Consider the following 60,543-nt stretch of genomic DNA (forward strand, 5'->3'; position numbering starts at 1 on the left):
TGCCACTATTAGGATATTCCTGTGGCAAACATAAGCAAAGGTGAATATAGCAAATCTGTATCCTCATCCCCACCGCCTTTTTTTTTTTTTTAATGGAGTCGCTCTGTCACCCAGGCTGGAATGCACTGGTGGCATGATCTCGGCTCACTGCAACCTCTGCCTCTTGGGTTCAAGCCATCCTCCTGCCTCGGCCTCCCAAGTTGCTGGAATTACAAGCATACGCCACCATGCCTGGCTAATTTTTGTATTTTTAGTAGAGACAGTGTTTCAGTATGTTGGCCAGGCTGGTCTTGAACTTGTGACCTTAAGTGATCCTCTCGCTTCAGACTCCCAAAGTGCTGGGATTACAGGCATGAGCCACTGTGTGCTGTCCTCCGTCCCCCACTTACTTACTTTCTTTCTTTTTTTTTTGGAGGTAGGGTTTGCTCTGCTGCTCAGGCTGGAATGCAGTGCTAAAATTATGGCTCACTGCATCCTCTACCTCCTGGGCTCAAGCAATCCTCCCACCTCAGCCTCCCAAGTAGCTGGGACCACAGGCACCCCACCATACCCAGCTAATTTATTTGTTTATTTTTGGTAGACACGAGATCTCCCTATGTTGCCCAGACTGTTTTGTTTGTTTTTGACAGAATTTTGCTCTTATTGCCCAGGCTGGATGCAATGGTGGGATCTCAGCTCACTGCAACCACTGCCTCCCGGGTTCAAGAGATTCTCCTGCCTCAGCCTCTGAAGTAGCTGGGATTACAAGTGCCTGCCACCACGCTTGGCTAATTTTTTGTATTTTTAGTACAGACGGGAATTCACCATGTTGTCCAGGCTGGTCTCCAACTCCTGACCTCAGGTGATCCGCCTGCCTCGGCCTCCCAAAGTGTTGGGATTACAGGCGTGAGCCACCGCTCCCGGCCCCCAGACTGGTCTTGAACTCCTGGGCTCAAGAGATCCTCCCAGTTAGACCGCTGTGCTGTTGGCTGAAATACCAATAATGAAGTAGCTGACAAGGTCTTAAGCTTTCAGTGTGTTACCATGTTGAGGACCTAATATTCAACTTTATAAGACCCTATCAAGTGGGGTTGGCTATTTTCTTTTTACAAATGAAGATGCCAAATCATTACCCCATTTTACACACACGCAAAATAAGGTATGGAAATTTAAATGATGCCCAGGGATGTAGTATTCCAACTTGTCCCTTCCAAGTTGCTTAAATACTGATCCTGCACATAGATGACAGAAAGCTGAACTGTGTCCCAGTACAGTCACAGTGAATGATATTTCCTCAGTTGTCTATCCCACAGGACTGCGAGTCTCTGGAGGATAGGAATGTGTCTTATGCAGCATTATGGCCTATCACGGTACCTGGCATATAACAAATGCCCTATTTTTGGAAAGCTTTGGAACCTGAGTCATGGTGGATGCCATTGCAGAAAACAATTTTGCTATTTTTGTGTTTCATAAACCACTTGAGTGTCTTGAATATTTATGACTTTGTTTTGCTTTTCCAGAATGAATATGCTGATTACTAACTTTGATCACTAACCACGCAGTCATCATTTCCAAACACATAGCTCACTTGGCTTAGAACAACCGTGTGGGTCTTTAAATCATTTTGCAGATGATGAAATGGGTTCAGAGAGGTTAAGTAACTCACCCAAGTTTGCATAGCTAGTGAACATCAGAGCCAAAACTCAGAGCCAGGTAAGTCTGACCCCAAAGTCAGTGGTCTGTCCACTCAAATATGTCTACATGTCACCTACTTCTGGAAAACCTCAAAGAAAGCTCAACCTCTGATCATAGCACATGACTCAATTCAGAGTGAGATAGCTGAAGGCAGGCTGTAACCAGTATCGTCAATATTTGGCACTTTCAAGGTCCACTGTTTTGATGACCCTGGATATTTGAGAAGGAAATAACACAAAACATGTTTCTCATTTACAGGGGTTGCTTTCTAAGTTGTGACTAATCCTTATGTCCACCTATAATTTGTCCTGTTTTGTTCCAAATGCCAAAAGCTTCTACAAGGGCTACAATGCTGATGTGCTAACATTGACCTTGATACCTTGATGATGTAATATTGAGACATATATCAGTATTTGCTGTTCACTTCCTAAGAAGTTGGATTTCAGTGAATCTCTGGGGAGCCCTTAAGATAAACTAGGGTATTTTGTTCAATAGTAAAAGTTAGGTATTTAATATTAAAGGAACCAGAAAGTGAGTGAGCAGTGTTAGATATAACATATATCTTCTTCATCCATTAATTCAATAGATATTTGAGTCTCTATTATCTGCCAGCAGTATTTAGGGACTGGGGATATACAAGTGAACAAAACAGACAAAAATTCCTATCTGTTTGGAACTTACATTCAGTGGGAACAGACAAACACAATGAAAGGTAAAACATAAGTCAGATAGCCGGAACTCTTTTTTTTTTTTTGAGATGGAGTCTTGCTCTTTCTCCCAGGCTGGAGTGCAGTGGTGCCATCTCCACTCAATGCAACCTCTCCTGCCTCAGCCTCCCGAGTAGCTGGGATTACAGGTGCCTGCCACCACGCCTGGCTAATTTTTTGTATTTTTTGAAGAGATCGGGTTTCACCATGTTAGCCTGGCTGGTCTCGAACTCCCGACCTCAGGTGATCCACCCACCTCGGCCTCCCAAATTGCTGGGATTACAGGCGTGAGCCACCGCGCCTGGCCAAGTAGTATGAAGTCTTTTGGAGAAAAGTAATGCAGGGAAAAGGAGCAGAGAATGCTGGGATGTGTGTGCAAGTTTTTTTTTTGTTTGTTTTTAGATGGGGTTTTGCTCTTGTTGCCCAGGCTGGTGTGCAGTGGTGCAAACTCGGCTCACTGCAACCTCCGCCTCCTGGGTTCAAGCGATTCTCCTGCTTAGCCTCTGGACTAGCTGGGATTACAAGCGTGCGCCACTACGCCTAGCTAATTTCTTATTTTTAGTAGAGACGGGCTTTCTCCATGTTGGTCAGGCTGGTCTCGAACGCCCGCGACCTCAGGTGATCCACCCGCCTCGGCCTCCCAAAGTGCTGGGATTACAGGCGTGGGGCACGGCGCCCGGCCTGGACTTCTTACATTAGCTATCAGAGCGATGATGGTGCGCATCAGCCATGGCCAGGGACAGGAATATAGGGAGATGATAATAAAGGTGGTAATGAAGTCACGGCCATCTGCCCTTATGAAGTCAAAATCATTAAAGACCCAGTGACGTTCATGCCATCCAGGGTTGAGGCCTCTCTTCTGCCCATCTGTGGTCCCAGGCCTAGTTAAACACTGAAGCCGTCTCCAACACACGGGGTTCCAGGATAAAGCCTCGGCCTGCGGCCTGGTCTGCACGCTAGGCGCCGGCCGCGGCTCGCTGGAGGACCCGAGCCAGCCCGCCCCTTCCCGCACGGCCTGCTGGGAGTTGTAGTTCAGTCGTCGGAGAACCGCGCCAAGCCCCGCCCCAGATGAGTGCGCAGTATGCGGACCGCTGGCCGGGACCCAGTGAGCGCGGGACTACAATTCCCAAAGGACCGTAGCACCCAGCGCCCCGCCAACAGGTACCCGGCGGCTCGCTTCGCACACACGCGGCGGGCGGTGGCGGGATTCTGCCGCGTGCGCTTTCCCGCGCCGCCTCGACTAGTCTTGTCCTGCGCTCGCCACACCTCGGGCTGTCCGTTGGGCCACGCAGACCGCGCTGCGCTCGCTCCGTCGTGGCTCCGCGTGCCCCACCTTCTCGCTAGTTTTTTCTAGAGCCTAGGCTCCGCCCGTTTCCCGCTTTCAGGGCCCGGTTCGTTCCCGCCCCCACCCGTCCCTCTCCTCTGCACCCCTACTGCTTCTGCTTTGAAGGCGGAGGCTCCATGTTGTCCCCTCAGCGAGTGGCAGCAGCTGCCTCAAGAGGAGCAGGTGAGGCGCCGATTTTCCCCGGATCGCCCCGCAGCCACCCCCGCCGCCCTCCCTGCTGTAGTTCTGAAAAGAACCCCCCGCCCGCGCCGCCGCCCTTCCTCGTCCCGGGGCTGGGACCGCGCGTTCCTCTCCGAGGTCACTCGGTTTCCGAATTTGTGGCGGTGGGGGGGCCCTCTTCGGGCCCAGCTGGTCCAGCGAGGGCGGTGCCTTCCTTAGTTTTCGGCCGGGGGCGGCCGCCGTCAGGGCTCGGGCCCGGGCGCCGCCGGGGGCTCCTCCAGCTCCTCCCCTGGGCTGCAGCTGCCCCGGGGCGGCCCAAGGGCCGGTGGTCCCCGTGGGCGGCGTCCGGAGCTTCGGCCCCGCCGAGCCCCGCCCTGGGCAGAGCCCGGCGCCCCAGGGCCGCTGCCCTTCCGTGCCCGGGCACTCAGCGCCCCCTCGGGTCGGGAAACCGGGGCCTGGATGGAGCGGGAAGGTGGATGCTGGTTTATTTGGCCTTTCTGGAAGTGCTGGAAGGCTGCGAAGTGTCTTGGAAGCTTTATTATTATCCTAACGACCTTGAGGCACTGACCACAAGTATTAGGAAAGTTGGTTTTCAACCCACACTTAACGCTGTAAAGAATTGGCCTAAATTGGTTTTTAGTAAGTTAGTGCTTTTGGCACAGTACGTTGTTCTTTTGCTTTCCCGAAGACATGAAACATAGTGAAAGTATTAAGTAAAAACCAAATAAGGAGTCACCGTGTATTCACAGATCTGATTTAGTCTGTCATTTTGCTTGGCTTTGTTCTAGTGTAATGTGTGTGCTGTTGAAATGACCGTTTCACTTGAGAAATCGAAGGGCGAAAAGGAAAAGAACAGTGAAGAATTTTTAAATGAGTCTCAGTTCTCAAATTCAAATACGAAGCAATGGAACGTTTTGTCAGTCTTAGAATAACGGACCAAAAATGTACGATTTCACATATTGGCTTACTTTTGGAGATTTAAGAAGCATAACCTACGGAGTACTAATCCATGTCAAGAATTTAGCATTGCGACATAGGTACTGAAATTCAAATTAGTGCTTTTTTTTTTTCCATTCCCACAGAGATTAGCTTGTACTCCAGAAATTCCTGTTGCCGCTCTAACACCTGTAAACACTTGGTTGAGAAGGATCTCAGTATTGCAGTAGTCCAGCACATTGTTTTATTTTATTATTATTTTTTGAGACGGAGTTTTGCTCTTGTCACCCAGGCTGGAGTGCAGTGGCGCGATCTCGGCTGATTGCAACCTCCGCTTCCTGGGTTCAAGCAATTCTCCTGCTTCATCCTCCCGAGTAGCTGGGATTACAGGCGCTCTCCACCATGCGCGGCTATTTTTTTTTTTGAGACGGAGTTTCGTTTTTGCTACCTAAGCTGGAGTGCAGTGGCGCAGTCTCGGCTCACTGCACCCTCCCCTTCCTGGGTTCAAGCGATTCTCCTGCGTCAGCCTCTCGAGTAGCTGGGATTATAGACATCCGCCACCAGGCCCAGCTAATTTTTTGTATTTTTAGTAGAAACGGGGTTTCACCACATTGGCCAGGCTGGTCTCGAACTCGACCTCAGGTGAACCACCCCTCCTCAGCCTCCCAAAGTGCTGGGATTACAGGCGTGAGCCATCGTGCCTGGCCCATTATTTTATTAGCTACAGTTTACTACCTCATTGTAGTAGAATTCATGAAATAGGAGAAGTAACGGGATCGATGTGATGATGTGTACTAGCTTAATTTTCTTTTTCTTTTCTTTTTTTTTTTTCTTCTGGTGAGAAGGAGTCTTGCTCTCTCTCCCAGGCTGGAGTGCAATGGCGCGATCTCTGCTCACTGCAACCTCCGCCTCCCAGGTTCAAGCAATTCTCCTGCCACAGCCTCCCAGATAGCTGGGATTACAGGCGCCCACCACCGCACTGGGGTAATTTTTGTATTTTTAGTAGAGACGGGGTTTCACCATGTTGGCCAGGCTGATCTTGAACTCCTGACCTCAGGTGATCCGCCCAGCTCGGCCTCCCAAAGTGCTGGGATTGCAGGTGTGAGCCACCGCGCCTGGCCCAGTTGCGTGGTATTTCGATTGTTAGAACACCTTAGATATATTTCACAGCTGAAGTATGTTAACAGATTAGAAGATAGGCTTTCCTGGTATAGTAGGCGCTAATTAGGAAATCCTTACTTGGCCGGGAGCTGTGGCTTACTCCTGTAATCCCAGCATTTTGGGAGGCTGAGGCAGGTGGATCACCTGAGGTCAGGAGTTCAAGACCAGTCTGGCCAACGTGGTGAGATGCCCCCCTTCCAACCCCCCCCCCCGCAAAAAAATAAAAAAAAAGTGAGCCAAGGTGGTGTTGCAGGCCTGTAGTTCTGGCTACTCAGGAGGCTGAGGTGAGAGGATGGCGTGAGTCCAGGAAGTTGGCTGCAGTGAGCCTTCTTTTTTTTTTCTTTTTTTCTTTCTTTTTTTCCTTTTTTTTTTTTTTGCAGTGAGCCTTGTTCTTGCTACTGCACTCCAGCCTAGGCAACAGAGTGAGACCTTGTCTCAAAAAAAAAAAAAAAAAAAAAAAAAGGAACACAGCTAATTAAAACCTTTGGTGGCATTCTTATGCTTAGGAGAGAGATACAAAAGTGTTATTGAGCTCATTCCATTAAAAAGGTTTTTTTCCTCCACTTGTGATACATACAGCCTGGCATCATTTTCAGATTCAGCCCTCTCCTTGGATTTTCTGAATCTTCAGTACCATTTAGTCATAGATAATTTTTGTAAACCTATGAAGCATTGCACAATCCTTAGTCAACAAAAAAAAATATGGTTTTGTTCAGCCTTCTGTGCTATGGCGAAAAGATTTTCTGCAACAGACAAATATAAAATTTGCCCAGTATTCTGGTTAATTGGATTTAAATAGTATTTTCACCGAAACAGCCTTAAGCATATTGCAGTGTATCTACTGGCACAATCACTGCCTTAAGACAAAACGGTATATAAAAGCACCCACCCCTCCACCACCAGAAGGAACCACACCCAGCAGTTCTAGAGTTGGCTAACGTCTTAGTGTACTTACTCTTGCCTGTGATGATGTTTTCTCTGGCTTTGTCAGTTAGAAACCTTAAAGACTGCCAGCAAGAACAAGACATGAAAATGGTATGCCTCTGTTTTGGGTGTGTTGCTCTTGCCCTTTGGAGAATATGATATTTTATAAGGAGACTGGAAAACTCAGATCATAACTTTACCCTGAGTCATACATGAATCTACTCAGCAAAGTGTTTCTGTGACTGGTTACTTTGTTTTCAGAACTCTTTGAATGGTAGGGATGAGCACTAAGGCTGACTCTACTCAGTGGTTCTTAACCTACAGTAATATTGCCTCTTCCTGCCCCTGGAGCATTTAGCAATGACTGGAGACATTTTTTGGGTGTTAGAACCTGTTGTGGGGAGTGTTGCTGGTATCTAGTGGGTAGAGGCCAGAGATGCTACTCAATAGCCTGTAGTGCATAGGATAGCCCCCCACAACAGTTGTGCAGCCCCAATGTCAATATGTCAGTAGTGCCGAGGTTGAGAAATCCTAGTCTACACTGTCTTTTTTTTTTTTTGAGACAGAGTCTCGCTCTGTCACCCAGGCTGGAGGTGCAGTGGCGCAATCTCAGCTCACTGCAACCTCCGTCTCCTAAGTTCAAGCGATTGTTCTGCTTCAGCCTCCCGAGTAGCTGGGACTACAGTCATGCACCACCACGCCTGACCAATTTTTTTGAATTTTTAGTAGAGTCAGGGTTCCGCCATATCGATCAGGCTGGTCTCAAACTCTTGGCTGCAAATGATCCATCCGCCTTGGCCTCCCAAAGTGGTGGGATTACAGGCGTGAGCCACTGCACCCGGCCCACTTCTCAGGAATCCTAAACTCTTGGGAGGCTGAGGTGGGAGAATCACTTGAACCTGGGAGGTGGAGGTTGCAGTGAGCAGGGATGACGCCATTGCTCACCAGCCTGGGCAACAGAGCAAGAATCTGTCTCAAAAAAAAAAAAAAAAAAAACGCTTTCTAATTATACAAAGATTTTCAACATTTTCTACATACTTGAATTGATGACTGATAGAATATTATCATGAGCTATTTACAGCAATGACGTAGTCCCCATTATCTGAGGGGAATATATTGTAAGGCCCCAGTGGATGCCTGAAACTGCTGATAGCACTGAGCCCTGTATATACTACATTGATCAATGAGAAGGCACCTAAGTAACTAATAGGCATAGTAGTGTATAAAGTGTGGATACTCTGGAAAAAGGAATGATTCGTGTCCCAGGCAGGATAGCACAAGATTTCATCATGGTACTAAGAACTGCATTACAATCTTAAGACTTATGAATTATTTCTGGAATTTTTAACATAGGTTGTAAATTCACATAAATACATATGAATGACAGATGTGACTGTGGTCCAGCTGTAGCTTTGTGTCTGTGCAAAAATATCACGTTATCCATATTCATGTAAGTAATGTAATATAGCATTAACTGTTGTTGCAGTATGCAGAATTAGACCTTGGAAAATAATTGCTTCTCTAAAGGGACAAGACATGTAAAGTTGCCACTTACAGATATTTTTAGTACCCTCCCTGGAGACTAGATCTCCAGAGTTTAAGATTCCTGACAAGTGGACCGGGCATGGTGGCTCATGCCTGTAATCCCAGCACTTTGAGAGTCTGAGGTGGATGGATCACTTGATCGCACGGTGTGCGATCCACCCGCCTTGGCCTCCCAAAGTGCTGGGGTTACAGGCATGAGCCACCGCGCCCAGTTAGCACTTGACTCATTTTAGTGATGAAACTGAAAACTAGACACGCCTAGGATCACACAGGTTGTTAGTGGTAGGGCTGGAACAGGAACTTGTGTTTTGAGTCCTAAATTCATATATTTCCACAGGTTACTTCTGAGAGTAAGCAGGTGAATCTGTCCCTTAGGCAGTTGTACATTTAGACTAAATGCAAGTTAGAGATCTGTGAAGTTGTATCATCCAAATAGAGGGTAGGCCGGGCGCGGTGGCTCACGCCTGTAATCCCAGCACTTTGGGAGGCTGAGGCGGGCGGATCACCTGAGGTCAGGAGTTCGAGACCAGCCTGGCCAAGGTGGTGAAACACCACCTCTACTAAAAATACAAAAATTAGGCGTGTTGGTGGGTGCCTGTAATCCCAGCTACTCAGGAGGCTGAGGCAGGAGAATTGCTTGAACCCAGGAGGCAGAGGTTGCAGTGAGATGATACTGGGAGGCTGAGGTGGGAGGATTGCCTGAGCCTGGTAGGTCGAGGCTGCAGTGAACCATGATTGCACCACCGCACCTCTAGCCCGTGCAACAGAGTGAGACCCAGTCTTAAAAAAAAAAGGTGTAATATATAAGCAGCTCCATTTAACTTGCATTATTGGTGGTGTGTACAGCTCAAAATAATTCTTCCTTTACATAGGCCCAAACCCAAGGAGCACTGTTAGTGAACAACATCTTTTTTTTTTTTTTTTTTGGAGACAGGGTCTTCTCTGTTGCCCTGATTGGAGTGCAGTGGTTGACTTACTGCAACCTCTGCCTCCCAGGTTCAAGTGATACCAAGTAGCTGGGATTACAGGTGCGTTACCACCATGCCTGGTTAATTTTTGTATTTTTAGTAGAGATGGGGTTTCGCCGTGTTGCCCAGGCTGGTCCCGAACTCCTGATCTCAGGTGATCTGCCTGCCTCAGCCTCCCAAAAGTGCTAGGATTATAGGCGAGACCTCCCATGCCTGGCCAACAAGATCTTTTTTAATCTGGTGGATGTTGATAATCATGCTTATATTACTGGTGTGAAGAGAAATGCAGAATCTCCTCAGCTCTTCCAACTAAACAGAGCCTGGTTCCCTTCCTTTATTCTTGGGTACTGTGCTACAGGGAGAGGAAGAGATGAGTAAGGACTTTTCCCCCATAGCTGTCCTCAGTAGTCTTCAGCTTCTCTTGAACTGCAGTTCACCGTACACAACTGTATACATTCTTCTTTTTTTTTTTTTTTTTTTTTTGAGATGGAGTCTCACTCTGTCACCCAGGCTGGAGTGCAATGGCTTAATCTCAGCTCTCCGCAACCTCCGCCTCCCGGGGTTCAAGCGATTCTCCTGCCTCAGCCTCCTGAGTAGCTGGGATTACAGGCATGTGCCACCACGCCCAGCTAATTTTGTATTTTTAGTAGAGACAGAGTTTCTCCATGTTGGTCAGGGTGGTCTTGAACTCCCGACTTCAGGTGATCCGCCTGCCTCGGCCTTCCAGTGTTGGGATTTACAGGCATGAGCCCCCATGCCCAGTCTCAACTGTATACATTCTTATCATTGGATTACCCCATCTTGTAACCACGTAACTTTATCTTCCATGTCTACTGCTCTGACAATGCCACTTGCATCCTTCGGGTTGTAGCCTTCAACTACATCATGGTACATGTCATTCATTCATTTTACAATAGTTTATTGGCCAGGCGCGGTGGCTCACACCTGTAATCCCAGCACTTTGGGAGGCTGACGCAGGCAGATCACAAGGTCAGGAGTTCGAGACCAGCCTGGCCAATATGGTGAAACCCTGTCTCTACTAAAAATACAAAGATTAGCTGGGCATGGAGGTGCATGCCTGTGGTCCCAGCTGCTTGGGAGGCTGAGGCAGAGGAGTCGCTTGAACCCAGGAGGCGGAGGTTGCGGTGAGCCAAGATCACGCCACTGCACTCCAGCCTGGGCAACAGAGCAAGACTCCGTCTCCAAAAAAAAAAAATACAAGTTTGTTATATGTGCTGTGTGTCATTACATTGACATTGCTCATTACATTCACATTGCTCAGTACGCTTTTTTTTTTTAAGACAGAGTTTCGCTCTGTCACCCAGGCTGGAGTGCAGTGGTGCAATCTTGGCTCATAGGAACCTCTGCCTCCCGGGTTCAAGCGATTCTCCTGCCTCAGCCTCCTGAGTAGCTGGGATTACAGGTGCCTACCACCATGCCCAGGTAATTTTTTATATTTTTGGTAGAGACGGGGTTTCACCATGTTGGCCAGGGTGGTCTTGAACTCCTGACCTCAAGTGACCTGCCTGCCTCGGCCTCCCAAAGTGCTGGGATTACAGGCGTGAGCCACCGTGGCTGGCCTCGCTCAGTACACTTTTAATAGTGAAATAGATAAAACAAAAAGATCTGGTATGATGAACTTAATTGTAAAGTCCTGGAAGACTGTTGCGTTGACTACTAGGCTTGGCTGTATTTGATGGAGCCTCCAAATAAGTGATTTAAGCAAGGTGGACATTTATTTTTCTTTCACATAGAAGTGAACCAATATGGCAGTTCTGCTATATGAAATCTGACCTCTCTTGTTTCTCCAGCATTCCTGGGGTGTTGCCCTCATATGCCTGGCCCAAAATGATTCACTGCCAGTTTTACATCTAGCCAGCAAGCGGGGGGAAAATGCCTGATCTGGAAGTTGTGTCTGTCATTTCCAGTCACTTCCCATTGGTCAGAATTTAGTTATCTGGTCATATCCTAGCTATAAATATGGGTTGGAAATGTGTTTCTTCTGGGCAGTTGTATGCCCAGCTAAAAATCTATTACATAGCAGGAGGGAGAAATTAATATTGGGGGAACAACCAGATATCTCTGCCACAATCGAGACTTTGTTTTTTGTATTTCTTTGAGTGCTACACAGTACTTAACACTGTGGCTTATCCCTGAAGTCTGAATAAATTCTTCTCGTTAGTTCTTTGTATGAAAGACTGAAGGTCTTTGAATCTTGGATTTACCTGCTGCTGGGGCAATAAGAACCCTAAGAGATTATTCACAGAAATGTTTCCTTTTTAATCCAGGCAATAACAGGAAAGAAAAGTATTAGTATACATTGATTACAATGATAGCATGACATTTAACCTATATTTATAACTTGTTTTCCAATAGTCTGCAAAAACTTAAAAAGTAGGAAGAAGCCAGCCACAGTGGCTATCATCCACATTCACAGTGGCCTATCACCCCAGCATTCTGGGAGGCTGAGGTGAGAGGATCACTAGAGCCCAGGAGTTTGAGACTAATGTGGGCCACATAATGAGACACCCCCCATCTCTACAAAAGAATTTAAAAAATTAGCCAGGCATGGTGGCACACACCTGTAGTCCCAGCTACTCTGGCGGCTGAGGTGGGAGGATTGCTTGAATCCAGGAGTGTGAGGCTGCAGTAAGCTAGGATTGCACCACTGCATTCCAGCCTGGGTGCCAGAGCAAGACACTGTCTCCAAAAAAAAAAAAAGAAAAAAGTGCGAAGAACCCTTCTGTTGCTATCTGATACTATAAGTGTAAAAAATGAGCAGCAATTCCAGTAGCTTGAAGGGGAGAGAGTCTTGCAGTCAAACTGTTTGGTCTGCTTTGCCTGCCATGATCGTGTAGCCCTCAGTGCTGGTTAGACAAAGTCATATTGGAACCATCTTTGTGATTTTAGCCATGTCTGCCTGTCATTACTAAGCTTTACTTAATATGTCTCCTTAAGTCTACTTTAAATTGACTTCTTGGCCGGGTACCGTGTTGCTGTGATTTTGGCCATGTCTGCCTGTCAGTACTAAGCTTTACTTAATATGTCTCCTTAAATCTACTTTAAATTGACTTCTTGGCTGGGTATGGTGTTGCTGTAATCCCAGCACTTTGGGAGGTTGAGAGGAGTGGATCATTTGAGCTCAGGAGTTCAAGATGGGCCTGGGCAACATGGTGAAACACCGTCTCTCCAAAAATACAAAAATTAGCTGGGTGTGGTGATGAATGCCTGTAGTCCCAGCTACTTGGGAGGCTGAGGTGGGAGGATGACTTGGGCCGGAGAGGCGGAGGTTGCAGTGAGGCAAGATCGTGCCACTGCACTCCAGCCTGAGTTATAGAGCCAGACCTTGTCTTAAATAAATAAACAAACAGACTTCTTAAACTTAGCATCCTTCTAAAGAATAATTTATTAAAATACAGATTTGTTGTTTTAAAGTATACATTAACATGCATAATTATTAAAATTACTATGTCCTTTTAACTACCTAAAAACATCTTTAATACCAGTGACACATACTTTTAGGGAAATAGTTCTTTATTCATTCCTTAGGCCCCACTGGTAGTTTTTTGTGAACTTCACATAAGTCCACAGCTACTAAGTGGCTCTGAATTTCTTTCTTTCTTTCTTTTTTTTTTTTTTTGAGATAGAGTCTCGCTCTGAAATCTAGGCTGGAGTGCAGCGGCACAATCTTGGCTCACTGCAGCCTCCACCGTGCAGGTTCAAGCAATTCTCCTGCCTCAGCCTCTGGAGTAGCTGGGATTACAGGCACCCACCACCACGCCCGGCTAATTTTTGTATTTTTAGTAGAGACGGAGTTTTACCATGTTGGACCAGGCTGATCTTGAACTCCTGACCTCAGGTGACACGCCTGCCTTGGCCCCCAAAGTGCTGGGATTACAGGCGTGATCCACCACGTCTAGCCTGAATGAATTTCCTTCTTGCTTTCTTTTCACTTTTTTTTTTTTTTGAGACAGAGTCTCACTCTTTCGCCCAGGCTGGAGTGCAGTGGCGCAATCTTGGCTCACCACAACCTCCACCTCCTGGGTTCAAGCGATTCTCCTGCTTCAGCCTCCTAAGTAGCTGGGATTACAAGCATGTGCCACCACACCGGGCTAATTTTGTATTTTTAGTAGAGATGGGGTTTCTCCATGTTGGTCAGGCTGGTCTGGAACTCACGACCTCAGGTGATCTGCCCGCCTCGGCCTCCCAAAGTGCTGGGATTGCACAGGTGAGCCACCGCGCCTGGCCCCTTGCCTTCTCTTCTCTTCTCTTTAAGACAGTCTCTCGCTATATTGGCCAAGTTGGTCTTGAACTCCTGGCCTCAAGCAGTCGTCCCATCTCAGCCTCTCTAAGTCCTAGGATTATAGGCGTGGATGCTGTGCCTGGCCTGAATTTCAAATTAATTAATTATCTTTGTGCTTTGGTAGGGAAACTCTGGTAAGGAAAGTATAATACTAGTTAGTGCTGAATTTTGAACTATAGAATTAATTGCTTCTAAAACTTTTTGAGTTATTACTAGTGATATGCAAAACACAACCACCTAAAGATCTTTTTGAGCTTATTTCTAGGACCTGTTGGACAATATGCTGAACCTTCATAAACCTTCATTTCCTTCTTTTTTTTTTTTTTTTTGAGACCAAGTCTTGCTCTGCCAGCCAGGCTGGAGTGCAGTGGCACGATCACAGCTCACTGCAGCTTCTGCCTCCCGGTTCAAGCAATTATTCTCCCTCAGCCTCTTGAGTAGCTGGGACCACAGGTGTGCGTCAGCACGCCTGGCTAATTTTTATTTTTTATTTTTGTATTTTTATAGAGATGGGGCTTTACCATGTTGGCCAGGCTGGTTTTGAACTCCTGACCTCAAGTGATCAGCCTGCCTTGGCCTCCCAAAGTGCTGGGATTGTAAGTGTGAGCTGCTGAACCTGGCCATTTCCTTCTTTTTAAAATGGAGCAGTATTATTTACATCAAAGAGTTGTTCTGAGGATTAAATTATATATATATGTATATATATATCTAAATGAAGCTTAGCAGCGGCAAACACTATTATTGATAGACATTGTTTTATTTTCACTTTTGGACTGTTTTGAGTAAAGCTGATAATGGACTTTCTGTTTTTGAGATAGAGTCTTGCAATATTGTCCAGGTTGGTCTTGAACTCCTGGGCCCAAGTAATCCTCCTGCCTCAGTTCTCCAAGTAGCTGGGACTATATGTGCGAACCACCACGCCTCCCAAGTAGCTAGGACTACAGGTGTACACCACTACACCTGGCTAATTTTTTAAATTTCATAGTGCTGGGTTTCACTGTTTCCTAGGCTAGTCTGAAACTCCTGGCCTCAAGTAATCTTTCTGCTTTGGTTTCCCAAAGTGCTGTGATTATAGGCATGAGCCACTGAGCCTGGCCCTATCCCCTGTTTAAGAAGTTTTTGTTTTCCCTATATTCAAAAACGTATTTTAAATATTTGATTTTTTTTCTCTGCATGAACATAGGTGATGCCATGGAGAGCAGCAAGCCTGGTCCAGTGCAGGTTGTTTTGGTTCAGAAAGATCAGCATTCCTTTGAGCTAGATGAGAAAGCCTTGGCCAGCATCCTCTTGCAGGACCACATCCGAGATCTTGATGTGGTGGTGGTTTCAGTGGCTGGTGCCTTCCGAAAGGGCAAGTCCTTCATTCTGGATTTTATGCTACGATACTTATATTCTCAGGTAAGATAGAATTATTTTATTTCAAGTAAAAAGTGAGACTTTAATGTCCAAAAAAGCGAAATAAGCTCATAGATTATCCTTGATGCATACAATTTTTAATTTAAGATTTAATGGAAATTTCTTACTTCTGTAGAAGGAAAGTGGCCATTCAAATTGGTTGGGTGACCCAGAAGAACCATTAACAGGATTTTCATGGAGAGGGGGATCTGATCCGGAAACCACTGGGATTCAGATCTGGAGTGAAGTTTTCACTGTGGAGAAGCCAGGTGGGAAGAAGGTAAGGATGAAAATGACCTTACAGATTAACAACAACAACAACAACAACAAGATATGAACTTCAGCATGTGCTGTGTTACCCAATTAAAAACCTTTTGTCAAAGAATTTAAAATGGGTAAAGGAAGAAAAGTTAAAAAGTCCCTGTTTTGTCCTGAAATTTTAGTCTGTTGTGGATAAATAGGATTTTCTGACACAGATATGAGAAGCTGTAACTCTGATGTCTAGCTGTAGTCTCCTTGGTCTGCTGATTGCATTATTTTAATTTTCTTTTCTGGAAAAACATTTTTGCTAAAAGCTATACAGACTTTTTCCTTTGTACCTAGCAGTACTTTATGTAGTATTCCTTAGGGCCATGTAGCATTTTTAGACTCAATTAAAAAATATTAATCTGTTGCTGACTCTGTTAATTCCTATTTCAACATGTGTTTCCTTGAATAATTCAGGATACAACTTACTGTGTATGACAGCTTTCCTTCACACACTATTTTTGTAGGTGTGTGTATATCCAACTTGGGGGGAATTTAAAAAACACATAGCTTTTTAATTTGTTTGAAACAGACCTTCTGCCTGTTACATTTTGTGCTCTTAACCAATTAAAGAAGCCAGTGGCAGCCGGGTGCTGTGGCTCACGTCTGTAATCCCAGCACTTTGGGAGGCCAGGGTGGGCAGATCACAAGGTCAGGAGTTTGAGACCAGCCTGGCCAACATAGGGAAACCCTGTCTCTACTAAAAATACAAAAAATTAGCTGGGTGTGGTGGTGGGCGCCTGTAATCACAGCTGCTTGGGAGGCTGAGGCAGGAGAATCACTTGAACCTGAGAGGCAGAGGTTGCAGTGAGCCGAGATCCTGCCATTGTCCTCCAGCTCGGGTGACAGTACGAGACTCCGTCTCAAAAAAAAAAGAAGTCAATGGCATTTTTAGTTTCATATTGTGTTTTCCACTGGTATATACCTGTTGATTTGTTTGTGTCTTTTATGAACTGTTATTTTCTGAATTTTTTTTCAGTAAAAGGAAGGAAGATGTGAAAACAACTTTTTATCAAAGTGAATGATTTAAAATTAATACATATTGATTGTTTTTAAGATTCTTAAATAAAATGCATGAATATAGTTTAAAAGGTCAAATACTACTGTAAGGCTTCTAACAGAAAGCAGCTGTCATGTGTGTTATTCTCCTCTCTACCCAGTTTTCACTTCCCAGAGGCTGATGCTCTTATGTGTTACCACTTCTGTTCTTTACTTCCTTACTCCTGTATGGGTGGCACAGACCTGGCTGTTGTTGTTCTGGGAGTTGAGCAGGGAAATGGCATTGGGGATCTCACTGTTCAGAAGGTGGGCATTCACTACCCCCCAGCTATCAGTAGGGCCTCTTAGCCCTAGTCTCATCCATGCCTTGTAAGCTATGGGCATAGAGCCTCTCCACAGATTTCTTTGTAAGGATTGGGAGGGGTAAGTCATGTGTTTCTTATATAGACTTTCATCTATTACTTCTATTTTTAGCCCAATCCTGTAAGCATGCCTTCGCGCCTGTTTGTGCTTTGTGCTTTTTTTTTTTTGAGATGCAGTCCCGCTCTGTTGCTCAGGCTGGAGTGCAATGGCACCATCTTGGTCACTACAGTCTCCGCCTCCCAGGTTCAAGCAATTCTCCTGCCTCAGCCTCCTGATTAGCTGGGACTACAGGTGCACACCACAATGCCTGGCTAATTTTTGTATTTTTAGTAGAGACAGGGTTTCACAATGTTGGCCAGGCTGGTCTGGAACTCCTGACCTTGTGATCCACCTGTCTCAGCCTCCCAAAGTGCTGGGATTACAGGGATGAGCCACCATGCCTGACCACCTTTGATATTTTGAAGTGCTAGAGTGTTGGTACCGAATTCTTTTAGCTTTCATACATCTGAAAGATCTTTATTTTGCCTTTGTTTTGGAAAATACTTACTCTTAGTATAGAGTTCTAGGCTGACATATTTTTCTCAGTACTTCAAAGGTGTTGCCCCTTTGCCTTTTTGCTGACATTGTTTCTTTTTTTTTTTTTTTGAGAGGGAGTCTCACTCTGTTGCTCAGGCTGGAGTGCAGTGGTGCGATCTCGGCTCACTTCAACCTCAGTCTCCCGGGTTCAAGCAATTCTCCTGTCTCAGCCTTCCGAGTAGCTGGGAGTACAGGCACGCATCACCACGCCTGGCTAATTTTTGTATTTTTAGTAGAGACGGGGTTTCGCCATATTGGTCAGGCTGGTCTTGCACTCCTGACCTCAGGTTATTCACCTGCCTCTGTTTCCCAAAGTGCTGGGATTACAAGCATGAGCCACTGTGCCCAGTCTACTGACATTATTTCTGACAAGAAATACACTGTTATTTTTGTTCTTTTGTACTTAATCTGTCTTTTTTGTCTGGTTGCTTTTTTTCTTTAAATTAAAAAAAATTTTATTTTCGTGGGTACATAGGTATATATATTTATGGGGTATGTCTGGTTGCTTTTAAGATTTTATCACTGTTTTTGAGCAAATTATGATGTGTTTTGATATAGTTCTTTTTTTTTTTTTTTTTTGAGACGGAGTCTCACTCTGTCACCTGGGCTAGAGTGCAGTGGCGTGATCTCGGCTCACTGCAAGCTCCGCCTCCCGGGTTCATGTCATTCTCCTGCCTCAGCCTCCCAAGGAGCTGGGACTACAGGCGCCCGCCACCATGCCCGGCTAAGTTTTTGTATTTTTAGTAGAGACAGGGTTTCACTGTGTTAGCCAGGATGGTCTCGATCTCCTGACCTCGTGATCTGCCCGCCTTGGCCTCCCAAAGTGCTGGGATTACAGGCGTGAGCCACTGCGCCAGGCCGATGTAGTTCATGTTTTTTGTATGTGGGTTTTGTTGAGCTTCTTGAATCTGCAGATTTATAATTTTTATCAAATTTGGACATTTTAAGATTATTATTTCTTCAAGTTTTTTTGGTCTATTATTCCCTTTGGAGACTCCTATTACATGTGCCTCTTGCTGCTTGAAGTTGTTCCACAGCTGGTTGATGCTTTGTTCATTTAAAATTCTTTGGCCAGGTGCGGTGGCGCACGTCTGTAATCCCACACTTTGGGAGGCCGAGGTGGGTGGATCACCTGAGGTCAGGAGTTTGAGACCAGCCTGACCAACATGGTGAAAACCCATCTCTACTAAATACAAAAAATTAGCTGGGTGTGGTGGGTCATGCCTGTAATCCCAGCTACTTGGGAGGCTGAGGCGGGAGAATCGCTTGAACCCGGGAGGTGGAGGTTGCAGTGAACCGAGATCGCACCATTGCACTTCCGCCTGAGCAACAAGAGCTAAACTCCGTCTAAAAAAAAAAAAAAAGGCCAGGTGCGGTGGCTCATGCCTGTATTCCCAGCACTTCCGGAGGCTGAGGTGGGCGGATCACCTGAGGTCAGGAGTTCGAGACCAGCCTGGCCAACTTGGTGAAACCTTGTCGCTACTAAAAATACAAACATTAGCTGGGCGTGGTGGCACCCGCCTGTAATCCCAGCTACTTGGGAGGCTGAGGCAGGAGAATTGCTGGAACCTGGGAGGCGGAGATTGCAGTGGGATTAGGAAGAGTACTCAGAGTCTTGCCTCAGTAATGAGGAATAGCTACCAACACTCTCTGGTTCCATTTAACAAATCTAAACAGCAAGAACAGAAAAAACCAGAGTTTCCAAATTACTTAACTACATCTCAGAATAAAGCTAGATATTTTATAGGAATGCAAGAATAACCAGCACCCAACAAGGGAAAATCCACAAGTCTACATCCTATCAAAAATTTGCAGACATATAAGAAGCAGAAAAATATAACCCAAATGAGGAGAAAGATCAATTAGAACTGTCTCAGAACTAACACAGATATTAAAATTAACAGAAAACAACTTTTGTTTTTGTTTTGTTTTTTTTTTTTGAGACAGTCTTGCTCAACTAAAAATACAAAAATTAGCCAGGTGTGGTGGTGCGCCTGTAATCCCAGCTACTCAGGAGGCTGAGGCAGGAGAATCGCTTGAACCTGGGAGGTGGAGGTTGCAGTAAGCAGAGGTCGCGCCATTGCACTCCAGCCTGGGTGACAAGAGCAAAACTCTGTCTCAAAAAAAAAAAAAAAAAAAAAAAAACAGGCCAGGCGTGGTGGCTCACGCCTGTAATCCCAGCCCTTTGGGAGGCCGAGGCGGGCGAATCATCTGAGGTCAGGAGTTTGAGACGAGCCTGACCAACATGGTGAAACCCTGTCTATACTAAAAATACAAAAATTAGCCGGGCATGGTGGCTCATGCCTGTAATCCCAGCTACTCAGGAGGCTGAGGCAGGAGAATCGCTTGAACCTGGGAGGTGGAGGTTGCAGTGAGCCAAGATCGTGCCATTGCACTCCAACCTGGGCAACAGAGTGAAACTCCGTAATCCCAGCACTTTGGGAGGCTGAGGCGGGCGGATCATGAGGTCAGGAGATCGAGACCATCCTGGCTAACACAGTGAAACCCCGTCTCTACTAAAAATACAAAAATTAGCTGGGCGTGGTGGCGGGCGCCTATAGTCCCAGCTACTCGGGAGGCTGAGGCAGGAGAATGGCGTGAACCCGGGAGGTGGAGCTTGCAGTGAGCCGAGATCATGCCACTGCACTACAGCCTGGGCGACAGCGCAAGACTCCGTCTCAAAAAAAAAAAATCGTATCTTTATTGTGTTTTAGGTTTTCAGGAAAATTAATTGCAACCTGCCCAGTTCCCACACTCTCCTTCAGTTTGCTCTGTTGTTTACATCTTGTAATAGTGTGACACATTTGTTACAATTAATATTGGAACCAATATATTGTCATTAGCTAAAGCCCATACATAGTTTACTTTAGGGCTTACTCATTGTGTTGTACATTGGATTTTGACAACTGTATAGTGACATGTGCCCACTATTACTGTATCATACAGAATAGTCACACTGCCCTAAACATTCTCTGTAATGTACCTGTCTGTTCCTCTCTTCTTCCCTCCCCACAAACTCCTCCACTGATCTTTTTACTGTCTCCGTAGTTTTGTCTTTACTGGAATGTCGTATAGTTAGAATCATACAATATGCAGCCTTTTCAGATTGGCCTCTTTCACTTAGCAATGCGATTTTAAGATTTCTGCAACTCTTTCGTGTCTTGATAGTTCATTTCTTTTTATTGCTGAATAGTATTCTACATTATGAATGCACCAGTTTGTTCATCCATTTGCCTGTTGAAGGACATCTTGGTTGCTTTCAAATTTTGACAATTAAGAATAAAGCTCCTATAAATACTCGTTTGTTGGTTTTTGTTGAGACATAAGTTTTCAGCTCCTTGGGGTATATACCAAAGAGTTTTGGTTTTTTTTTTGAGACAAAATCTTGCTCTCTCACCCAGGCTGGAGTGCAGCGGTGTGGTCTCGGCTCACTGCAACCTCTGCCTCCTGGGTTCAAGTGATTCTCCTGCCTCAACCTCTGGAGTAGGTGGGACTACAGGTGCGCACCACCACACCCATTTTTTTTTTTCTTTTATTATTATTATTATTATTATTATTATTATTATTATACTTTAGGTTTTATGGTACATGTGCGCAATGTGCAGGTAAGTCACATATGTATACATGTGCCATGCTGGTGCGCTGCACCCACCAACTCGTCATCTAGCATTAGGTATATCTCCCAGTGCTATCCCTCCCCCCTCCCCCCACCCCACAACAGTCCCCAGAGTGTGATGTTCCCCTTCCTGTTTTTAGTAGAGATGGGATTTCGCCATGTTAGCCGGGCTGGTCTCAAACTCTGGACCTCAGGTGATCCACCTGCCTTGGCCTCCCAAAGTACTGAGATTACAGGTGTGAGCCACTGCGCCTGGCCTAATTTTTGTATTTTTGGTAGAGACATGATTTCACCGTGTTGGCCAGGCTGGTCTGGAACTCCTGGCCTCAAGTGATCCACCTGACTTGGCCTCCTTCCCAAAGTGCTGGGATTACAGGCATGAGCCATTGTGTCTGACCTAAGTTTTAAAATTTTGTGTAGAGACAGAGTCTCACTATGTTGCCCAGGCTGGTATTGAACTCCTGGGCTTAAGTGATGCTGCTGCCACGGCCTCCCAAAGTGTTGGTATTATAGGTGTGAGCCACTGCACCTGGCCAAGATGAATATTTTTTAGTTTCTTTTTCAACAACAGGAAACATCCAAATGCCTGGCTGGGTGATAAGCTAATTGCTTTCAACTTTTGTCTGTTTCAATTGGTGGGACAATTTTTGCCTTCCATATTGCTCTGTATACCTCTGGATAATTTTCAGTAGAGTGCTGTAGTCAAAGCAAAGCACCTAAATAGTTGTACAGAACCTACAAGCAGGTGCTTAAGGCTTATGTAAACATTACCTGTACTTAAGTATATATTACCTGTACTTTTCAATTTCTCCTTTACATTTTACTCCTTCTTAGTTTAATCTCTTTTGTTTGTATTTTCCTTTTTTTTAGGTTGCAGTTGTTCTGATGGATACCCAGGGGGCATTTGACAGCCAGTCAACTGTGAAAGACTGTGCTACCATCTTTGCTCTAAGCACTATGACTAGTTCTGTTCAGGTAAAAGCCACTTGACTCAGAAAAAAGCTCACAAAGGAAATAAGATAAAGGGAGGAAACACAGTTTTGGTTATTGTTCTGTTAACAGAATTTCTGGGATGATATGTAAATATTATTTTTAAACTGTAGATGCAGTTAAACTCTTAAAAGTTTGAGAAGGAGCCAAATAATTTTTCCTCTTTGGTCATAATTATATATAGTATGTTCCAAGAAAAGTCCAAAAAATGGAAATTTATATCAGTTACATCATATAGAAAATATAGATTTGATAAGAACTTAGGAAAATTGTGTTTTAAACTGTAAAGGAAGAATTTTTGATTTCAACCTTATATGCATAGTTTTCCAAAAGACAGATCATATTACTGTTTGAACAGGCCTCATGTTCTTATATGCAAGTCTTTAATTGTTCAAAGCTTCTGTCAAAGCTAAGGGCTGACAGAGCCCTTGAGGCTTATTTGGGATTTGTTTGAAGTAAGCCAGAGTAGTATCAATCTGGATTTTTGTTTTCTAGATTTATAATTTATCCCAGAACATTCAAGAAGATGATCTTCAACAGCTGCAGGTATATATTTCTCATAACAATTTTAACATCATATTATTTAAAAGTTTTAAGATTAAGAAAAATTTTACAACTGAGTAGTTTTTAGCAAAAGATTGAAATGTAGAGGAAGGTTTTTGGTTCATAGTAATTCTATACTATGTGTATCCATTGGTGGGGTGGAGCAGGAGCGGTCGGGGAAGGCCTTAATGATTTGAGCAGAGAATGAAAGAAAGTGGGCAAGTGAGTCCTTCAGATACATTTGGGCAGAAAACTGTTACAGGAGGGAGCAGCTGCTGGAAGACAGACCCTGAGGAGAGTGTGCTTGGCAAGATCAAGGAATGGCAGGGAGGCCAGTGGGTAGGATTGGAGAGTGTGACAGGAAGGGGCTAAGTGATGAAGTCAGAGAGGCAGTGAGGTCCCATTCATGCTGGGTCATTTCCTCTGGCGAAAGTGGGAGCCATGGGAGGGTCGTCAGCAATGATGTTATCTGACATGTTGTAAAGGGATCATTCTGGCTGCCATGTTCAGAATAGTTTTTGCTCTTGTCCCCAGGCTGGAGTGCAATGGTGCAGTCTTGGCTCACTGCAAGCTGGGATTACAGGTGTGCGCCACCATGCCCGGCTACTTTTTGTATTTTTAATAGAGACGGGGTTTCACCATGTCAGTCGGGCTGGTCTCAAATTGTTGACCTCGTGATCCGCCCGCCTCGGCCTCCCAAAGTGCTGGGATTACAGGCATGAGCCACCGCGCCCGGCCTTTTTCTTTTCTTTTTTTATAGCAGCAGTTCTTATCTGTTTTTCCCACAAAATGCTCTTTTGTGAGTATTCCAGGGTTGGATGCAATTCTGGTATGTTGTTCTAATGCTACTTCTCCCACTGACATTCAAGAAAACATCAGAATGTGAGTGAGTAAGGGTGTCATTATTATAGGGATTACCTTGAATTAGTTCTATTTTATGTTTATTTAAAAAAACAAGGAAAATTCCTCCTAAACCTCAGTCCTTAATGTTGCTTATGGCAATTGTCTGTACTTCATAGTTGGTAGTTCTATACCAGTGCCATGGCTTAATGGTTGAGAACTGTTGTTCTGTAAAACTTCCATCACAACTTGAGTTGGTCACCATTTCACCTGAAATTTATTCCTTTCTAAGCTCCTTCCTTTCAACCATTTTTCGAATGCTTACCTTGTGTGAGGTAGAGGGCCAAGTGCTATAGATATATGTAAGGTCACATTCACAGGTACCAGGTGCGAGGACTTTAGCATATTTTTCTTCGGGACGCAATTCAACACATAAGAGGTAGTAAGTAGATTATGATGCAGTTATGTAATTCACCTTGTCTCACATGACAAGGCTGTTGGTAGACTCAGCAACTGTAAAATATAAATATTACAGAGGAGAAAATAATAAGTTTATGTGCCTGGAAATCCGTAAGAATCAACTAGAAAATTATTTGGAACTTAAAAAATAATTAAGGTCTCCATTACAAAATACAGATACAAAATCATTAGGTTTTCCTCTCTACTAACAATAGCCAGTTTAAAAATGTAATGGAAAAAATTGACTATAGCAACAAAATATTGAAAACAGAATAAATTTAAAAAAGATCTGTATGGAGCACTTCAGAATTGTATGAGGCATATAAAAGATTTAACATGCAGAAATATGCCTTGTTTCTTGTATATGGGGATGATAATAGCCAACATGTATTTATTGCTTACTCTGTACTAGATACTGCAGTGTGTTATAAACATTATCTCATTTAGACTGAGAATTATAAAGTTGTCAGTTCTTCCCCACTAAACAAAATCATAAAGGCATTATTTTGGGAACTTGACAGAATTGTGAAATTCATTTGGAAAGTTAAATTGTAAAACAGCTAAGAAAATTACAGGGGAAATATGAGATAATTGACTTAGTACATACTATAAATCTGTAATTACAAGAACATGGCATTGGTTCAGGAAAAAATAGATCAATGCAGTGTACTTATGATATACTACATTTTCATATATTTTATTCTACTTAAGAATATATACACATATACCATAAAGCATAGATCAATCAATAAATGGTGTTAGGACAGTTGGCTATGTATTTAGATAAATTAGAAATTATGTTCCTCTTTGGAATGCTGAGGCAGGCTGATCACCTGAGTTTGGGTGTTCGAGACCAGTCTGGCCAACATGGTGAAACCCCATCTCTACTAAAAGTACAAAAAAAAAAAAAAAAAAATTAGCTGGGTGTGGTGGCACATGCCTGTAATCTCAGCTGCTTGGCCTGAGAATCACTTGAACCTGGGAGGCAAAGGTTGAAGTGAGCTGAGAGCACACCACTGCACTCCAGTCTGGGCCACAGAGTGAGACTCTGTCTTAAAAAAAAATATATATATATATATATATATTTCTACTTTGTACTATATACAAAAATTCCAGATAGACCAGATAGATTAAATTTTTTTTTTATTAAGTATTTATTGATGATTCTTGGGTGTTTCTCGGAGAGGGGGATATGGCAGGGTCATAGGATAATAGTGGAGAGAAGGTCAGCAGATAAACACATGAACAAAGGTCTCTAGTTTTCCTAGGCAGAGGTCCCTGCAGCCTTCTGCAGTGTTTGTGTCCCTGGGTACTTGAGATTAGGGAGTGGTGATGACTCTTAAAGAGCATGCTGCCTTCAAGCATCTGTTTAACAAAGCAATCTTGCACCGCCCTTAATCCATTTAACCCTGAGTTGACACAGCACATGTTTCAGAGAGCAGGGGGCTGGGAGAAAGGCCACAGATCAACAGCATCCCAAGGCAGAAGAATTTCTCCTAGTACAGGACAAAATGGAGTCTCCTATGCCTACTTCTTTCTACACAGACACAGTAACAATCTGATCTCTCTTTCTTTTCCCCACATTTCCCCCTTTTCTTTTCAACAAAACCGCCGTCGTCCTCATGGCCCGTTCTCGATGGTCGCTGTCTCTTTGGAGCTGTTGGGTACACCTCCCAGACAGGGCGGCCGGGCAGAGGCGTTCCTCACCTCCCAGACGGGGCGGCCGGACAGAGGCCCTCCTCACTTCCTCTCAGACGGGGTGGCAGCCAGGCAGAGGCACTCCTCACCTCCCAGACGGGGCGGCCGGGCAGAGGCGCTCCTCACCTCCCAGACGGGGCGGCCGGACAGAGGCCCTCCTCACTTCCTCTCAGACGGGGTGGCAGCCAGGCAGAGGCACTCCTCACCTCCCAGACGGGGCGGCCGGGCAGAGGCGCTCCTCACCTCCCAGACGGGGCGGCCGGGCAGAGGCCCTCCTCACCTCCCAGACGGGGCGGCCGGGCAGAGGCCCTCCTCACCTCCCAGACGGGGCGGCCGGGCAGAGGCCCTCCTCACCTCCCAGACGGGGCGGCCGGGCAGAGGCGCTCCTCACCTCCCAGACGGGGCGGCCGGACAGAGGCCCTCCTCACTTCCTCTCAGACGGAGTGGCAGCCAGGCAGAGGCACTCCTCACCTCCCAGACAGGGCGGCTGGGCAGAGGCGCTCCTCACTTCCCAGATGGGCCGGCCGGGCAGAGGCGCTCCTCACCTCCCAGACGGGGCGGCCGGGCAGAGGCGCTCCTCACCTCCCAGACGGGGCGGCCGGGCAGAGGCGCTCCTCACTTCCCAGACAGGGCGGCCAGGTAGAGGCACTCCCCACTTCCCAGACGGAGCAGCCGGGCAGAGGCGCTCCTCACTTCCTCCCAGACGGGGTGGCGGCCGGGCAGAGGCAGATTAAATATTTTGATGTAAAAAAAGAAATCACAGCTGGGTGTTGTGGCTCATGCCTGTAATCCCAGCACTTTGGGAGGCTGAGGCGGGTGAGGTCAGGAGTTCGAGACCAGCCTGGCAAACATGGTGAAACCCCGTCTCTACTAAAAATACAAAAATTAGCTGGGTGTTGATGTTCATTCAGAGCCTTCTGATTAAACACATTAATATTTCTTCAGTGAAATATATGACCAATAAAATGGCGTAAATAAGCCTATAAAAAGCTTCATGTCAGTTGAAGGCAGGTTTTTCTTCCAAATAAGTTTCCCACCTAACCTGGATTTTTAGTACTTTTTTTTTTTTTTGAGATGGAGTCTCCCTCAGTTGCCCAGGCTGGAGTGCAGTGGCACGATCTTGGCTCACTCACTGCAACCTCCGCCTCCCAAGTTCAGGTGATTCTGCTGCCTTAGCCTCCCGAGTAGCTGGGACTGCAGGTGCGTGCCACCACACCCGGCTAATTTTTTTGTACTTTCAGTAGATACAGGGTTTCACTGTGTTGGTCAGACTGACCTCGAACTCCTAACCTGAAATGATCTGCCTGCCTCAGCCTTCCAAAGTGCCAGGATTACAGGTGTGAGCCACCGTGCCTGGCCTTTTTGTTTTTTTGCTTTTTTTTTTAGAGAGAGTCTCACTCTGCTGCCTAGGCTGGAGTGCAGTGGTGCGATCTCGGCTCACTGCAACCTCCATCTCCTGGGCTCAAGCGATTCTCCTGCCTCAGCCTCCTGAGAAGCTGGGATTACAGGCATGTGCCACCATGCCCAGCTAATTTTTGTATTTTTAGTAGAGACAGGGTTTCGCCATGTTGGCCAGGCTGGTCTCGAACTCCTGACCTCAAGTGATCTGCCTGCCTTGGCCTCCCAAAGTGCTGGGATTACAGCGGCCAGCCCTGCTAAGAGGCTTTTCTCAAATGTCTAGCTGGTGGGCCTTGACAACCTATTTAAGAGAGAGCCACTAACAATCCAACTGGGAGCTTTGATAAGAGGATAGGCCTTGTGTACTGGTTTGGATCACAATGAGGTAGGTGGTTTGGCAAGGTTATCTAGCTATTTTGTTGCCAACTCCTAAATGTCTATTGTTTTGCAGATACTTATTCTTGGGTTGTTAGTTTCCCTGGAAAAAATTTCGTTAAATTCCTGCCTTGGTGGGTAGAAGCTTGCTGTGGCAACCAGTAGGGTGAGAGGGCTAAGGAGTCCCACTGCTCACTATGTGGACTTTGATTTAAGTACCTGTTTGAAGGTAGGAGACTTAATCCTGACCTCAGCTGAGTTTGGTATCTAAGTCTAGATTTTTTTTGGATTTATCTTCTCCAGATAGTACACTTCCCATCTTCTATGGAGGCAGGAAAAATACGGGGGGTTAGAGAGGGGTACCTGGAAGTGTAGGTACTTTCTCCTAAGACTCACATATTTCCTAGTTGTCAGCTGCACTCCTATACCTCCTCCTGTAAGGTAACTGTATGCTTATAATTTCTGAGCATTTCAGGGATTCTACTGAGATAATTTGCTTCTTCCTTGTTGGCCCCTGTCTCTTCCAGATTTCTTAGCAGAACAGAGAAAGCCAAAACTTGAGACAGTTCTCATTTGTCTATTTTCCATCCAGAATGTTTTTGACGGGTCTTTTCTGCTGGCTGCTTTGTCCTGTTTATTTATTTATTTTTAAACTTTGTTTTGTTATGCTTTTAGTGAGGCTTCCTGAAGAAATAGAGGTAAATATACATGTAAACCTTAACCTTAAAGAATTCAGTCATTTGAATGGCATAAATATTATGGGCCTGATACTTTTCTTGCTGCTGGAAATCCAGTAGTGCACAAAACAGACAAATATTCCTGCCCTCATGGAGTTTAAATGCTAGTATAAAGACAGATGCAAATCAAGACAAGAAGAGGTATAGTGTATTAGATAATGATAAATGTTAAGAAAAAAATTTTTAAGGCTCGGTGTGGTGGCTCACGCCTGTAATCCCAGCACTTTGGAAGGCCGAGGCAGGTGGATCACCTGGGGTCAGGAGTTCAAGACCAGCCTGACCAACATGGCAAAACCCCGTCTCTACTAAAAATACAAAATTAGCCAGGTGTGGTGGCACATGCCTGTAATCCCAGCTACTCGGGAGGCTGAGGCAGGAGAATCCCTTAAACCCGGGAGGTTGAGGTTGCGGTGAGCCATGCGCCATTACACTCCAGCCTGGGCAACAAGAGCACGACTCTGTCTCAAAAAAAAAAAAAAAAAAAATTTTTAAAGACACGAAGTAGGAAATATTATTGGCAAACTTGTAATCTTTTTCGGTAGATGGCCATGGAAGTCTTCACTGAGAAGGAGCTACTTGAAAGACCTTAAGAAGTGAGGGAGCGGATCATGAGGCTATTTGGGAGAACTTATAGTTAGTGGGAGGAGCCAGTACGAACGTCCTAAGGCAGCAGTGTGTCCCGTGTATTTGAAGAATAGGAAGGAGGGCCAGTGTGGCTGCATCACGCTGTAAGGACTGGCTTTAATACTGAATGAGGTTGCAGGATTGTGAGCAAAGCCATGATATGATCTAACTAACCATATTATAACAGAGTCAATGTGGCTGCTGTATTGAGAATAGCCCATAGGGAGGCGTGGGCTGAGGCAGTTAGGAGGCTATTGCAGTATTCCAAGCCACATGGAAATAGTGAGTGGCTGGATTCTGGATTTGTTGAATTGGGATGTGGGATGTGAGCAGGGAATAACCAAGATGATTTTAAGGTTCATGACTCCTGTGGGCTTTTGAAACTGTAGAACTCTGGTATCAATATAAATATAATGAATACTTTGCTAAAAAAGCCATAGAACTATTTTAAATAATTTTGCTTTACAAACCATAATGCTTCCTTTTTAAAGCTCTTCACAGAATACGGTCGTCTGGCAATGGATGAAATTTTCCAAAAGCCTTTCCAGGTTAGAATATTTATTTTAAATATAATTCATATCTTTGTTTTTGTTTTCACAGATCGGCAAACTACAGCTCATAGGCCAAATCTAGCTTGCCACCTGTTTTTATATGACTTGTGAGCTAAGAATGGTTTTTACATTTTTAAATAGTTGAAAAAAAATGAGCAGTACTATTTTATGACATGTAAACTACCTGAAATTCAAATGTCAGTGTCTGTAGGTAAAATTTTAGTGGAACACAGCCATGCTCATTTGTCTTTGTACTGTCTGTGACTGCTTTCCTGCTACAACGGCAGAGTTGAGTAATCGCTTAAAAAGTAAACTGTGGGTTGGGCGTGGTGGCTTATGCCTGTAATCCCAGCACTTTGGGGAGGCCCAGGTGGAAGAATTGCTAGAGCCCAGGAGTTTGAGACCAGCCTGGGCAACATAGCAAGACGCCTCTTAAAAAAATGGGGGCAGGTGCAGTGGCTCATGCCTGTAATCCCAGCACTTTGGGAGGCCAAGGCAGGCAGATCACCTGAGGTCAAGAATTCGAGACCAGCTTGGCCAACATGGAACCTGTCTCTACTAAAAATACAAAAATTAGCTGGGCGTGGTGGTGGGTGCCTGTAATCTTAGCTACTCAGGAGGCTAAGGCAGGAGAGTCGCTTGAGTCTGGTAGGTGAAGGTTACAGTGAGCCGAGGTCATGCCACTATACTCCAGCCTGGGCGACAGAGCAAGACTTTGTCTCAAAAAAAAGAAAAAAACAAAAAACAAAAAAAATAAAAAGGTTGTGCACGCCTGTAGTCCCAGCTACTCGGTAGGGTTGAGGTAGGAGGATCACTTAAGCCTAGGAGGTCAAGGCTGCAGTGAGGCATGATTGTGCCACTGCACTCCAGCCTGGGTAACAAAGCAAGACCGTCTCAACACACACACACACACACACACGCTTACTCACTCGCTGTCTCTCTCTGCGAAAAGTCTTTGCTGACCTCTGCCTTAGTTCAGTGTTTATTGAGAATGAGGAAGCACAGCAGCCTCAGTCAGTGGGATTAGAGGTGCCTTCAGTGTGTAAACCTTATTTCTTTTCTTTTCTAATTTATTTATTTATTTTTTGAGATGGAGTTTCTTTCTAAAATTTTGCCCAGGCTGGAGTGCAGTAGCATGATCTTGGCTTACTGCAACCTCTGCCTCCCAGGTTCAGGCAATTCTCCTTCCTCACCCTCCTGAGTAGCTGGGATTACAGGTGCCCGGCTAATTTTTTGTATTTTTTGTAGAGATAGGGTTTCGTCATGTTGACCAGGCTGGTCTCAAACTCCTGAGCTCAGGTGACCCACCTGCTTCAGCCTCCCAGAGTAAAGGGATTATAGGCATGAGCCACTGTGGCTGGCCTTCCTTTCTAATGCTGAAAGCAGATCTGATTTTTTTTTTTTTTTGGAGACAGAGTCTCGCTCTGTCACCCAGGCTGAAGTGCAGTGGCATGATCTCGCCTCACTGCAACCTCCGCCTCCTGGGTTCAAGTGATTCTCCTGCCTCAGCCTCCCAAGTAGCTGGGATACAGGCGTGAACCACTGTGCCCGGCCACAGATCTGATTTTATGATTAGCTGGTGCCATGTGGTTTTCTCTTTTCTGTTCTATGGGGAATATAGTCCTTTACTATAAATGGTAAATTTGGGACTCTGCCTTAAGGAAATCTATGGGGAATATAGTCCTTTACTATATTCCCCATAGATTTCCTTAAGGCAGAGTCCCAAATTTACCATTTTCTCATTAATGTCTTCCTTCTGTTCCTACTAACCTGTGGGAACAAAAATAGCAGATAGGATATATTGACCTCATATTTGGCTTAAACATGTCCTTCCAGTGTTTGTAAAACTTCTAAGACATTACAGAATAGATAAATCTGGCCGAGTGCGGTGGCTCACACCTGTAATCCCAGCACTTTGGGAGGCCAAGGCCACAGGATTGCTTGAGGCCTGGAGTTCAAGACCAGCCTGGGCAACAGAGCAAGACCTTGTCTATACAAAAATATTAAAAAATAAGCCAGGAGTAGTGGCATGTGCTTGTAGTCCCAGCTACTTGGGAGGCTGAGGTGAAAGGATCACTTGAGCCCAGGAATTCTAGGCTACAATGAGCTATGATCATGCCACTGCACTCTAGCCTTAGTGACGGAGCAAGGCCCAATCTCTTTAAAAAAAAAAAAAAAAAAAAGTAAATCCTTCAGTACATATCTTTACCCCTTTTGTAGAAGCTGGCATTATGCAAAGATGTATTGCAGTTGTTCTCTTGAAAATGTGTTTATGCATGTTAAAATATGTTCTGCTCTTTTCTTAAACAGACACTGATGTTTTTGGTTAGAGATTGGAGTTTCCCTTATGAATATAGCTATGGACTCCAAGGAGGAATGGCATTTTTGGATAAGCGTTTACAGGTAAGTGGGACTATAATCTTCTGATGAATTATCTCAAAGTAGTGATAGCTTTCTCATTTGCCTTTGGCTATTGTGTTTAAAGCAATTATTGAAAATGATATTGAATACTTTAACTATATATGAATCTCAACGCAAACTAATATTTATTCCTGATAAGATTAAAGAACCTGTATATACAGTACACAGGAACTGTACAAGAAAACTCTGGGCCAGTGCCCAAGCTTTGATTATAATTTCCATTTTCCATTTTAAACCAAGTTCTATATGTGTCTTTAGAAGTCACACTCAGAATTTTAGTTATGTTATTCTTATTCAAAATTTTTACTTATTTTGGGATAGATATAAACAGGCCTAACCTGTTCCCCCAAACCAAAACACAGGAATCCTTTGTCTGTCACTACTAATTGGTTAGATCCTCCTTCATCCCCACAAACCATCTCTTGTGTAATACTCATTTTAAAGAAACTCTTATGCACCTGTTTGTTAGCTGTAGGAGTCAAGCCATGGATAATCAGATTTGTGTGTTTATTGCTTCTTAGGGTTCTGAGTTTTCTCATTTGGCCACTATGATCCATCAGAGTTGAGGAGTCTTCTTTCCTTTGTCCTTATACTAGTTGTCCCTAGTGAAGAAAACCAAAGGACTTTTGGTTGGTAAATTGTTGGTCTTCATTGGCAGGTGAAGGAACATCAACATGAAGAAATTCAGAATGTTCGAAATCACATTCACTCATGTTTCTCCGATGTCACCTGCTTTCTCTTACCACATCCAGGACTCCAGGTGGCCACAAGCCCTGACTTTGATGGGAAGTTAAAAGGTGTGTTCCAGGTGTTATTTTAAACATGTGATTCGATCTTTGGAATTAAAAATAATGAATCACTTACAAATCAAGTGAATGCTTAAGAAAAATGGTGTGCTCTCTTAGAAAGAGTAGTATTTAAAGTCTAGTTCAGATTTTGCTCCTGACTTACTGAGACCATCAGAATTAGTTTACCTTGACTTCTCCACCTGAAATAGTGGTGTTCATATCCATTAGTAGTCTTTCTAAGAGACTTATTATGGTTCTTGGTTTACAAGAGATATAAATGCTAAATAAAAGAAGACTAAACATTAGTCAGCTAATATTAAGTAAAATTAACTTCCTAAGGGAAGGCAGCATGATGCATGGCAGAGCTATTATTTTCATCTTATTTGTGATTATAGCAAAACCTGACGCTGGGTCATGTGCTAATATCAGGAAGTGCTAACTAAATGGTAGGTGAGAGGAATCGTAGTTGGGACTCTTGGGCTCCATTATCTTATTTTTGTTCCTTTTTCATTAAGGCCTTGAGTCATTAAATGGCTAGCCCTTAATTTATACATGTGTTAAACTGAGCACTTGTTAATAAGCTTATCCGAGTCTCTCAGATTCCTGGTAATGTTTGCAACACTATGCTAGGTACTTTGATATTTATGCTCCCAGTAATTCCAATGACGTTGATGTCATTTCCTTTATCTTATATGTGAGGAAAATGGCAAAAATAGTTAAGGAAAAGGAGGAAAGTTAAGTAACTTGCTCAAAGTGCTCAGCTAGTAAGTAAGTGGTGAGGCATAGATCTACATCCAAGTTCTTGTTGCTTCAGACCCATACTGGGCTAAAATAGGGGTTCTTCTGTTATATGGAGGAAATCATTTAGAGGATATGTACTGTTTAGTTACTACTAAAAGGTTTTGAAGTGAATGGTTTTCATAGCCTCATATTAAATATAAAATGCATCATTTTCAACCTATTTGATTTAGTTGATCCAAGAAAATGAATGTTCAACTCAAGATTTTCATTCCAGCTGGTCTTAATATTGCAAAGAAACTGAGTTAAAGAGACTTTACCTTTTATTTGTCACTTCTCTGATATTTTTACGTGGTTGGCAGCTTTCCTGAGGAGGAGACTTCCCTGGCCTGTTTCATGGCAATTGAAAAATCTAAGATTATTGCTTAGGGAGAGAAATCTGCTTGGCAAGCAGTGGACCTAGAACCTTTTACCTGAAAAGCAGTTTCAAGGGAGTTTTCAGAGCTGAGTAGGGAGAGAAAGTTAAGTGTGTATGTGTATGTCTCTAGGTAATACATTGTTTAGGATTATAATGCTCCATTATTGGTTGTACTTTTACCAACCTGAACTCAGATTTGTTCATCACTGATAGGGAATGTGTCCAGTGGAATTCTTAAATGGAGGTGTTAGGAGAGGGTGAATTAGAGTGACTCCTAGTGATTATCCAGTATAAACACACACAAATGGCATTCTTCCATAGTTTCAGTTTTAATATTCCAATGCATTGCTTTAAAGTTCATTTTCATTTTTATCATTCAGGGAGTAGGCAGAGTTTTTTAAAGTTCAGTAACCCTGGCTTTTGAAATTTTGTGTCACTTTTGGTTGTATTAATTTCCTGTGGCTGCCTTTAACCAATTACCACAAACTAGGTGGCTTAAGACAACAGAAATTTATTCCCTCACAAGTCAGGGAGCCAGAAGTCCAAAATGATGGTTGGTTCCGCCCGGAGACTCTGAAGGAGAACCTGTCCCACACTCTCTCCTAGCTTCTGGAAGTTGCCAGCAGTCCTTGGCATTCTTTGACTTGTACCTTTAGTTGCCTCCAGGTTCTTTGTTGTCACATGACCGCCTTCTTTGTGTGTTCTGTCTTTTTCTTGTGAGCACACCAGTCTTTGGATTTAGGGCCCACCTCAATCCAGTATGACCTCCTTTCAGCTAATTACATTTGCAAGACTGTTTCCAAATAAGATTTTCTGAAGTTCCAGGTGGACATGCATTTTGTTGGGGAGGGGAATGCTGTTCAACTCACTATACATATATGTAGATTATGAATGGTTTAATCACTAAATATTAAGTGTGTCAAGTTTCATATATATATTACGTTTATAAAATAGGGAACAAATTCTGTATAAGCACTCTTTAGTCTCATAATTATGTACTATTTGGTTTCCTCATCAAGATAGAGCTATAAAATGTACTTGTAAGTCTTAAATCTTTCTTACATGAAAAAGCAAGTCCAAAAAGAAGAAATACAAATGGTCATTATATATTAATGAAAATATGTGCAGCATCACAATAATCAGGAAAGTACAAAAGCATTGGTAATAAATGATCATCTTTATGGATTGTAATGTGGCAGCATCATAATTCAGAATGTTCACGTCCTTTGATCCACTGTCCCACTTCTAGGAGTTTATCTTAAGGAACTATTTAAATATGTGGATAAAAATATGTATACTGGCTGGGTGCAGTGGCTCACGCTTGTAATCCCAGCACTTTGGGAGGCCAAGGCGGACGAATCACCTGAGGTCAGGAGTTTGAGACCAGCCTGGCCAACATGGTGAAACCCTGTCTCTGCTAAAACAACAATTAGCCAGGCATGGTGGCAGGCCCCTGTAATCCCAGCTACTTGGGAGGCTGAGGCAGGAGAATCGCCTGAATCTGGGAGGCAGAGGTTGCAGTGAGCCGAGATTGTGCCATTGCACTCCAGCCTGGGCTACAAGAGCAAAACCCTGTCTCAAAAAAAAAAAAAAAGTATACTATGGTAGCATTGTTATCATAGAGAATAACTGGAAACAACACAAATGTGTCTTTATGAGGAGTTGGTTAGATTATAGTACATCTCAGCCTCGGCAACATAGGGAGATCCCTCCTATCTCTTAAAAAAAAAAATACTAGCTGGACATGGTGGCACACCCCTGTGGTAGCTACTCAGAAGGCTGAGGTAGGAGGATTGCTTGAGCCCCAGAGGTCAAGGCTACAGTGAGCTGTGATTGCACCACTGCACTCTAGCTTGGGTGACAGAGTGAGACCCTGTCTCAAAAAAACAAAAACAAAAATTAAGGTACATCTGCAGAAAGGAATAAAATGCAGTCATTAAAAAGGATAAGGTAGAGGCCGGGCGCGGTGGCTCATGCTTGTAATCCCCGTTTGGGAGGCCGAGGCAGGCAGATCACCTGAGGTCAGGAGTTCCAGACCAGCCTGACCAACATGGAGAAACCCTGTCGCTACTAAAAATACAAAATTAGCTGGGCGTGGTGACACATGCCTGTAATCCCAGCTACTTGGGTGACTGAGGCAGGAGAATCACTTGAACCCGGGAGGTGGAGGTTGCAGTGAGCTGAGATCGTGCCATTGCACTCCAGCCTGGGCAACAAGAGCGAAACTCTGTCCCCAAAAAAAAAGATAAGGTAGATAGATGAATCTATGTGTCTTTATGTAGAAAGATGTCTGTGATGTATTATTAAATGTAGAAAGATTGTGGAGTAGCATATGTGGTATGATCCTATTTATTTAAAAAAATAAGTACTTTAAAATTTGTATGCATGTATGTATGTATGTATGTATTTATTTATTTATTTTAGAGACAGGGTCTTGCTCTGTTGCCCAGGCTGGAGTCCAATGGCATGATTGTAGCTCACTGTAGCCTCTAACTCCCAGTCTCAAGCAATCCTCCCACCTTAGCCTCCTCAGTAGCTGGGACTACAGGCATGCACCACTATGCCTGGCTAATCTTTTTATTTTTTGTAGAGACAGGGTCTCCCTATGTTGCCCAGGCTGGTCTCGAACTCCTGACCTCAAGTGATCCTCCCACCTTCCACTTCAGCTTCTCAAAGTGTTGGGATTACTGACATGAGCCACCACACCCAGCCAGTACTTTCTTAAATGGAAAGATTTGAAAAATAAAAATTTGCTTTTTTGCCTAACTTTAAAAATATGTTAAAAGCCTGCCCTCTGTGTTTATTTAAGGAACTACAATTATTATGAGGATTGTTCATGAAGAATTCTTACTAGCTCTGCAAAGGTTTATGTACATTTTAGATTTGGAGGTGGATATTTTGTAATTTTAGGGAACCTCTTAACCAAGATTTTGAAGGGTTTTGAGTGAAGAGTAAATCAGATGCTAAATTGGAAATAGCGGATGATTTGTATTTGGCAAGTGCTAGCTTGAGAACCACACACACTTTATTGTAGGAGACCTGTTAGTAGAACTAATGTAGTTTTCAGAATTAAAAAAAAAAGGTAGGCATTATATTTTCTCAAGTATATGCTTGTGCAGTTCCATGGTTGAGATTCTGTAGTCCTGTTCCATGTAACTTGGAAAAGACAACATTAGCCTGAGGTTGTTAGGGCTAATCCATAAAAGGAACTTAAAATGTAATTTTTGTAGAACATTTAAATTTCATAAGAAGTACATTCTGAAACTATTTCTGCAAATGTTCCCCCAGATACTTTAAGAATTATTTTAGTGGTTTTATTTTATTTTTAAAGATCAACCACTTATTTAGAGGTAGATGCCTGCCAAACATGATCTTAGTTTTGGTATAACTGATGCTGAGCTGCTGTTTCTTGCAGTAATTAGCTAGAATAGCTGCTGAGTTTTTTTTTTGTTTTGTTTTGTTTTTTGAGACAAAGTCTTGTCTGCACTCTGTTGCTCAGGCTGGAGTGCAGTGGTGTGATCTCAGCTCACTGCCACCTCCGCCTCCCGGGCTCAAGCAATTCTTGTGCCACATCCTCCCGAGTAGCTGGGATTACAGGAGTGCACTACCATGCCTGGGTAATTTTTGTGTTTTTAGTAGAAACGGGGTTTCACCATGTTGGCCAGGCTGGTCTTGAACTCCTGGCCTCAAGCAATCTGCCCACCTTGGCCTCCCAAGGTGCTGGGATTACAGGTGCAGGCCACCACACTAGGCCTAGAATAGCTGCTTTTTGAGAATACTTTTCATCAGATGCAGGATGACTGTGTTGTCAGCATAAAGAAAATTGTTATCTTCTACTGTCACAGGGAGACCTAATACAGTAACTACTGAGTTGTTTAGTTAGAAATTAACACAGGAAGCTTTGTAGGGCGCAGTCTTCTTTGACACCACTAAAGATTGAGTTTGTTTCTGTTATGAGACAGTTCTTGTCTATTCTAATTTTAAAACTATTATTTTGTTGTAGCCTTCATAGAAACATGAGTAGCATATAGGGTCCGTACAGCTTGTTAAAGTGGCAAGTGTAGCATCTGGATCCTGCTGCTACTTGTGTGAAGTATTTTTGAAACACTCCATCTTTCAGTGTGATGGAAATTGAAACCATACAAAAAGGTTTTTTGGATATATAATACATTCACGTGTTTAAAATTTTAAAAAGGATTAAAAAGTACTCAGTGAAAAGTCTCTCTTCCATTTTTGTAGGCTTTCAGAGTTTCTTTAGTATATGAAAGCAAATGTGAATGTGTACAGAATGGCCTATTATGTACACTTTTATACTTTTTCACTACAAGGTTATAAAGTATTTTTCCGATGCTTTTCTTGAAATTTTAGTTTCATTTTTCATATTATAGTCTGGTTGGTGGAGTATTGAAGAGTTCTTATTTGATGTGGGCTCCTACCTGCTTTTTTTTCAGTGTATAGCTGGGAACCCAAGAAGATGTTAGAAGATTATGTAAATCAGCTTTTCTGTGTTTTAATTTTCCTGTGTCTTCATAGTTGGACCAGCTAATAATTCTTACTTTGAGGAAAGAGCTCTGTTTAATGGCTCTCCCGATACCTCTGTGGGAACCTTGTAGAAGCTGCAGAGAATCTGTCACCTTTCTCGAGTTAGTGGTCTTTTCATTTTGGGGTGGTTCCGAGGGTCTCTGAGGAGATAATAGAAAATAAATATAATGAGGCACAGGTACTTCTACTTCTTTTAACATTAAAAAAATTAACAAGAATAAATCAAATGGATGACCAGTGATTTCTAATTGATTTAAAGGAGTAGTGTGAGGGCATGGCAAAGGCCTGAGACAACTTGAGAGGTTGAAAATTGACTTGTTGAAGACCTTGTTAATGAAATTCTTTTTTTTTTTTTCTGAGATGGAGTCTCACTCTGTTGCCCAGGCTGGAGTGCAGTGGTGCGATCTTGGCTCACTGCAACCTCTGCCTCCTGGGTTTAAGCTATTCTCTGCCTCAGCCTCCTGAGTAGCTGGGATTACAGGCACCCGCCACCACCCCCGGCTAATTTTTGTATTTTTAGTAGAGACGGGGTTTCACCATCTTGGCCAGACTGGTCTTGAACTCCTGACCTCGTGATCCACCCACCTTGACCTCCCAAAGTGCTGGGATTACCGGCGTGAGCCACCACGCACGGCCATCAAATTCTTTAAAAAGTGAAATTTCTTGAAGGCTAGGGAGTAGACCAGATATCCCAGAATGAAAACCAAGGTAAAGATATTCTGCATATATAGTATTCTATTTTGAACTAGAGAAGACTTTCTACTACAGTGGGGAAGGAGAAAAATGAAGGTACATTGGGACAGAGATCTGTCAGCAACTTGGTCATAGCCAGAAAGTGTCAAAACATAGTCTCAGACCCCTTCTTCTCTCCCACATTTTTTTTTTTTTTTCTTGAGATGGAGTTTCACTCTTGTTGCCCAGGCTGGAGTGCAATGGTGGAATCTCGGCTCACTGCAACCTCCTCCTCCTGGGTTCAAGTGATTCTCCTGCCTCAGCCTCCTGAGTAGCTAGGATTACAGGCACCTGCCACCACGCCTGCTAGTTTTTCTGTTTTTAGTAGAGATGGGGTTTCACCATGTTGGTCAGGCTGGTCTCGAACTCCTGACCTTAGGCAATCCACCCGCCTCGGCCTCCCAAAGTGCTGGGATTATAGGCGTGAGCCACCGTGCCCGGCTTCTCTCTCACTTTCAACAACCAATGTTAAAAGCACTAGACTGGGAAGATTGCAGTTTGTTCACCTTGGTTGAATAAGGCTGTTTGGCTTATTTTTCCCTTCTTTGTGGTCCTGTGAACAGATATTGCTGGTGAATTCAAAGAGCAGTTACAGGCACTGATACCGTATGTATTAAACCCATCTAAGTTAATGGAAAAGGAGATCAATGGCTCAAAGGTCACTTGTCGGGGACTACTGGAGTATTTTAAGGTAAATATGGGTTTTAGTTATTAAAATGTTTGATTTTTGGTAAAGCTGATCTAACTCGTAAATCAACTTGAATTTAAATATTTTGAAACTTAAAGGAAAATTTTCTGGGGGAGATGGTGAGAGGCATTTTCAGAGACCTTGGTGTCCTTCCAGGAGTGGGCCATTGGGTGGCAGTATTGGTCTAAGAACCAAATGGATGTTCTTTGCACTCTCTTAGAGGAGCAATTAGCTGTGACTAAAGGAAGATTGTTCCTCAAGGAAGATGGTGTGGACAGGAGGTGGTTAGGAAGTTGCTGTGAGTAGGAGGAGACGGCACCTAGATGTGACATGACTACCTCAAGGCGGATGGTCACTCTGCCCACAGGTAGTGGTGAGGCCAGCATGCGTGGGGAGCTGGATGGGAATCCTAGCCTCTGTAGGCTTGTGCTGCTTGAGAACATTTTTAGTTAACTAAAAATGCTAACATGCACTCAAAGGTGTGTGGTGTGTTTTGCTAATTCCTGGTTGTTGATCTAAGTCTTTAGGAAAATGCAGTTGTATGGTCACTTTCTAAAAATTAAATATGAGTAAGATATGACTGAATAACATTTTATAGCAGTTTTTATGTTTGTATTTTAAGGCATATATTAAAATTTATCAAGGAGAAGATCTGCCTCACCCCAAGTCCATGCTTCAGGTAAACAATGATTTGACATCCTAAACGCTACCCTTAAATTACTTGAGTTGACCTGTATACAATAAGCAGAGTTCTTTAGGAAGAGAATGCACTTTTTCTCCTTTTTCATTATGCTGAGGTCTGTTAATTTTTTTTTAGCACATTTTGCAGTAGTGTGGCGACCTTCTAGTTCACTTGTTTGTATTCATGGTGGTACAGTTAAAACGAAATGGCCTCTCCTCACTGGGCCTAGTCTTTTCACCAAACACACTTTGGGAAGCACAGTTTATTATACGTGGTTGAAACATACCCACCATGTTAGACAAGCAAGTTCCTGTCATCTGTTGTTTATTTTTTTTATTTTTATATAATTGATAATTTATTATTTTTTTGAGACAGAGTCTCACTCTTGCCAAGGCTGGAGTGCAGTGGCATGATCTTGGCTCACCACAACCTCCACCTCCTGGGTTCAAGTGATTCTTATGCCTCAGCCTCCCGAGTAGCTGGGATTATAGGCATGTACCACCATGCCTGGCTAATTTTTGTATTTTTAATAGAGATCGGTTTAGCCATGTTGCCCAGGCTGGTCTCCGACTCCTGGACTTGAGCAATCCGACCGTCTTGGCCTCCCAAAGTGCTGGGATTATAGGGGTGAGCCACCGTGCCTGGCTATAATTTTTTTAATTTAAAAAAAAAAAAAAAATAGGGATGTGGTCTTGCTGTGTTGCCCAGGCTGTTCTCAAACTTGGCTCAAGCGATGTGCCTGCCTCAGCTTCCCAAAGTGCTAAGGTTACAGGTGTGAGCCACCGTGCCTGACCTGTTATTTACTTTAGTGGAACATGTCCTGACACACCTGTTTACTATTCACTAATCAGGTTTTTAATTTGCAACTAGAATGTCATTTGGTTAAAACATAATTTTTGACTTTCATATGTTGAACATAAGGGGATTTATTGCCAAATGTTTATTTATTTTGTAGCAGAAAATTTTCATACAGGGAGCTAGAGCCTGGGATTGACATTGCAAATAATTTTTTCCTTTTTTTTTTTTGAGACGGAGTCTTGCTCTGTCGCCCAGGCTGGGGTGCAGTGGCGCGATCTTGGCTCACTGCAAGCTCCGCCTCCTGGGTTCACGTCATTCTCCTGCCTCAGCCTCCCGAGTAGCTGGGACTACAGGGGCCCGCCACCACGCCCGGCTAATTTCTTTGTATTTTAAGTAGAGACGGGATTTCACCGTGTTAGCCAGGATGATCTCAATCGCTTGACCTCGTGATCCACCCAGCTCAGCCTCCCAAAGTGCTGGGATTACAGGCATGAGTCACCACGCCCAGCCCCCCTTTTTTTCGTCTTTTTTTTTTTTTTTTTTTTTTTTAAATAGAAACAGGATCTAGCTGTGTTGAGCAGGCTGGTGTTGAATTCTTGGGCTCAAGTGATCCTCCCACCTCAGCCTCTCAAAGTGCTGGGATTACAGGCATAAGCCACCGCACCCAGCTTTTTCCTTTTTTTTTTTTTTTTTTTTGAGACAGAGTCTTGCTCTATTGCTCAGGCTGGAGTGCAGTGGCGTGATCTCGGCTCACTGCAACCTCTACCACCTGGGTTCAAGCAGTTCTCCTGCCTCAGCCTCCTGAGTAGCTGGTACTACAGGTGCGCACCACCAGGCCCAGCTAATTTTTTTGTATTTTTGGTAGAGATAGGGTTTCACCATGTTGGCCAGGCTGGTCTTGAACTCCTGACCTCATGATCCGCCAGCCTTGGCCTCCCAAAGTGCTGGGATTACAGGCGTGAGCCACCATGCCCAACCTTTCCTTGTTTTTTTTTTTTTTTTTTTTTTTTTTACTCCTATTTCTTAAAGTTGAAGCAATGGAGCCAGGTGTGGTGGCTTACTCCTGTAATCCCAGCACTTGGGGAGGTTGAGGTGGGCAGATCACTTGAGCCTGGGAGTTCAACATCAGCTTGGGCAATATAGGGAGACTCTAGCTCTGCAAAACAAAAACTTAAAAAGTTAGCCAAGCTTGGTGGCACGCACTGGCAGGAGGATGGCTTGCATTCAGGAGGTGAAGGTTGCAGTGTGCTGAGATTACCACTGAACTCCAGCCTGGGTGACAGAGTGAGACTCTGTCTTAAAAAAAAAAAAAATTTAAACAATTAAAAAATAAATTGACTCAATGGAAATAATATTTTCCTTGAATTTTGGAGATTTAATTTTTGCTAAAGAGTCTTATGTATAAGAATACATATTTCTATGTATATGAACTTCTACCTTTTTTTTGGTAGAAAATTTGGCAGAAAGTGCATTTTATTTCATCAGTTGAACTATATGGAAATCTAGAAAAATAGAAGGTTAATAAAAAAGGAAGAATGGGGAATAGAGAAGATTTTTATTAGGTTATTTGTGGAGGAATATTAAAAGAGGAAGGATTTACACGTTTTTGTCTCTTAAAAGGCCACTGCTGAAGCCAACAACTTAGCAGCTGCAGCCTCTGCCAAGGACATTTATTATAACAACATGGAAGAGGTACGTGGGACATATGCCTTATTCTGAAATATAACCTGGGCATTGTTGCTGACTTCAAAAGCCCAACTTGATCCTACTTAATGTATCTTTAAGTGATGAGGTAATAAACCTATATTCAGGTTGTCCTGGTAACGGGGGCCTTCTAATTATTACCATTTCTTTTTTTGTTTGTTTTTGTTTTGTTTTGTTTTGAATAGCAAATAGTTTATTGGTAAGTACATAGTTTCAGTGGGAGTAATAAATTCACATGAGCAGGAGACAATAATCAAGTCAAAAGAATAAATGCTTACTAATTATCAGAAAATCTGTGGCCATTAAGGCTGGCACATAAAAATCCAAAATCACTCAGAGGCCGAATCTTAAAGAAGATTTGTCCTCTTATTACTTCATATGGAATAGGTCCATAGTACCTGGAATCTGTAGAATTCTGTAGATTTATCACCTTCTAACCAAACATGACCCACTGGGACATAACTGTAGCTTTTAAAGAAATCTGATGGACTAGTGGTGAGGATTTTGTCTCCTTCCAAACCAGTTACTCTTTTACAAATATTTGATGTTGGATCACTTGGGCTTTTTGCAATCACAATGTCACCTCTTTGGATACTATAAAAATGTCAGCTAAGATTTTCTGCAAAGACAGTATCTGAATTTTGAATTGTAGGCTCCATTGATGGTCCAGAACACATGACACCACCACCAACGTATTCAAAAGCACAGTGAGCTATACAGCCATACTGAATAGCATAGCCAACAAGTCAAAAGGTTTCCCCAGAACACCACGAAGCATAGTCTATGTAGACTCTGCCACCATTGGTCATAGGTCTGTTCTATAATTCATTCAATTTTTAGGGAAGTCGCAGAGCTTCCAGAAAAAAAAAAATTAAAGCATGTCTCAAAGCATATGTGGGTGATCCATGATTTCAGGAATCCTTGGGTCCCAAAGAATCCTGAGGACCCTCAACCAGGACACAGGTGGGCCTTTCTCACCTGGGCCCCGCAGAAGTCGACTGTTTGCTTTTGTTTTTTTGAGACGGAGTCTCACTCTGTTGCCCAGGCTGGAGTGCAGTGGTGCGATCTCGGCTCACTGCAATCTCCACCTCCCGGGTTCAAGCGGTTCTCCTGCCTCAGCCTTCTGAGTAGCTGGGATTACAGGTGCCTGTCATCACGCCTGGCTAATTTTTTTTGTATTAGTAGAGACGGAGTTTCACCATGTTTACCAGGCTGATTTCAAACTCCTGACCTTAAGTGATCCGCCCGCCCTGGCCTCCCAAAGTGCTGGGATTACGGGCGTGAGCCACTGCGTCTGTCCCAGTGTCACTGCTCTTTCCAATTGATATTATCACCCTGGTTTTTTAAGTGTGCTTTTCAGAGGAAGTGAAACTAGACTTATTGGTCTTAGTCATCTTTTAAAAGTTAACTTATTAATATATTGTTAACATCTTAAAACATTCTAATCCTTTCATTATCTTTTCATGTTTTATTTGGCACTTGTTTTTGAAGAGATCTTTTAACATATTGTTTCTTTGTTCTCTTTAGGTTTGTGGGGGAGAGAAACCTTATTTGTCTCCAGACATTCTAGAGGAGAAGCACTGTGAATTCAAACAACTTGCTCTGGACCATTTTAAGAAGACCAAAAAGATGGGTGGGAAGGATTTCAGCTTTCGTTACCAGCAGGAGCTGGAGGAGGAAATCAAGGAATTATATGAGAACTTCTGCAAGCACAATGGTAGCAAGAATGTCTTCAGCACCTTCCGAACCCCTGCAGTGCTGTTCACGGGCATTGTAGCTTTGTACATAGCCTCAGGCCTCACTGGCTTCATAGGTCTTGAGGTTGTAGCCCAGTTGTTCAACTGTATGGTTGGACTACTGTTAATAGCGCTTCTCACCTGGGGCTACATCAGGTATTCTGGTCAATATCGTGAGCTGGGCGGAGCTATTGATTTTGGTGCCGCATATGTGTTGGAGCAGGTAAGTGGAGCTCTGAAGAGCCTGAGGGTTGATAATGGGCAGATATTTGTGCTTCCGTTGTAAAATATCTCAGTTTGGAAGAATTTCATAGTGAAGACATGAGACAATGGCCACTCCATTGGCTGTTGTTTTCTGATAGACTGTATGTTTTATTATCCTTTAGGATATTAATATTTATTCTTAATATTTTGTTTCCATGCCTAAAAAGACCGCCTCCCCCCGCTTTTTTTTTTTTTTTTTTTTGAGACAAAGTCTTGCTCTTCTCTCTTGCCCAGGCTGGAGTCCAGTGGCATGATCTCGGCTCACTGCAACCTCCGCCTCCCAGGTTCAAGCGATTCTCTTGCGTCAGCCTCCTGAGTAGCTGAGACTACAGGTGTGTGCCACCACGGCCCGCTAGTTTTTGTATTTTTAATAGAGACAGGGTTTCACCATGTTAACCAGGCTGGTCTCGAACTCCTGATCTCATGGTCCGCCCGCCTCGGCCTCCCAAAGTGCTGGGATTACAGGCGTGAGCCACCGTGCCCAGCCCAAAAATAGCCCTTTAATGCAAAAACATTCCAGCTTAGACATACTGATTGTGTTCCCCTTTGGCAACTTTTTTTTTTTTTTTTTTTGAGACAGAGTTTTACGCTTTTGCCCAGGCTGGAGTGAAGTGGTGTGATCTTGGCTCACTGCAACCTCTGCCCACTGGGTTCAAGTGATTCTCTTGCCTCAGCCTCCCAAGAGTAGCTAGGATTATAGGTGCCCGACACCACGCCCAGTTAATTTCTGTATTTTTTCTTTTAGTAGAGACAGTGTTTTGCCATGTTAGCTAGGCTGGTCTTGAACTCCTGACCTCAGGTGATCCACCTGCCTTGGCCTCCCAAAGTGCTAGGATTATAGGCATGAGCTATTGCGCCTGGTCGGCAACTTCTAATTACATGCTCTTCAGACATAATTTTTATGTGATTCTCACTTCTCACCCCTCCTAGATTAATTTACTTCACTGAAAAGTAAGAACTTTGAAAAAATTATGAACTTAACGAAAAATGTTCGGTTTTGAGTCCTACTGGATTAGGAAAGGGATGGTATCTTTTTTATTTAAAAATCTTCCAGAAGCCAGTGGCTTGGTTATTTATTTATTTATTGGGTTGCTTATTTATTTATTTATAAAATGTTTTTTTGGAGACGAGGTCTTGCTCTGTCACCCAGGCTGGTGTCTTAGCTCACTGTAACTTAAAACTCCTGGGCTCAAGTGATCCTCCCACCTCAGCCTCCCAAGCAGCTGGTGTTACAGGCGAGTGCCAGCACAACCTGACTAACCCAGTAGCTCTTGGACATTGACATGGTCACAAGTTTTGTAGATCTTTGAGATGATACATTTGTTTTTCTGAGTAACATGAACAGATGAGTTGGGTTAGCAGCTTGTGAAGCCACAGGAGCTGCCTATCCTACCCCAGACACAGAGCAGATGTTCCCCTGGCTCTCTTGGGAGTTAGCTGCTGCCACAGCCTCTCTGTATCCCTGCATTTTCATTCCACTGCTTTCTGTAACATGCCGATGATGGAGACAGGTTTTTGAAAGTTTAAGGACTTACTTTCTTGTTTCTGTGTTGTATTTTATTAACTTATATGTTGAATAAATGGACTTTTGCAGGCTTCTTCTCATATCGGTAATTCCACTCAGGCCACTGTGAGGGATGCAGTTGTTGGAAGACCACCCATGGATAAAAAAGCTCAGTAGCATCTTAATATGAAGATCAAACAAGAACACAGCGAGCCCCTACTGATATCTGGGTTTCTGCCACGGCCACAGGTTCATATCCAGAGGAATGGCAGATCTGAGACGATCCAGGAAAAGCTAAAACATGGCCCTGTAATAAATGAGCAGACCTCTCCTGTGGTTTCAAATTATTAAACACACTTCCATTTCTCTTGGAAGCATTTCTTTTCCTTGCTGTTATAGATGCAAGCCTGTGTCTATTTTCATATTACTCTGCTTTGTGCACTTTATGGAGGAGGAAGCTAGAGGGAAAATGGAAATGCAGCTTTTAAGTTCTTTATGTGCCACTTAGTGCCTTTTAAGATTGATTCCATGGTTTTGCAGACACGATGGGGAGGGGATGGAGGATAACCTCATGAAAGGTGCCATTTTTGGGTGAAACTTGTTATTTCTTTTATACTTTACTCTTTTGAGAAGGATTCCTTTTTTTTTTTTTTTTTTGAGTTGGAGTCTCACTCTGTCACCAGGCTTGAGTGCAGTGGCGCAATCTTGGCTCACTGCAACCTCCGCCTGCTGGGTTCAAGCAGTTCTCCTGTCAGCCTCCCGAGCAGCTGGGACTACAGGTGTACGCTACCATGCCCAGCTAATTTTTTTGTGTTTTTAGTAGAGATGGGGTTTCACCATGTTGGCCAGGATGGTCTCGGTCTCTTGACCTTGTGATCTGCCTGCCTTGGCCTCCCAAAGTGCTGGGATTACAGGCGTGAGCCACCGTGCCCGGCCAAGAAGGATTCCTTTTTTAAAAGTTTACAAAACTTGGAGAAACTTCAGAACTAAAGATTAACTGAAAATGATGTCATTACACTTAAAAAAAATTTACAATAGGGAATCTTGTTGCCATATAATGTGGAAAAATCATGTCATATTTAAATATACCATACTCTGAAATGTGAGGTTTTTACCCAGTAGGCTGACAGTTTTGTTGCAACTTGCTCTTTTTTTTTTTTTTGGTCCCTATAGCTTCTTTCTAGAAAAAGAGGCAAACGTGCCTTGAAAAGCCAGAGTGGCTCATAATAAAAGGAATGAGCTAGATACTTTAAGAAAAAAGCTAAGTTTAAATGAACCATGTAACCTCTGATAAGTCACTTGAACTTGTGCCTTGGTCAGGTTCACTGTAGGTTTACATATGTATGTATGTTTTACACAACTCTTATAATTGTCATTTGAGGGGTTTTGTTTTTGAGAGTTCTGCGTAAGAACAGAACTTTATTAAGGATTAGAGGGAAGATACTACCAAATATTACTGCATTTAATTGATGTCTAATTTCATGTGGCTTAGCAGCAATTAATAACCTGATTTAAGGTCTTTATTCAGAATGTTAATTTGCATTCTCTGCCCTGTCTAATGTTCTTAATAATGAAGCTAAAATTAACCCATTTTATTTAGTGAATTATCTATTTAATTTTACTTTGGCTAGTCTGGTAGCTTTAAGATAGCTTTGGCTTAGCAAGGAGCAAACTCCTACCCAAATATAAACAATATCTAGAAGTATCTAAGAGTTCTTTTTTTCTATTTACCTTGATCAGGAGATAAAAGTTTTATCTGTTAGTTGCTTTTCCTTTTGGAATTATTGTGGATTTTAAAACTTAAAACTTGCCTGCAAGTATTTATATAAACATTCAGGTATATAAGCCTTAATTTGTGAGATAATTTAACTTTTGTTGTGGGAGGGAGGTAAGAGTGTAAATTTTATATACATGAAGGTAAGATCTGAGTGTAAACTTTATATACATGAAGTATGAATGGAAGGTAGAAAAAAAGAAAGTCCCTTTTCGCATGTAATCTCTTTATCCAAGAATTTTCTTTTGACACTTTACCACTGAAGTATTTTTGTAAGTCCTAAATTCCCAGCATATTGTTTCATATTTATATGCCATCTTGCAAATAGTTCTTGCTATTTTATTCACTTGCTGTTACACTTTAGAAAAATTCCAGCTTGTTTACTTGCATTTATTAGTGATGCCAAGCTTTGACTGTTAACTTGAAAGCTCACTTCTGAAATGTTGGTGCATTTTCAGGTGACCTCTTATCTCTCTGAAAGTTCATACCTATTAGCAGCCTCTGTAAATATTGACATACTTAGCTTTTAATACATTCTATAAGTAAATTTATAGATTTCAGAATAACTGTCAAAAAATTTAATGGTAAGAATGGGTGATGTGTCGAAAACTCATACTAAAGTATTAGGTCACTTTAAAAAAAGTGATAATGTATGATTTAATGAAATCTTAAGATTCAGTTACTATTTAAATTCACCATTTTTGTTTTGGTCTTATAAAGAGACCTTGGTTTAATTATCCAGAGGAAGTCCCCCTCACCTTTTTTTTTTTTTTTTTTTTTTTCTTAGTTCTGCTTCTGGAAAGTGTTTTATAAAGTTTTCTCAGTGAGGGTTCTTAAGAGTTTTCTTTGGCCTCTTTTCTCTCAACAGTAAATTGATGATTTTATATCAACTTTTTCAATAAAAGATGCATTATCATCACTGGCTATAAATCATCCTGGGGAGATTTATAACCAGGTTAAAAAATAATGTCTTTTACTTCTCTCACCTTTTACTTGTGGTTCAGACGCTCAGACTGTGCCTGTTTGTGTCGTGTCTGTTGCTCTGCCGCTTTCCATGCAGACATTTTTAATTTTGCACAATCCTAATAATATATGGAACTCATTCCTGTGAATATATAAAAGGAGGCTTCCAAAATTTTCTATTAAAATATTTCAGGATAAATTAAGTGTTGATAATATGAAAAAATAATTTCAATGAGCTGCTTATAGTAAAAATGGTAGAATCAGAGTTTTCATTCTTTCACTGAGAAATCTTTCTGTAAGATTGGCTCATAGATAAAATGAGACAAACTACTATGTATGATAAAACACCTTCAGAGTCATGCCTTGTTTTGTTTTATTTTATTTTATTTTTTGAGACAGAGGTCTTGCTCTGTCGCCCAGGTTGGAGTGCAGTGGTGCAATGCCGCTCACTGCAACCTCCACCTCCCAGGTTCAAGCAATTCTCCTGTCTCAGCTTCCTGAGTAGCTGGGACTACAGGTGTACACCACCATGCCTGGCTAATTTTTGTTTTTTTACTAGAGGTGGGGTTTTGCCATGTTGGCCAGGCTGGTCTCAAACTCCTGACCTCAGGTGATCCACTCCCCTCAGCCTCCCAAAGTGCTGGGATTACAGGCATGAGCTACCCCGCCCAGCTGAGTCATGCCTTATTTTCGTAGTATACCAAGAAATGTTCTATGGAAGTTTACGTTTTAACACCTCTTTTATACTTGGTAAAATTGCCTGTGTTTCGCTTTATTCCTTTTTTTTTTTTTTTTTTGAGACAGACTCTTGTACTGTCGCCCAGGCTGAAGTGCAGTGGCGCGATCTTGGCTCACTACAACCTCCGCCTCCTGGGTTCAAGTGATTCTTCTGCCTCAGGCTCCTAAGTAGCAGGGATTACAGGCATGTGCCATCACACCCGGCTTATTTTTGTATTTTTCGTAGAGACAGGGCTTCGCCGTGTTGACCAGGCTGGTGTCAACTCCTCGGGGAATCCGCCTGCCTTGGCCTTCCAGAGTGCTGGGATTATAGGCGTGAGCCACTGGAACCTGGCCTTGTTTTGCTTTACTTTTTCTCTTACATGAAGTCAAGCGCTTTGGTCAGACACAAAAATACTGCCTTGTACTGGTGGTTGGTTTCATTAGTGGATCACACACAGTGTTCTACTTGGCTTGTAAAATGGTGCCTTGGATAGGGTGAGTTTGGATAAGTATGTATGTATGAGTTATAGCAAAATTAAGTAGATTGAATCAAGTCCATGCAAAAGCAATAAAACAGTTTTAATTTTTTGCTAGGTTCTTTTAAAAAATGATGTAACTTATATGGAAGTCTTCATAGAACTTTTTTGTTTCCTGGAACTATTGAAATGTAATTTAGGATGATTTGATGTTCCATCTCAAGTTGTCAACATGGCTGTGTCATTCTGGCTTACACATGTTTTATCTAACAAAATTCTAGTCAAGGGATAAGGGCATAATGAAGACAAGCTTCAGTTACGAAAGTACAAACTATTTGTGTGATTAATTTTTAAAAATGACATTAAGAAGCCCATTATAAAAGAATATTGCAGTCAAATGGTTTTTCTTGTTGTAAGTCCTGTTGTAGCTATGTTTTGGGTAGTGGTTCTCATCTACCTTGGAGTGCATTAGACTTACCTAGCAGGCTTGTTTAAAAAGTTCAGATTCCCAGCTTTGTACCCAGGGATTGCCTCAGGTGGTATGGGCTGTGGTCCTGGAGTCATCACTTTTATAAATAGTGGTTCAGAGACCACAGAGAGAGACTGCTTCATCGAATGGGAAGTACCAAGGAGAAAGTACAATTCTGTATTGTCTGGAGGCAAGTGGACACTTTGTACCTGAGGTTTAGAATAGGTAGTCTCTTGCCAGTACAATCCCCAGGCGTTTTCTGTGTTCAGAAGTTGTAAGAATGCCTTTAATTCAGAGGATTATCTAAGCTCCTTAAAGCTGTTTTTCTCCATTGTCATAGTGCCTTCTCTGAAAAATGAATGTACAAGTATCCTATTTTCTAACATGTAATTAGGATTTTTTTAAAAGCAATTTTTGATAGTTTTTCTTTTAAAAAGTAAAATTCAGCACTGTGACTTGAACCCCCAAATCTTTCACATACAAGTGAAACATTAAGCCACAAATAAAAATAATGAACAAGAAGGAAGACAAGATCCTAATTTCTGTCATTAGTGACCTAAGTACCCCATATCAGAAACTTTGCAAAACAGATCTAGGGACAGAAGGGTTTGACATTTTTCTTTGGGGAGGAATTTCGTGTGCCAGAACTGCAGTTTAAATGTAGTGTTTTATGAGCAAGGGAAGGTAGCATTGATTCCCAAAGCTTTCTAATTAGATACATGCTGTCATGGATGTAAGCCTTAAAGGAGTTAATACTAATCTTGTACATACACAAATTTTCCTCAGGTTTCTTTTTTATTTTAAAAAATGATTTGTTAAAAGTTCTTTCTGCTAGACCCTTGCCTTTGAGTGGCTTTGAAATTTAATATAGTTTTTAAAACGTGCAATGGGATGAGATTATGCTATTAGTATATTAAAAGCATGTTTCTGTTTTACTCCAATTTGTATGATCATTTAATGGAATAAAGATCACAACACCATGTTATCTGTGTTTTCTTTCTCTGTGTTTTTAATATGGGAGGTTCTGTGAAATAGAGTTTGGCTTGGCAAAGTGAACAAGACTTCTGACGGCATAGTGGCACTGTGGTTTGAGTTAGCTTTCTCTGTCCTACAAAACGATACTGAACAAGTATCTTACTAGCATAGTCTGGAGAAGGCCCTATTGTTGGCAGCGTTGCTTAAAAGTGAGCACAAGGGCCAGGTGTCGTGGCTCACTCCTGTAATCTGCACTTCGGGAGGCTGAGATGGGAGAAACGCTTGAGCCCAGGAATTTGAGACCAGCTTGGGTGATATATGGAGACACTTTCCACCTCTGTCTCTACAAAATAAAGGATTAGCCCGGCATAGTGGCGCCCACCTGTAGTCCTAGCTACTCTGGAGGCTGAGGCAGGATAATCACTTGAGTCCAGGAGTTCGAGGCAGCAGTGAATTACGGTCACATCACTGTACTGCAGCCTGGGCAAGAGCAAGACCCTGTCTCAAAAAAAAAATAAGCGCAAATTTCATTTACAGTAACATGGACTTGTGAAGACCTCTGAATTTGTAGCACTTTCATTTAGTTGCCCTATATGGAGCCAGCTGATTAGTTTCTCTTCAGGGGTGGGGGCAGGGAACGTAAATCTCTACTTAAAGCTTTCTCTTTCACTGATGGACCCAGTGAGGAGATTGAATAGAACTTCTCAAATATGATAAATAGCTAGACATACCCCATTTAGCCCTACAGTAAAAAGATTTCTTCCCTAGTTGGAAACACTGGGTGGGATCAGCAGCCTTTCTCCATCCAACCATCCATCCCTGGTTGTTACCATGTGTCAGGTGCTATGCCAGGTGCTGCCCTTGAGTTCATCACAGTTTAGCAGGGAAGGGGCAAACTCAGAGACTGATGATGTGAAGAGTATGGTGAAAACAAAGATTCAGGACTTGGGTGCCACCATCAGTGTAGACGCTCTCATCAGCATAAACTGGGGAGAAGGAAAGACCAGGGTGAGGAATGTGGTCCTGTACGGATGGGGAGCAGTCAAGCAAGCTGGCTTGTCTTTGGCGCATTGACATTCTTGCTTTTGATTATCATATATCACTTTGCAAAAGACAAGTCCAACTCTAATTAGCTTAAAGAAGGAAAAAATTGTTAACTGGGAAAAAGTTTCTTGTAATTGGACATATAGGGGTAAAGCTGACATCAGGCACTGGAGGAACTCAAATGTCAACAGGGCTCTTATTTCAGTGTTCAGTGACCTATTTATCTGCTGTTGCAGGAAGGTTTCCTCCATGCCCCAGGGGAGGACAGGCACCAGTGGTTCTAGGTTTATGTCATTCCACTCTAATGTGCCCTGAGGAAACAGGCTTTTTTTTTTTTTTTTTTTAGCTACCTATGAAAAATACGTGTGTATATCTCCATCCCAGAGAAGGCTTCTGATTTGTTTGGCTTGAGTCGTGCTCCTTCCATGGTCAACACTAGCCTGGCGGCTGAGGCATCATAACCAGCCAGATCTAGGGTGCAGGTGTCTGTAGTCAGAGTGATGACCATGTACTATGACTGACAGCTCCACCAGAACCACACGGAGTCACTAAATGAAAGACTGCTGGGCAGACCAAAACAAATAATCCATTACAGATAACCAATTCCAGTTAACAATGGCCATTGAACAACGAGAGACACAAAACCTGGACATTTCCCAGGTTAAAGGTTCTGGAATTTTTTTTTTTTTTCTGAGACGGAGTCTTGCTCTGTCGCCAAGGCTGGAGTGCAGTGGTGCAATCTCGGCTCATTGCAACCTCTGCCTCCTGGGTTCAAGCGATTCTCCTGCCTCAGCCTCCTGAGTAGCTGGGATTACAGGCGCCCACTGCCACACCCAGGTAATTTTTGTATTTTTGGTAGAGGCAGGATTTCACCATGTTGGCCAGGCTGGTCTCGAACTTCTGACCTCATGTGATCCACCCACCTCGGCCTCCCAAAGTGCTGGGATTACAGGCGTGAGCCACCATGTCTGGCCTTCTGGAATGTTTTATTTTTATCTTTATTTTTTTTGAGACAGAGTCTTGCTGTGTTGCCTAGGCTGGAGTGCAGTGGCTCAATCTCGGCTCACTGCAACCTATGCCTCCCGGGTTCAAGCGATTCTCTTGCCTCAGCCTCCTGAGTAGCTGGGATTACAGGCACGCGCCACCATGCTAATTTTTGTATTTTTAGTAGAGATGGGGTTTCACTGTGTTGGTCAGGCTGGTCTCGAACTCCTGACTTTGTGATCCGCCTGCTTCAGCCTCCCAAAGTGCTGGGATTACAGGCGTGAGCCACTGTGCCCAGCCTCTGAAATATTTTTTAAAGAGAAGGTAGAGATGGTTATGCTGCACATTTAGGCAGTGGAAGCTCTTCAGGGCATTTCAATAGGGATTTGTTCTCTTTCCTCTTCAGTAGGACTTGGGTTTCAAAGGGGATTCAGAAGGAAGTTATACTTCACTTTTGGTTTCTTTCATAAAAGCCTGATTTTTCTGGTCAGAGGAAACTATCAAAATTGGCATAGTCACATGTTTTACACCTGTGAAAACCCTGCATTCAGCTGTCTGGTGGAGCACTTGAGACATACTCCCATTTTGAATGTTGTCATGTTGTGAAATTCGTGGTTTCTGTTCCTTGTTGTGAACTTTGTGGATTCTGTTCCTTGTGTGCAAAGCAGCATTGCAAACAGCTTCCCTTTAAATGCAGTTTCCCTAAAAAAAAAAAAATGCAGTTTCCCTGTTCACTTTCTCTCGTCACCCTCGTACCCTTTCTTTCTCCTGCCCTGACCTTCCTGTGTGTCAACCAGCTTGCTCAGATTCCCCATTGGGCCTATTAGGCCCGCACAGCAAATTAGCCTGTGCAATTTTCTCCCATCTGCTCAGCTATTCCTCCTCAGAGAGTCAACGAAACAATGGATTCTGGAGGATCCATCTATCCTCCTTACAAGGCAGAGAATGGAGAGATTACAAATACTTAAAAACTGGCCAGGCATGGTGGCTCATGCCTGTGATCCCAGCACTTTGGGAGGCTGAGGCAGGCAGATCACCTGAGGTCAGGAGTTCGAGACCAGCCTGGCCAACATGATAAAACCCTGTCTCTACTAAAAATACAAAAATAAGTCAGGCGTGGTAGCGCAGGCCTGTAATCCCAGCTACTTGGGAGACTGAGGCAGGAGAATCGCTTGAACCTGGGAGGCGCAGGTTGCAGTGAGCTGAGATCATGCCACTGCACTCCAACACTCTAGCCTGGGAGACAGAGCAAGACTCTATTTCAAAAAAAAAAAAAAAAATTAATAGTTTCCTCCTTATCACAAGAGGAATGGGGTTTCATAGCCGTGCTATGCAGAAAAGCCTGGAAGCTTTGGAGTTGGACACTAGTTGGATCCTGGCATCACAGTCCACCTGTCCGCCTGCTCTGTGCAGGGGGTAAGGACGGTCTTGTTGGTGATGGTGTGGCATCATGGGGCAGTTTCTCAGTAAGTCCCGGGGCCTTTCTTAGAGAGCTCCTCTTTTGAGAACTGTGTGAGAAGTGAAAATACATAGCCCTCAGTACTGTTCCCCCTTCCCAGTATGATTTTTTTTTTGTTTTGTTTTGCTTTTTTTCTGGCACAGCAACAGGAAAAGATAAGGGAGGTGACATCTGGGTGCTTCTGGAAGCAGAGGGTGAAGAAAGGCAGAAGTCAGCCTGGCTGCCTCAAAACCGAACCTGTCCATCCTGGGTTTGGATGACCTTATAGTCAGTCCCTGGCTCAGCGTGCTCCGTAATTTGTATGATGAGTGATAAGGCACATAAAGCTATGGTATTTCTATTGCCTCTGAGTCTCCTTGTCAGAAAGCTGGTGAAGATCACGTGATGTTGATGGGCACATACCTATTCTCATGTTAATAACAGCCACCGTGTGTTATGTAAGGATTTACCACGTGCCAGACATCGGGCTCAGCACTTTATTTTTATTTTATTTTATTTTATTTTTTGAGACGGAGTCTCCCTCTGTCACCCAGGTTGGAGTGCAGTGGCACGATCTCAGCTCACTGCAAACTCCGCCTTCCGGGTTCACGCCATTCTCCTGCCTCAGCCTCCCAAGTAGCTGGGACTACAGGTGCTGCTACCACGCCAGTTTAATTTTTTGTATTTTTAGTAGAGACGGGGTTTCACCATGTTAGCCAGGATGGTCTCAATCTCCTGACCTCGTGATCTAAGGGCTCAGCACTTTATAAGCATCATTTTGTTTGTTGCTCTCTCTTTGAGGAATGTATTTTTTTTTACATTTTTTTTATTTTGAGACAGAGTCGCACTCTGTTGTCCAGGCTGGAGTGTGGTGGCATATCTCGGCTCACTGCAACCTCCATCTCCCGGGTTCAAGCGATTCTCCTGCCTCAGCCTCCCAGGTAGCTGGGACTACAGGTGTGTGCCACCATACCCGGCTAATATCTTATTTTTAGTAGAGATGGAGTTTCACCATGTTGGTCAGGATAGTCTCGATCTCTTGACCTCGTCATCCGCCCGCCTCAGCCTCCCAAAGTGCTGGAATTACAGGCATGAGCCACCGCGCCCTGCCGGGAAATGTATTCTTATACATTATACAATATCACTAAGGCCCTGTTGTACAAACAGGTTCAGAGAAGGAAACATGGCCTGGGCCCTACAACTATTATAGTAAGTGGCAGGGTCAGGATTTGGTCCAGGCATCCTGACTGCAAGGCTCAGTACTGGCACTGGAGTGGTAGGGAATACAGAGATGAACAAGAGCTGGTTCTACTCGTGTGAAGTCATATCCCAGTGCAGAGAAAGAGCCTGTGTTGGTCATTCATTCTTCATTCATGCATTCATTCATGGAATGCCTATGGTGTGCTAGGTTTTTTTTTTTTTTTTTTTTTGAGATGGAGTCTCGCTGTGTGGCCCAGGCTGGAGTGCAGTGGTGCAATCTCAGCTCACCGTGACCTCTGCCTCCCAGGTTCAAATGATTCTCCCGCCTCAGCTTCCTGAGCAGCGGGGATGGGATTACAGGCACCCAGCACCACGAGTGGCTAATTTTTATATTTTTAGTGGAGACATGGTTTCACTATGTTGGCCAGGCTGGTCTCGAACTCCTGAGCTCAAATGATCTGCCTGCCTCGGCTTCCCAAAGTGCTGGGATTCCAGGTGTGAGCCACTATGCCCAGCCGATGTGCTAGGTTTTGTGCAAGGATTTGGGGATATGTGATGGCATTAAGACCCAATAGTTAAAAGCACTTTCTGCTAGATCCTTGCCTTTGAATGGCTTTAAATTTAATACAGTTTTGTGAGCCCCACCTCCATCCTCTTAGGGTCTCAGCTGCGCCTAAGAACTAAATTGACATAAGATAGATCAACAGGGCCAGGTGTGGCTCACACCTGGAATCCCAGCATTTTGGGAGGCTGAGGTGGGATGATTACTTGACCCCAGAGTTGCAGACCAGGCTGGGTGACATAGTAAAACACTGTTGCTTAAATAAAAAAAGAAATTAGCCAGTTGTGCAGTGGGCATCTGTCATCCCAGCTACTCGGGAGGCTAAGGTGGGAGAATCACTTGAGTGCAGGAGGTCAACGCCGTAGTGGTAAGCTATGATCTCATCACTGACTTCACCCTGGGTGACAGAGCAAGACACTGTGTTATTGCACTGCTATAAATAAATACCTGAGACTCGGTAATTTATAATGAAAAGAGGTTTAGTCGGTTGCGGTGGCTCACGCCTGTAATCCCAGCACCTTGGGAGGCCGAAGTGGGCGGATCACCTGTGGTCAGGAGTTTGAGATCAGCCTGGCCAACATGGCAAAACCCCGTCTCTACTAAAAATAGAAAAATTAGCTGGGCATGGTGGCACATGCCTGTAGTCCCAGCTACTCGGGAAGCTGAGGCAGGAGAATTGCTTGAACCCGGGAGGCAGAGGTTGCAATGAGCTGAGATTGCGCCACTGCACTCCAGCCTGGGTGACAGAGGGAAACTCCCCCTCAAAAAAGAAAAAAAAAAAAAGAGGTTTAATTGGCTCATGGTTCCGCAGGCTGTACAGGAAGCATGGGGGAGGCTTCAGGAAATTTCAATCGTGGCAGAAGGAAAAGGGAGAGTGAGCACCTCACATGGCCAGAGCAAGAGAAAGTGAGAAAGGGGAGAGGTGCTACACACTTTTAAACAACCAGATCTCCCCAGCATTCACTCACTATCAGAGATCAGCACCAAGGGGGAAATTCGCCTCTGTGATCCAGTCATCTCCCAGTAGGCCCCACCTCCAACACTGGGGATTACAATTCGACAACAGATTTGGGTGGGGACACAGATCCAAACCATATCACCCTGTCTCAAAAAAATAAAAAAGATTAACAGGAGAAAAGCATACACATTTCTTTAATACAAGTTTTACTGGCACAGGTGAGGCAGAAATCTAAAAATAATAATAAGTACTGCATTCATTCACTCCAAGAAAAGTAAAAGCCAAAGCCCAGAATGTGGCAAGGCAATGGTTAAAAAGAAAAGAAGAGCAAGTTTTCCTCTGCCTAGCAAGCTCACTTCAAGGCCAGTTATAAGATAATGCTGTTTAAGAAGTCAAAACCAAAGGAATAGGCTCCAGATGCCCCACCTCTGGAGCAAAGGTGAAAGAAAGAAAAAAAAAAAAAAAAGACAAATGTCTGTATTTAGCCAGTTCTTGTTTTTTCTTTCAATGCAGCTACAAAGCCACCAGCTATGCAAGGCCACAAGTTATGCCATGTCATCAGTTATGCTATAGATTATGTGACCTGTCATTATGTGATTAACTGCCTTTGTTTTGCTTCTGTAAGTTTGCTTATAAAAATCCTGCTTGGTCTTTGTTCAAGGCTCAGTTTTTTGAATGTGAACCCACTGAGCTGGTGTGCACCTTAAAATAAATATCCTCCTGTATTCACCCATACTGGTCTCTCTACTCCTCTGCATCCCGCAACACAGGAGCCCTCATAAGGAAATGAAGACCCAAAGAAGCAGTTGGTGTCAGTTACTTCTATACCGAATTGGACAAAGAATAGTAAGTTGTAATGAAGCAACTAAGAGCGGGGCCCGGTAGCTCATGCCTGTAATCTCAGCACTTTGGGAGGCCAAGGAGGGAGGATCACTTGAGTCGAGGAGTTTGAGACCCTGTCTCTATTTAAATAAAAATAAAAATTAAAAAGACGCAATTAAATTATGTGGTGAGGCTTACCAGATAAGAGTTATTTTCCTGGAGAACATTATGTTCAGTGAAATAAGCCAGGCACAGAAAGACAAATACTTCGTGATCTCACTTATATATGGAACCTAAAAAAATGGAACCCATGAGTATGGAGTAGAATGGTAGTTACGGGGGTCAGGGGGAACAGCGGGGTGTTGGGGAGATGTTGGTCAAAGGGTACAAAATTTCTATTAGGAGGAATAGAGGAATAAGTTCACCAGATCTATTGCACAACATGGTGATTATAGTAAATAACAATGTACTATGTTCTTCTTGAAAATTGCGGAGAGGTTTTGTGTTCTCACCACAAAAGAAGTATTTGAGGTAATGCATATGTTAATTAGCTCGATTTAGTTATTCCACAATGTATACATATTTCAAAACAACATGTTGTACATGACAAATACGTGGCAATTTTTGTCAATTAAAAAGTAAAAAATGGGCCGGGTGGTGGCTCACGCCTGTAATCCCAGCCCTTTCGGAGGCTGAGGCAGGTGGGTCACTTGGGGCCAGGAGTTCGTGACCAGCATGGTCAACATGCTGAAACCCTGTCTCTACTAAAAATACAAAAATTAGCTGGGCATGGTGGTGCACGCCTGTAATCCCAACTACTCCGGAGGCTGACGCAGGAGAATCACTTGCCGGGAAGACAGAGGTTGCAGTGAGCTGAGATGGAGCCACTGCACTCCAGCCTGGGTGACAGAGTGAGACTGTCTAAAAAAAAAAAAAAAAAAACCAAACAAAAAAAACCCAAAAAGTAAAAAATGAAAAGTTATTTTAACAAGGTCTGTACAGAATTCTTTCCATCTCAGTATCTCCTCTTTGAGGATAAGGATGTTGCTTTTTCTTCTAGTATAAGGAAGGTGTCCTTCAACATGGAAATTTCATCCGCTTTTAAGAAACAGAGCTGGGCGCGGTGGCTCATGCCTGTAATCTCAGTGCTTTGGGAGGCTGAGGCAGGCGGATCACGAGGTCAGAAGTTCGAGACCAGCCTGACCAACATGGTGAAACCCCGTCTTTACTAAAAATGCAAAAATTAGCTGGGTATGGAGGCGCGCGCCTGTAATCCCAGCTACTCGGGAGGCTGTGGCAGGAGAATCGCTTGAACCCAGGAGGCGGAGGTTGCAGTGAGCGAGATCGCGTCACTGCACTCCAGCCTGGGCGACAGGGCAAGACTCCGTCTCAAAAAAAAAAAAAAAAAAAGAAACAGAAAAGGGGTCTTCTTGCACCTGCTGATTTTTAAATGCCTTTAATTCAAAACAGCCAATATGCCATGGTGGTATATATATATACACATGTATATATACACATCTGCATATATGTATATATACACATCTGCATATATGTATATATACACATATGCATATACACATATGCATAAGTGTATATATACACATATGCATATACACATATGCATATATGTATATATACACGTGTATATACACACATGTATATATACACGTGTATATACACACGTGTATATATACACACATGTGTATATACACACGTTATATGTGTATATATACACACGTTTATGTGTGTATATACACACGTTATACGTGTGTATATACACACACGTATATGTGTATATATACGTATGTATTTATACACATATGTATATACACATATGTATACACATATGTATATATACACATATGTATATATACACATATGTATATATACACATATGTATATATACACATATGTATATACATATGTATATATACTTTTTTTTTTTTTTTGA

The 60,543-nt window shown here is 43.3% G+C and overlaps 1 protein-coding gene and 1 pseudogene across 3 annotated transcripts; one reads left to right on the forward strand and one right to left on the reverse strand.

Moving 5' to 3' along the window:
- The first annotated feature begins 3,263 nt into the window (after nt 1-3,263).
- On the forward strand, nt 3,264-51,589 carry ATL3 (atlastin GTPase 3). 3 transcript variants are annotated; one of them, XM_054439053.2, is made up of 13 exons: nt 3,264-3,542; nt 14,906-15,120; nt 15,254-15,397; nt 21,848-21,952; nt 22,463-22,513; nt 29,133-29,189; nt 31,503-31,595; nt 32,272-32,410; nt 39,395-39,522; nt 40,142-40,198; nt 42,620-42,691; nt 44,231-44,662; nt 46,298-51,589. In XM_054439053.2, exons 2-13 carry the CDS (start codon nt 14,914-14,916, stop codon nt 46,382-46,384), a joined length of 1,572 nt encoding a protein of 523 aa, XP_054295028.1. In that variant the 5' UTR covers nt 3,264-3,542; nt 14,906-14,913; the 3' UTR covers nt 46,385-51,589. The 3 variants fall into 3 exon arrangements, with proteins under 3 accessions (XP_054295028.1, XP_054295027.1, XP_054295029.1); XM_054439052.2 differs by having other exon boundaries at nt 3,515-3,888; XM_054439054.2 differs by lacking the exon at nt 29,133-29,189 and having other exon boundaries at nt 3,515-3,888.
- Nucleotides 42,981-43,481, reverse strand: LOC129007785 (mitochondrial inner membrane protease subunit 1-like; annotated as a pseudogene).
- Nucleotides 51,590-60,543: the final 8,954 nt, after the last annotated feature.

The sequence above is a fragment of the Pongo pygmaeus genome, chromosome 9 (genome assembly GCF_028885625.2).
Source record: "Pongo pygmaeus isolate AG05252 chromosome 9, NHGRI_mPonPyg2-v2.0_pri, whole genome shotgun sequence".
In the NCBI taxonomy this organism is placed as follows: Eukaryota; Metazoa; Chordata; class Mammalia; order Primates; family Hominidae; genus Pongo; species Pongo pygmaeus.

Excerpts from the sequence above, each read along its gene's own strand:
- ATL3 (XM_054439052.2), top strand. The coding sequence starts at position 3,843 with ATGTTGTCCCCTCAGCGAGTGGCAGCAGCTGCCTCAAGAGGAGCAG. Across the intron at positions 29,190-31,502 it reads TTTTCCAAAAGCCTTTCCAG|ACACTGATGTTTTTGGTTAG; the intron begins GTTAGAATATTT and ends TTTCTTAAACAG. Across the intron at positions 31,596-32,271 it reads TTTTGGATAAGCGTTTACAG|GTGAAGGAACATCAACATGA; the intron begins GTAAGTGGGACT and ends CTTCATTGGCAG.